This window comes from Dipodomys merriami, unplaced genomic scaffold (assembly GCF_024711535.1).
Source record: "Dipodomys merriami isolate MVZ:Mamm:240054 unplaced genomic scaffold, mDipMer1.0.p SCAF_71, whole genome shotgun sequence".
NCBI classification, from domain to species: domain Eukaryota; kingdom Metazoa; phylum Chordata; class Mammalia; order Rodentia; family Heteromyidae; genus Dipodomys; species Dipodomys merriami.
Window position 1 is genome coordinate 1,930,823 of NW_027206302.1, and position 71,889 is coordinate 2,002,711.

Consider the following 71,889-nt stretch of genomic DNA (forward strand, 5'->3'; position numbering starts at 1 on the left):
AGATCTGAGGATCGCGGTTCAAAGCCAGCCAAAGCAGGAAAGACCCAATAAACCACTAGAAAACCGGAAGTGGCACTGTAGCTCAAGTGGTAGAGTGCTCACCTTGAACTGAAGAGCTGAGGGACAGCACCCAAGCCCAGAGTTCAAGCCCCAGGACCGGACCAAAAAAAAAAAAAAAAAAAAATCTCAGGGACTTTTCGTCTCAGTCTGGTTTTGAATTGTGATCTAAAGATCTCAGCCTCCTGAGTATCTAGGATTATAGGCATGAGCCACTAGTGCCTGGCATTCACTCTGCTTCTTAAAGTGAACATATAACCAGCATTTAGAATAATTGTGGGGGAGGGGAGAAGATATCTATAATTTTTTTAATAATTGGCCTTTTTCCTCATTTCAAATACATTCTCTGTGAATATTTTAGGCTTGACATGCTTAAAATAATCCCTATTTTGGAAGCAACCCAATCTTGGATATATATGTATCTTTTCTAGTGAGGACAAATCTCTTCTCTGAGATGGGAGGATCTGACACAATCCAGCTGCTACGAGTGTCCAGCTGGTGCCTTGAGCCAGGCTCAGCAATAGACCAGCATCAGCTTCTAGCCACTGCAGAAAACCATACCTAAAGGTTCCATATTGTGCATCAGTGTGGGCTGTTGCCACAGCGTGTACACAGAGTCCTCATTTGCCAAGGACCAACTGCATCAGAAACTTGAAATCAGGAGCAATACAGCCTGTATCATCAGCTGGTAGTGAGTAAGTTTCCTGGTAAAGAAATAGTTGCACTACAACAGTGTTCAGGATTAGTATTGTCATGGGCCAACACCCACCAACAACTTCATGGACTTGGACATTCTTTCCATTTCCACAGAGTTTATCACCTTATTCTCTAGACCATGTTTTACCAAGGCATTTGCTACTTCGTAATACATCTAGAAATCTGTAGTGAGGCTTAGGAATAGAAGATAGTTAAAGTGGCTGCAGATTAGATTTCAAAAGAACTGAAGAGACTTGGTGATAACCCAGATCTAGGGCTGAGAGCTGTACTATTGACCCTGACAGGTAGGGTCTATTTGTTTTCTGCTCTCTGGGCTGGAGAAAACAGTGTCTTGCAGGTCAATGTTCATGTTCGCACCCCCAGCTACAGGTTGCAGCAGCAAGTGTTGATTTGCTCCAGGAAGCATTTCTATCTGCAAAACAGCTACAAGTCACATCCTGTGTGAATGGAATGAGTAAGGCCAGTGGAAGATGAGCCGGGACTCATCGCTCCTGAGCTTGTCTTCTCAATAGTGGCATTAATGCCTTGTCTCCTGAAGAATCTTTTGCTTTAGGTTGTGTGTGTGTGTGTGTGTGTGTCTGTCTGTCTGTCTGTCTGTCTGTCTGTGTGTCTGTGTGTCTGTGTGTGTGTGTCTGTGTGTGAGGGGAAATTTCAGGGGTTTTCTTTGCTGTTTTGTTTGTACCACAATAGCTTTCACTCCCTGATATCAGCACTTTCCAAGGATGTCTAATATGGGATTCTACAGGAACTGGGAACCACACTGACTGAGGCCCTAATTAATTAATTAATTAATTATTGTTTTGTGTGCTGGTTGTGAGACTTGAACTCAGAGCCTGGGTGCTGTCCTTGAGCTTCTTTTGCTCAAGCCTAGTGCTCTACCACTTGGACTGCTGTGCCACTTCCAGCCTTTTCTGAGTCATTTTTATTGGAGATAAGAGTCTCACAGACTTTCCTGTCCAGGCTGGCTTTGGACCATGATCCGTAGATATCAGCCTCCTGAGTAGCTAGGATTACGGGCATGGCCCCAACTTTTTTTTTTTTGGGGGGGGCCTGGTCCCATATATTAGCTTGTTAGGGCTGCTGTGACAAAGCACAGAAGCTGGGTGGCTTCAACAACAGAGATTTATTGTGTCACAGTCTGGAGGCTGGAGCTTCTCACTCCCATACTCAGAAGGCTGAGGCAGAGACCGGAAGATTGTTGAGTATGAGGCCAGTCTGGGTTAAATAGTGAGACCCTGACCAAAACCACAACAAAATGATCCTAAATCAAGGTGTTGGTATGATTGGTTCCATAGATTTGTTCTGTGCCTCTCCTGACTTCTAGGAGAGTTACTTAGCTGGCATCCTCTGGCTTCCCTTGATCTTGGCACACCTTTACTTTCATTCTACCTTCATTTTCAGGCAGTGTTCAGTCTATATATATATACATGTCCAAATTGCCAACTCCCTTCTTTCTACTTGCAGTGCTGGGGATTGAACCCAGTGCTTTGCACATGATAGACAAATGTTCTACCACTGAGCTGTATGCCTAGCCTGAAGTCCTCTCCCCACCCCCAACTTTTTTTTTTTTGTTTTGTTTTGGTTGGTTGTGGGGCTTGAGCTCTGGGCCTGGGTGCTGTCCCTCAGCTCTACCACTTGAGCCACAATGCCACTTCCGGTTTCTCTGGTAGTTTATTGGAGATAAGAGTTTCATGGACTTTCCTGCCTGGACTGGCTTTGAACTGTGATCCTCAGATCTCAGCCTCCTGAGTAGTGAGGATTACAGGTGTGAGCCACCGACCCCGCTTATCCTCCTCTTTGTAAGGCTACTTATCACTTTGGATTAGGAGAACACCCTACTCTGGGATGACCTCATCTTAACTATACTTGCAATAACTGTTTCCAAATGTTTTGAGGCACTGGGGGTAGCACTTCAATATATGGCTTTAGGGGGATCTAATTCAACCCATTATCCCCAAGAAGCTTCTAATTAATGGACCACAACATCTTTTCAGGTCTCTTAGGATTGATGCTGGGTCAGGGCCAATCTCCAAGTCAGTCTACAAGTAATCCCTATAGGCCAGGGTATTTCCCTCTCCTTAAGGACAGGAGTATAGGAAAATGGCTTATGATCCCTTTGGGGGAAAACTAATGCAGTTATGGTGGGTGGGGTTACTAGGTGATTCTTCCAGGGTACTCAGGATGTCTATTTAAGAGCTTCAGCTCTGAAAAATGAGTGACCATAAGTCTCCATTTTGGTGGCTCCAAATGGGCTTCTGTGCCCAACCTTAGGTTTTGTTCTGTTTTATAAACCAAGTAGGATATCATTAAGTAATATATTTCATCACTCCAGCTTTCTTTCCCTGGTGACTCCACAATTCCATTATCCCTACCAGTGATCACATCTCTTAGCTTTATTCCCGAGAGAGAGGGTGTTCACTAGAGTACTTTGTCAAGGAAAGGAGTCTGGAGGTGCAGCTCAGTGCTCAAGAACAAGCCTACCGTACTGGAGGCTGTTCCTCTTATTTATGGATTTTCCAGCTCCATTGGAGAAAGAAATAACTTCTCGATAATTTTAGAGTGCAAAATTAGGAGATGAATAAGTCACACGTGTGGTAAGTCTACAATCAACACTTTTTTTTTGTCAGTCATGGGGCTTGAACTCAGGGCCTGAGTTCTTTTGCTCAAGGCTGCCTAGTGTTCTACCACTTTGAGCCACAGCTCCACTTATGGTTTCTGAGTGGTTCATTGGAGATAAGAGTCTACAGGGACTTTTCTGCCCAGGCTGGCTTTGAATCATGATCCTCAGATCTCAGCTTCCTGAGTAGCTAGGATTACAGGTGTGAGCCACTGGCACTAGGCATAATCAACATTTTTTTTTTGTTTGTCGGTTGTGGGGCTTGAACTCTGGGCCTGGGCACTGTCCCTGAGCTCTTCAGCTCAAGGCATGCACTCTACCACTTGAGCCACAGCACCACTTCTGCCTTTTTCTGTTTATGTGGTGCTGAGGAATTGAACCCAGGGCCTCATGCATGCCAGGCAAGCACTCTACCATTGAGCCACTTCCCAGCCCATAATGAACATTTTTTAATCATCAGAGTTTGTGTTGTTTTAATTGCACTAAGGAATTTTGGCACTTCAACTTATTGTGGAAATATGGGTTTCATCCAGTTAGCCAGCTAAGACCCATTCTGTGTGTGTGTGTGTGTGTGTGTGTGTGTGTGTGTGTGTGTGTGTGTGTGTGTGTGTGACCACACATGGCTACTAGGGCTTGAACTCAGGGCTAAGCCTGGTACTCTACCACTTGAGACACATCTATACTTCTGGCTTTTTGCTAGTTAGTTGGAAATAAGAATCTCACAAACTTTTCTGCCTGGAATGGCTTTGAACTATGATCCTTAGAACTCACCCTCCTGGGTAGTTAGGATTACAAGTGTAAGCCACTGATACTCAGCTTCCAAGACCCATTCTTAGCTATCAAAGCCAGTTATTATTCCAGATCCAGAAACTCTAGTATGACCGTATGGCTAAATTCAACCAAAATGAAAATAATTTGTTCCTTTTATCCTGAGTGAATACCATTAGAATTCAGTTTATACATGTTCTCCAAGTTTCTGCTGAAATGAATTAGCAATCGTTAAGCTTCTCAGCTCAGACTGTTTATTTTTCTTTTTCTTTTGTTGGTCCTGAGACTTCAATTTAGGGCCTAAGCCCTGTCCCTGAGCTCTTTTGCTCAAAGCTAGTGCTCTATCACTTCTGGTTTTCTGGTGATTAATTAGAGATGAGTCGCACAGACTTTTCTGCCCAGGCTGGCTTTGAACCTTTATCTTCAGATCTCAGCCTCCAGAGTTGCTAGGATTACTGGCAGGAGCCACGGGTGCCCGACTTTGTTTACCTTTCAGAAGCACAGGGTGGGGTTTCTGACTGTGGCTGCAGTTATGGCAGTTGTGTGGTATGGTGAGTGACCATGAAGAGTGGCCCTCGCTGTCAAGGCAACTGCCCAGCAACAGAACAAGCAGCGATACTTCAGTTGGGAAGAGACACTAGACGGAGTCAGTGCTTTCAGAGCATCAGGATTTACCCCAATCTGCTCACACATTCCCATTTCTCATTTCCCGGCTCCACTTTATCAAATGATGTCCTCACATTCATTTATTTATTTGTTTGTTTGTTTTACTGTTGGTCGTGGGGCTTGAACTCTGGGCCTGGGTGCTGCCTCAGCTCTTCAGTTCAAGGTGAGCCACAGCACCACTTTCTGTTTTCTGGTGGTTAATTGGAGATAAGTGTCTTTCGACTTTCCTGCCAGGGCTGGCTTTGAACTGTGAGCCTCAGATTTCAGCCTCCTGAGTAGCTCTGATTATAGACATGAGCTACCAGTGCCTGGCTCCTTTTTTTTTTTTTTTTTTTTTTGTCAGTCGTGGGGCTTGAACTCTGGGCCTGAGCGCTGTCCCTCAGCTCTTCAGCTCAAGGCTAGCGCTCTACCACTTGAGCTAAAGCGCCACTTCCGGTTTTCTGGTGGTTTATTGGAGATAAGAGTTTCATGGACTTTCCTGCCTGGACTGGCTTTGAACTGTGATCCTCAGATCTCAGCCTCTTGAGTAGTGAGGATTACAGGTGTGAGCCACCAGTGCCCGGCTATTTTTTTTTTTTTTTTTTTTTTAGCTCCCTTATTGAAGATTAGGTACCTGTAGGTCTGTGGGTTCATTTCTGGGTCTTTAATTCTATTCCATTTGTCCTCAGGTCTGTTCTTGTGCAAGTACCAAGCTGTTTTGATTACTATGGCTTTGTAGTAGAGTTTGAAATTTGGTATCGATTCCTCCAGAACTGTTCTTTCTGCTAAGGATTGTTTTTGCTATTTGGAGTCTTTTATTGTTCCATTTGAATTTTTGTGTTGCTTCTATTTCTTTGAAGATGAGGTTGGGATATTGATAGGTATCACATTGAATTTGCATATAGCCTTTGGCAATATTGCCTTTTTCATGATGTTAATCCTCCCAATCTAGGAGCATGGGGAGGTTTTTCCACTTCCTTAGTTTTGCTTTAATTTCCTTTTTCAGGTTTTTAAAGTTTTCATCATAGAGGTCCTTCACTCTTTTAGTTAATTCAGCTCCTAGGTACTTTATTTTTTGTGGGGCTATCTTGAGTTGTTTTCCTGATTTTAATAATGCTCTTCTTGTTATTGGCATACAGAAAAGCCATTAATTTTATACCTTGCTACTTTGCTGAAGTTTTGGATCAGTTCGAGTAACTTGGGAGTAGAGTCCATGGGTTTCTTTAAATACAAGATCATGTAATCTGCAAAGATGGAGAGTTTTACTTCATCTTTCCCTATTTGGATGCCCTTTATGTTTGCATCTTGTCTTATTGCTCTAGCTAGACATTCTAATACTAAATTAAAGAGATGTTGGAGAGAGTGAACATCCTTGTCTTGTTCCTGAACTTAGCTTTTTGCCATTAAGTATAATGCTGGCTGTAGGTCTGTCATACATAGCCTTTATTATATTGAGGAATGTTCCATGGATTTCTAGCTTTTCCAGAGCTTTCATCATAAAGGGGATCTTCTCAAATGTTTTTGTTTTTCACGTTTATCTATTGAGATAATCATGTGGTTCTTTTTTTTATTGTGAAAATACTGTACAGAGGGGTTACAATTACATGGGCAAGATAATGAGTACATTTCTTATCAAGCATTGTAGCCTCCTCCGATCATGTGGTTATTATCCCTGCTTTTGTTGGTGTGATGAATTAGATTGATTTGTGTATATTGAACCAGTTTTGCATCCCTGAAAGTAATCCTGTTTGATCATAGTGTATAATTTTTTGTAAGTTGTTTAAATCAATTGGTCAAAATTTTGTTGAGAAGTTTTGCATCGATGTTTATCAAAGAAATGGGTCTATTGTTCTTTTTCTTTGATGAGTCCTGCCTGGTTTTGGGATGAGGGTTATGATGGCTTCATAGAAAGAGTATGGTAGTGAACTTTCACTTTGTTTCATTGAAAAGTTGGAGGAGTATTGGTGTGAGTTCTGTTTTGAAGACCTTGTAGAGTTCAGCTGTAAATCCATCGAGTCCTGGGCTTTTCTTGGGTCGGAGGTCTCTTATTGCTGTTTCTATTTCGATACTTGATATGGATCTGTTAAGTCTGGTTTAAATCATTTTGGTTTAGTTTGGACATGTCGATATGTGCTAGAAATTTTCCCATTTCTTCCAGATTCTCAAACTTATTCACTTAAAGATTTGAGAAGTATTCTCTTACAATGTTCTGAATCTTGGTTGTTCCTGTGGTGATGTTTCCATTCTCATCTCTTGAATTTATTTGGGTGTGTTCTCTTCTTTTTCTGGTAAGATTTGCTAAAGGTCTGTCAATTTTGTTAATTTTTTCAAAGAACCAACTATTTGTTTTGTTGATTCTTTCTATGGTTTTTTTTGGACTCTAGTTCATTTAATTGATTTGATTTTAATCATTTGTTTCTGTCTACTAGATTGGGGTTTAGCTTGTTACTCTTTTTCAAGGAGCTTCAGGTGCCTTGTTAAATTGTTAAGTCTCTCCAATTTGTTGATGTAAAAACTCAAAGCTATAAACTTGCCTCTGAGTACTGCCTTTGCTGTGTCCCATTTCTGGCTTTTTCTGTTTATTTGGTACTGAGGAACCAAACCAGGGCTTCATGCATGGTAGGCAAATACTCTACCACCAAGCCACATTCCCAGCCCTGTTCTCACTTTCATGTTAAGAGACCTATACTGATCCCTTGGTCACATACATCAGCCTTATGGGTACAAGAGGGAAGACTCTTTTGATGTTCTCCTGTACCTGCTTTGAGTTTTTCATTTTATTACTTCAACCTTTCCAGCAGAGTAATCTAAACTCTCATTTCTCATGAGCTGTTCTATCATGGCAGCCAACTGAACTGCCAGGCATCCTTCCAGAAGACACTGCATCTCAGGTGACCACACTGCGTTGGTTTTGCCTAATCTAAGAGTGTTCATGTCTAACACCATTTTTAAAACCAAAACTAGTGGAAGGAAACAAAACTCACCAATTCTAAGTAGAAAAGGATTCAATATAAGCAAATTACCAGAGTTAAAAGGCACTATTACTGTACAGGATTATATTCTAGCTATTCAGAAGGTTGGTATTTGAAGGGTTGTACTTCAAGGCTAGTTCAAGCAGAAATAATTGCTAAACTCCATTTCCAAAACAACTAGTGAAAAGCAGGGCTAGAGGCATGGTTCAAGTTGTAGAGTGCAAGCTGAGAGAGTTTGAAGTCCAGAGTTTAAGCCCTAGTACTTCCAAAAACATGACAAAATTTAAAAAGCCTAGGCCAGGGCTGGGAAGATGGCTCAGTGGTAGAGCGCTTGCCTTGCATGCATGAGGCCCTGGGTTCGATTCCTCAGCACCACGTAAGCAGAAAAAAAGGCCGGAAGTGGCATTGTGGCTCAAGTGGTAGAGCACTAGCCTTGAGCTGAAGAGCTGAGGGACAGCGCCCAGGCCCAGAGTTCAGGCCCATGACCAGACTCAAAAAAAAAAAAACCCAAAAAAACCAAAAAACCAAAAAGCCTAGGCCAAGCCAGGTACTGGTAGCTCACACCTGTAATCCTAGCTACTCAGGAGGCTGAGATCTGAAGATCACGTTCAAAGCCAGCCCAGGCAGAAAAGTCCATGAGACTTGTATCTCCAATAAACCACTAGAAAACCAGAAGTGGTGCTGTGGCTCAAGCGGAAGAGCGCTGGCTTTGAGCTGAAGAGCACAGGGACAGTACCCAAGCCCAGAGTGCAAGCCCCACAACCAAAAAAAAAAAAAAAAAAGCCTAGGCCAGATGGCTGTAGGTTGGCTGTCAAACTTTCAGAACTGGCCTACCATGGAAAATTCTTCCTCCACCCAATAAAAGAGACAAAGAAGACAAGAAACCAGAAGGTCACTACTGGTTAACTAAAATCCACCACCTCTCATTATGACCATGTCTGTAGATACAGTCAAATCCCCATTGCCAACAGAATTCAATGACTAGTAATAAAAAAGTATAGACTATGATCAAGTGGGTTTTATCCCAGAGATACAGGCCAGGCTTAATATATGTAAATCAATAAATATAATACAACACATTAACAGAACCAAAGACAAAAATCACACGATCATCTCAATAGATACAGAAAAAGCCTTCAACCAAATCCCAACATCTGTTCATGTTAAAAGCACTGGAGAAGCTAGAAACAGAAGGAGCATACTTCAAAATAATAAAGACTAACAGCCAACATCATACTATATGGTGACAAATGAAAACCATTTCCTCTAAAATTAGGAACAAGACAAAAATGCTCACTCTCTCCATTCCTTACCAATATAATTCTGGAACTCCTAGATAAAGCAATCAGGCAAGAAAAAGATGACATGATCCTATAGCTAAAAGACCTGAGAGACTCCACACCCAAGCTCCTAGAGATGATCAATACCTTTGGCAAAGTAGCAGGTTTTACAAAATCGATCCACAAGCTGGGCGCTGGTGGCTCAGATGGTAGAGCACTCGCCTTGAGCTGAAGAGTGCAGGGACACTGCCCAAGCCCAGAGTTCAAGCCCCATGACCGACTAAAAAAAAAAAAAACACAAAATCAATCCACAAAAGTTAGTAGCCTTTCTGTATACCAATAATGTACAAGCAGAGAGGGAAATCGGGAAAACAATTCCACTTGCAATAGCCTCAAAAATAAAATAGAACATTTAGGAATAAACCTAACCAAGGAAGCAAAAGACCTCTACAATGGAAACAAAAAATCTGAAAAAAAAGAACTGAAGATAACATCAGGAATTAGAAAGACCTCTCATGTTCATGGATAGGTAGAATACGGTTAAAAAAAAAAAAAAGGCCATACTACAAATGTAATGCAATCCCTACCAAATGATCTTCTTCATTGAGATAAAGAAAACAATCCAAAAATTCATATGGGACAACAAAAAACCTCAAATAGCCTAAGCAATTTAAGGCAAAAAAGCAATGTTGGTGGTATCACAATCCCAGACCTCAAGCCTACAATAAAGCTATAGTAACAAAATTTGGCACTGGCACAAAGATAGGCCCAAATATCCATGGGACAGATTAGGAGATCCAGAAATAAATCCATATGCTATCTGATATTTGACAAGGGAATAAAAAAATGCACAGTGGGAAAAAGTAGCCTCTTCAATAATTGTTGTTGGGAAAACTGGGCATCCAATATGTAGAAACTAAAATTGGATCCTGGTTTGTCACCATGCACCAGTATCAATTCAGAATGGACCAAAGGCCTCAACATCAGACCTGAAATACTGAAATTATTGCAAGATGAAAAAGGAGAAACATTAGACCTTATAGGCATGAACAGAAACTTTTTGCAAAGAATATCAGGGAGACAGAAAATTAGGGGAGAAACTTGAAAAATGGGATTACATCAAAATAAAAAGCTTCTGCCCAGAAAAGTTACTAAACTAGAAAGACAGCCAACAGACTGGGAGAAGATCTTTACCAGCAACACATCCAACAATGGCCTAATCCCCAAACTATACAAGGAACTCAAAAAACTAACCCCCTCCAAAACTATCAAATCAACAAATGGGCAATGGAACTAAAGACTTCTCAGAAGAAGAAAGAATGGTAAGTAAACACATGAGGAAATGCTCCAAATCCAAAACAACTTTGATATTCCATCTCACCCCAGTTAGACTGGCCACCATCAAGAATTCAAACAACAAAAAATACTGGTGGAACCCTAATGCACTGTTGAAGGGAATGTAAACTAGTACAACCACTCTGGAAGGCTGTCTGGAGGTTCCTCAAAAAACTAAACATAGAACTTCCCTATGACCCTGCCATACCACTCTTGAGCATCTATCTAGAATGTTACACGTCAGGATATGCACATCCATGTTCATTGCTGCACTATTCACAATAGCTAAATTATGAAAACAGTCTAGATGTCCTGGAGTAGGCAAGTGGATAAAAAAATGTGATACAGGCCAGTCAGTGGTGGCTCACGCCTGTAATCTTAGCTATTTAGGAGGCTGAAATCTGAGGATCATGGTTCAAAGCCAGCCTGGGCAGGAAAGTCCATGGGACTTTTATCTCCAATTAACCACCAGAAAACTAGAAGTGGCACTGTGGCTCAAGTGGTAGAGCGCTTGCCTTGAGCTGAAGAGCTGAGGGACAGCACCCAGGCCCAGAGTTCAGGCCCCATGACAGCAAAAAATAAGCGTTAAAAAAAAGTGATACGTATACACAATGGAATTTTACTCATCTATTAGAATAAGATTATGTCATTTGGTAGTAATAGTTTTGGGTATGGTTTTTCCTTTTCTAATTCTTGGGGCACAGAAAGGGAGGGAGGAAGGATGAACAAATGCAATCATGGTATTCAGTATACACTATATGGAAAATGAACTATGAAACTTGTGGGCAGGGATAGGAGGGGGAAACTGGGAGAAAGCCAAGGAAGGGGTAACATTGTCCGAAAGAGAAATATACACTTACCTAAATTGTGAAATAGTAACCCCTCTGTACAATACCTTATTAGTATCAATAAAATTAAAAACCAAAAACCAAAAGACCATCAAAGGGTCTTTATGCTTTACTCTTCACCTTGTGTACTCTTCCCCAGTCAGAGTTCTCTTCTTGCTCCATTCACACTCTAATGCGCATCAGAGACCTATACTGCTTGCTATAGATTGGATTTTTTGTCCCTCAAAAGCCCACATATTGAGGACTTGATCTCCATCCTGTAGCGTGTCAGGAGGTGGTGGGGCCTTTAAGGGGTGGGACTTAGTTGGAGGGTTGGGTCACTGAAGGTGTGCCTTTGAAGGGGGAAGTTGGGACCCTAGCCTTTTCATGTTTCCTGACCATCATGAGTTCGAGCTACTTCCTCTATTCTCCATTCCCATCATGGTGGTCTCCCCCATCATTTCAGGATCAAAGGCAATGGGGCCAAGGGACCACAACCTGGGACCTCTGAAACTGCACCTCCTTTTAAGCTGAATATCTCAGATACTTTTGACACAGTGCTAGAAAGCAGTACCATCTACTACTTTATGGGTATATGTGGAGGAGGGGGTAGTAGGGTAGGAACTCAGGCCTTGGGCTTGCAGTGTGCCGAACCATCTGAACTATACGACCAGCCCTTATGCTCTTTGTTTCCATTCTTATAACTATGTATCTGATCATCTTTCCCCTCTAAAGTGTAACTCCATGGGGAAAGGGATTTTTGTTTTACTAATTGCTGTGATCCTATCTGAAACACTGTAGGCATTTCAGTGAATGAATGCTATATGAAGAGGACATTTTCCCCCCATTTTCTCAGCTAACTTCCCTAATGCCTTCACTGTTCATGTTCTCCTCCAGGTGGCACTCATGGGCTTTTCCAGCTGCTAAAACCTGGGAGACTAGAATGCAGTGGATTGGAATAACTTGAAATTTTTTTTATAGCCTCTGGTCTAGATAGCTTGTTTGTTTTTTGACGGCCATGGGGCTTAAACTCTGTCTGGGCACTGTCCCTGAGCTCTTCAGCTCAAGGCTAGCACTCTACCACTTGAGCCACAGTGCCACTTCCAGTTTTCTGGTGGTTAATTGGAGATAAGAGTCTCACAGACTTTCCTGCCTAGACTGGCTTTGAACCTCCATCCTCAGATCTTAGCCTCCTAAGTAGCTAGGATTACACATGTGAGCTACCAGTGCCCGGCTTAAATAGAATTCTTGCTTTCTCTTTTCAAGATAATACTGAGAGCCAGGCCCTGGTGGTTCATGCCTATAATCCTATTCAGAAGGCTGAGATCTGAGGATCACATTTTGAAGCCAGCCTGTGCAGGAAAATCTCTGAGACTCTTATCTCTAACCACCAAAATACTGTGGCTCAAGTGGTATAGAGTGCCAGTCTTAAAGGAAAAAGCTAAGGGAGAGAGTGCCCTGGACCTGAGTTCAAGCCCCAGCTCTTTCCCCTCTCTCTCCTTTCCCCTCTCTTCTCTCTCTTTCCTACAGGCAGAAAACATATGGGCCCATATCAAAAGCAATTCCAGTACAACAGCTCCATCTTGGTAACTTCCATAATTGGGTATATTGTCCATTTTGGCCAAGTGGACACAGACTCTAGGGAGCTGTGAAGCTAAGATAGGGAATGTATGCTTGGCTCAACAGACTTTGATTTGATCTAAGTTAACTGCTCTCTTCGGAAGGCTTCAAGACAACTGCAAATCTGGAATGGATAATCTGCATTTCAGAGGTCCCCAAACTGTCTGCCAAAAGATTCCTTTAGAGCATTTTCTTCCAGAGACCCAAAATCCACTGGTGCCCAAGAGATGCAGGTGCAGTGCCCAAGAGGTAAGAATCTTCCATATTAGCTGATGTCCAGAGTCCTCATACTTATTGTAGTAACACACAGGCCAGGAAGATGAGCAGCAGGTACATCTGTGAAAGGGAAACAGAAAGCCAGCTGGTCCTCAGAAAAAAGATGCTTTCAATTCTTCTTCTGGGACCAGGGCTAAGGTGACAAGAGAATTGGCCCTCGAGGTTTCTTAAATATGGTCTTAAGAGTAGGACAAATTGGGGGCATGTGAGAATAACTCACATCACCACAAAGCAAGTTACTGTCAGAATCTTACATGACTCTCATGGGCCTTTAATTTTCCTGCCATTCTTTGCCTTCTCTTTCCTTCCTAGTTGCACATTTCTTGGTCACTCTAAAGACTTAAAACTAAGGTAAGTTTTGGAACAGGGTATATGTGCCTGAAAGTACAGAAACAGTCTATACTATCACCCTGGCGATTAGGTGGAAGCAGAACAGCTCCTTCTCCAATAAGACAATGATTTCCCAGACCTGGAGATGGGGCTCAGTAGTAGAGCACCTGCGTAGCATGGCTCAATCCCCAGCAGCACAAGAAGACTATTCCCCAACTTGTCACCCTCAAACATTCATTCAGACTTCTTAAGAACTACTGGGATACCTACCCTGTCCCCTTCCTCCTCTGAAGCTTGGGACTAACAGTGAGTATAATGGAGAAAAGGGTAAGTAAAGCTTTAACAAGAAAAGGGCACAGCTGCCTCTAAAGGGCAAACAAAGTCTGTGAGTGTCCCGCTTCCCTATTCAGCCAGCTTAGCTGGTAATTCATGCTTGTCTAACTACACAGTCCAAAGCAAGTCTGGCTTTGCTCCATCACATTAGGAGACTACTGTGGTCGTATCTGAATACAACTCTTCTTCCCTAGGGTTAAAGAAGCTCACTCAGGTCTAGAGACTATCAAAAATTGGAATATTCTGTGTCAAACACTTGGCTCTATCCAAGCCAAGGAAAATGAGATGAGGTAAATTGCAACAGAAATCTTTATTAAAATGTGTCCTTCAATAATATGTTAGCATACATACAATATACACACATACATATGTACACTCTTTGACACACCTCACGGATTGCCAACATCAGTTTAACCAATAAATTAAAACTAAAAATGGGGGGAAGGGGAGGGAGACTTAAGGGTAGCATTTTCATGTTTATCTGGTAAGAAATTGCAAATTTCTCAGAATTTCCCTGGGGAAAACCTGACCAGACAATCTTTGAAACAAAGTACATAAATCTCCCACCCCCCCCAAAAAAAAAAAGATCCCAAAAGATGCAGTTACAACAAGTGTGCTTCTCAGAACCGGAGCATTTGTTCCCCTTCATACTCTGGCTTCTGCACCTTCTGGCTTCAAGACAGTCTGCGCCTCGGCTGGGGCAGCGAGGTTCGTGTGGGCACTTGGGCTCGGTGCACCTCGGGCTCTGGGGGTTGAGGGGCAGGCCGCAGTGTGGGAGCGGGGGGAGCCGCACTCATCTGAGGTGATGTCTGGCACATCGTCTGACTGGGTGTCAGAGCTCTCCAGGTCACTGCGGATGCTCTCAGGCTGGGCCAGGCTAATGTCCCAAGCTTTGCTGGCCAGGCAATCCTTCTGTTCACAGCTTTGGTGTTTGCAGGGGGGGTCCTCTTCACTGCTACCACAACCAGCACCGCCACCACAACCTTCTTCTTCATTTTCTGCCATCTGTGCCTGGACGTGGAGTGAGTCCTCTGTGCTGCTTCCACTCACCAGCTGATAGTGGCTTGGCTTAGCTTCAATGTCCACTTGGATTTCCATATTGTTGCATTCTCTGTGAAGACAAAATCCACTGTTCTGAGTCATGCATAGGTCATGCTATACCTGTTAATAAAAGTAGTTTGTGGGTTCAGGATTAGGAAGTTAAAAAAGATAGTAAACAGTAGACTAGAGTTCACTTTTGTTACACATACACAAATGCACGCACACACACATGCTTGCACATCTCTTTAAATATCTAAAAAGAGCTTCCAGACTTGAACTAAGGGCCAGAGCCTCGCACTGTCTTACTGATAATATGAAACTGAAAGTTTATAGCTTTTTACTACTGACCCACAACTAGAAGCCAGAATGCTTGCAGTTTAGAAGTACCATAATTACACCATGCCAGATACACTACTCAAAGTGAAAGAGAAGCAAGCCATCAGAACCTTATCAAACAAAAGGCAAACCAAACCCCTAGACTCAAGGCTTCCACACCACCAATCTAGCTCTTTAAGCTCCAATGTGAGTAATTACACACTATTACAATAGCTGAAGAAGAGAAGAGGAGGACCAGTGTGGGAGAAAAGGGAGAAGAAACAGAGGGAGAAGGAAGGAAGAAGAATCAAGAGATGCCAAATACTCTGGTACCAAGAACTTGCTTAATGAATTCATAAGACATAAGATATAGCTCACTGGATGATAGTAGTTAAGAGCCCTAACAAGAGGCATTGAACTTCTGAAGACCTGGTACCCAACCAAACGATGTAACTTTTTTCTGGGCATCTGACTGTTCACATACCTGTCCTGTGGGTTGTAGGAACTGATTATGGAACCGGCCATAGCACGAGTGCTTGCGTTGTCACTAATTGCACCAAGACTGGCTGTGTCTTTGGGGAAAATTTCCTTTTGGACATCGGCTTGGACTTCTAACCTGTGTAAAGAGGGGACGTTCAAGTTAATGAGGCCAGGGTACACTGAGATGGTCTGCCTCCTGGCACACATCTTTTCCATTATTCTCTTGTGAACTGTGATGATCTGACTGAGCAAATCTCCAATTGCCAAACAGCTCAAATACATTTACTCTCTTAAACATCTACTGAAATCGTCCCCTCATTTCCATTCCCGCTGCTATTACTTAACATCAGGCCCTCCATATCTGCTGCCTAGATGATTATTATTGGGCTCCTTCTCCAGAGGCTCCTAAATACAACTCAAACAACCTCCAGACCAGCACCAGTGTAAATAAAGACCCAATCACTCTAACAATTCTCTAACTCTTGGCTCCCTCCTGCCAACAGACATTACGATCTTCCTGATGTTCCAGGAAACTCTCTTCCAGTTTTCACTGTAGGTCAAAAATCATAATTACCCTGGATTTATATTTTATACTACTATGACTCTGCACATGCTGTTCCCTCACTCCAGAAGTTTCTTTTCCTTTGCCTGACATACTTAACTTCAGTCCTTAACAACAAAGGAAATATTCACCTCATTCTTTCTGCAAACTGGTTGCTTTCCACTAAGTGCTCTTTTATTGTATGATTTATGCACTTTCCTCTCACTCCTCTGAGTTCCACATCTCATTCACACTTATCCTTCCTGGCTTACACATAATAGGACTAACTCAAATAAGCAGTCAAACTACCTCCAGGCTGTAAGACTTCAGGATACATAGGGGCCAACCTCGTCCCTCCTTGCACAGCAGTACTTTCCCAATGATGTGTCAGAGCTAGGAATCTGTAACTATTTCCTTCCTTGGCTCCGACACCATTTTGCTGTACACTTCAGTATTTCCTCATAATGGGTTTCACAGTCAAACCCATCTGACTCATTCACTTCCTATGAAAGGCTTTCAGAGAACGGGAACAGCTGGACTGGTTAAGCTGCAGTTTCAACAAGTGACTCTCCAATTATGTCTGTCGGCTCATTTAAAGGGAGTTGGCTTTAGGAGAACACTATAGTGAATACTCCAGCATGTGGGGGCGGGATCCCCTGACAAGAAATACTAGCCAGGAGATGCAGCCAGGTCAGCAGCAGCCTCCATTCTGCCACCTATGCCTCTGCTCTGCTGCTCCCCCTCAGATACCCTTCAAAAACAAAGTAAGGCCCAGGAAAATGAGAGCAGTGCAAGGGCAAGTGTACCCAGTGAGAATCTGAGTCCTAGCTCTAGATCTGCCACCTACTTAGAGGACTGCCAGATGATTCACACAATTATGCTAGAACCACCTAGGGAGCTTTTTCTAAACACAGACCAACTCTAGTCCCACTCCAAGAGATTATAAATGATTAATTCTAGGAATGGGCCCTCAAATCTATTTTCAAAAGGTTCTCAGGGAGCCTGGCACCAGTGTTTTATGCCTGTAATCCGGTTACTCGGGAGGCCTGAGACCCAGAGGACAGTGGTTCAAGGCCAGCCTGGGCAGAGAAGTTCTTGACACTCTATTTTCAAAATTACCAGCAAAATGCCAGGTTGGCTCACATAATACAATGCCAGCCAAGCAAGCCAGCTAAGCAAGCATGAAGCCATGAGTTAAAAATAAATAAATAAAGAGGCTTTCAGGTGACCAATGGACACCAAGAGGCAGAATTCAGTCCACCTGCCATCTGTTACTTTGAATCCTTTTAATAGCCAAATGGCCATCTGGTCTCACTTTAAACACTTCCTGCAGTAATCAGCTCACAATCTACAAAGTAGTCCATTCTTTCTTTGGGCTTTCATATAACTTCCTCCTATATCCTCTATACAGCACCAAAATCTGTATCTCGTTTCTGCCTAGATGTTTTAGTCATCCTCTTGGTGTGAGTCACAGGCAACTAATCTTTGTCCTACTGAAGGCTCAAGGCTCTTCAGATGTCAGACAGCAAGCATCTCTTCTACCTGTCTAACCTGCTTTGCTCACCTGTGCTCCTCCACTGAACTCAACTAACTGCTTTTCATCTAACATCTGCCAGGCTTCTTTGAATCTATACTGTATTTTGTCCAGCTGCTGAAATGATAAAGCAAGTCACAATCTTTTTGGTCACCATTTTACATATGCCCCATAAAAATTAATAGAATTGGGTTTTACTAATTTATCCAATGGGAATAGGAAGGTTAAAAGGATCATACCCCTATTAAATCAATAAAATACAGCATAATGCTGGTTAGCGAAAGCCAATGACAAGCCTAATGAAAAGCACCAGGACCTGCTTCCCACTCTTCCTCAAGCAGGCACCTAATATATCAGGGAAGGATCTGAAGTCAAGGTTATTTTCCGTATGGAAGCAGTGGCACAGTGAAAAGAACTCTGGACTTGGCTAGGAACAAATGCCACAGATGAGTAAATGAAAGTGAGATGATACATGGGACATACTGGTACAGACAAATGAATCAACATGTAATTGTCTACTTGCTTACCTGCTGTATTTCCCCTTGCCACTGGAGAGAATGCCACCACTCAATGTGCCCCCTGAAAGCGCTGCAAAGCTGGCTGTTTCACTGTAAGGGCCTTGCATAACACTAAGTCCATCTGTAGGGCTTCCACTGGTACTCAGCACACTTGTCAGGCCCTCGATGCTGCTTTCTCCTATGCTGGGATTCTTGAGGGCGCGCCAGGCATCTGCCACTGGGAGTGAGACCAAACACCTCAATTTGAGACACCAAATAGGCATTTTCCTACAATAACTTCTCAGACTGGAGATTTTCAGGTAGAAAAGTACTAAGGTATTCACTTATGAACCACTACTAAGTGCAGCCACTACATATTAGGTGTTTTAATTATCTGAAAACTAGACATTAATAGCTCCAATTTTAGGTGAAGAAATTAGAATTTAAAACTAAGTGGCTAGTCCAAAGTCATTGTTGGGTCTCACTAAGCTATAGTTCTGATTCCCTTATTGTCCCACTATACTGAGCTGCTTTTAGTTAAATTGACGTCTTAGTATCAATTAGTGTAGAAGGTACTTTGATTTTGACATGTTCATATATGCATATAAATACTTTTATCACACTTTCTCTACTCTTCTCCCCCCCCCCACATTTTTGTCAATTGTGGGGCTTGAACTCAGGGCATGAGCACTGTCTCTGAGCTCTTCTGCTCAAGGCTAGTACTTTACCACTTTGAGCCACAGCTCCACTTCCAGTTTTTGGTGGTTAATTGGTGGTAAGAATTTCATGGGGACTTTTGTGTCTCAACTGGCTTCGAAACAGGATCTTCAGATCTCAACCTCCTAAGTAGCTAGGATTATAGGCGTAAGCCACTGGTTACTCGCTTCCCCTTCTCCCTTTCAAAAAACAATCTCAACAGGCTTCACCTCTCCATTTCCACACATGAACATAAAGTATTATAATCATATTCATGCATTCTGTTCACCATCCCTCTTTTTTTTTTTTTTTTTGTCGGTTATGGGGCCTGAACTCTGGCCTCTGTCCCTCAGCTCTTCAGCTCAAGCTAGTGCTTTACCACTTGAGCCAAAGCACCACTTCCAGCTTTTTCTGCTTATGTGGTGCTGAGGAATTGAACCCAGGGCCTCATGCATGCAAGGCAAGCACTCTACCACTGAGCCACCTTCCCAGCCCCCAGCCCTCTTTCTCCACCCCCTTCTCCCCCTTTTTGAGACATGATCTCACTCTGTAGCACATACTGGCCTCAAACTCACAATCCTCCTGCCTCAGAATTAAGTGCTGGAATGACAAGCATGTCCTACTATACTCAATTTAAACCAAAGAGCTCACAATATGTTTAGGTCATATGTAGATTCTATTAGGAAGCTTGAAAACTCTTTGGAGATCTCTGTGCCCCAGGTTAGTTAAGGTGATGAAGTGGAAACAATGTTTAAGTGGAGGTCCCAGTTCTCCAGCTCTTAACAGACACTAAAATAAAACTTACACAAGTTACCATTTAAATGAGGATAATAATAGACCCTGCCCTCCTTCTTCAGAGAGCTGTTGTAAAAACCAAGTAAGATAATAACTGTGTAAAGTCTTCTGAAAATTATAAAGTACTGGGCAAATATAAGGCTTTCTTATAAATCTACCACCACTACCTACTTGTAGTTACTTGGAATCCCACTAGTTTGAACCTGCCCCATAGAGGCAAGTACCAGAGGAATTAACCTAATAATTCTGGAACAAAGGAATGAAAAGCTAAAAATACTTCCTCCCCTCCACAAAGCTCATTATCACAATGACAATCTTTTGGTAGAATGTGCTTAATTTTACTGATTTCTATCTAGTATGCCATTAATTCAAATGGAAATTCTTTCCTTTACCTGTGATTGGACCATCATCTTCATCAAACTCAATTTTCACGCCCTTTCCATTGGCTGTGCTAACTCCACAGCCTCCTCCACGACAGAGAGAAATGGGTACAACTCCATAGACGTATGCCAGCATAATGGGGACACCAATGCCTGGGGAAAGTGATAGAAACCTGTCAGCACACCATCAGGTTGAAATTGCCCTGAATTCTGCTTTTCGGACTAAGCACAGACAAACAATAAGGGGTCAAAAAAGACAGAGTAGACTCTCCTAACCAGGCTGCCTAGTGTAATAGAATGATGATCAGACTTGCAACCTGCAAGTTCTTGATTACAATCTTGGCTCTAATTTACAGACTATCTGACTGTGGAATCCTGCTACAGTTCATGAGAATATATTTATGTAGTATTTAGCACAGTGAATGTACATTGTTTTCATTTCCCCTTCCCATTCAGCACTGAATACTAATCCAAGAGCCAAACATTAAACTGAGTATTGGGGCCAGGCTCCACTGGCTCATAATTGTAATCCTAGCCACTCATGAGGCTGAGACCTACAGTATCTTAGTTCAAAGTTGGCGTGGGCAGAAAAGCAGAAAAGTCTGAAAGACTCAACTCCAATAAAGCAGAAAAAAGCTAGATTGTTGGTGTGTCTAAAGCACTAAAGTACCAGATTGTATGCAAGCAAGCTGAGCAAGCATAAGGCTGTGAGTTAGAACCATGTTACCAACACAAAAAAAGACACATGGACCACTGCATTTAGGAGTCTTCCAGAGTGTTAACTCCAAAATCACACTGCTAGATGTGATTCTGAATGGCTTAGTTGTTAAAAACACAGGGTGCTGGTGGCTCACACCTGTAATACTAGGTACTTAGGAGGCTGAGATCTGAGGACTGCTATTTGAAGCCAGCACAAGAAGGAAAGTCCATGAGACTCATGTTTAATTAACCACTAAAGAACTGGAAGTGGAGCTGTGGCTCAACTGGTAGAGCACTAGCCTTGAGTACATAAACTCAAGGACAATGCTTAGGTCCTAAGTTCAAGCCCCAGGTTAGGCGCAGGCACCCCATTCTCTCAAAAGCACAGAATCTAAGTCAAAATGTTTAGCAAAATGACATGAATTTAAAGCTAGATAATCTGTCCAAGGTTACTGTTATAGTTCTATTAAATTGTAATTCTGATTCTGTTTCACTACAATTGTAGCTACTTTTAATCACATCAAAGTCAGCACTGGATGCTGCTTCTCCTCCTTTTCTCTTCCTTCTATTTCTTTTCTCTTCCTCCTCCTCCCCTCTTCCTTTTCCTCCTCTTTTCCATCCCCCCTCCTGGCTCCTTCTTTCTGCTGCTTTGCTGCTGCTTCTTCTGCGGTTGCTGCTACTGCTGTTGCTTCCTCCTCCTTCTTCTCCCTCTCTACCCCCTCCCCTTTCTTTTTCCTTGCCCCCCCACCCCTGGAAATTTACTGCTTTAGTGAGGATTTTTAGGACCAAGTGAATGAATACACGCAAAACACTCAGAATCACACCTGGCACGTGTTTGTTATAACACAATATAATAATTTAGTGTAGCTAAAAAGCTGAAGAAAAGAAATCATAGTAACAGTGCCTACTAGAAGTAACTACCAAGATAGGTTGGCATAAAACACCTAGTAAGCTAGCTAAAGTGCTATGGTCAGAGGGCTAGTTGCAAAGCCATGGGCCTGACTAGCTTACCAACACTAACAGCAGCAATCACTGGGGATGCAATAACGGACAAAGTCACTCCTCCTGTGATGGCCAAGTTCCTCTTATGTTTGGAGGTTTTTCTTCCTTCATACCTGCTGTGAATCTAAGTAAAAAGAAAATTCAGGCCAGCAGGTTAGAACATCAGCGTTTTACCAGGGAAAAAGGACACATGAATATTCATTTCTAAGTTTGTCTATCTTAAGATACTCCAAAGAGATATCTTTCTCAAACTTTAACCTAACTCCGACCTGGAAAACATAAACTAAAGCAGAAAATGTTAATTTCAAAAGAGATGAAATATCTCAGGGGAATGAAATAATTAAGCATTTCACCTTTAAGTTAGGCCCAGGATGTTAATAAGAACTTTCAGATCTCATGAGGGTTTATAAAAATCTATTTAAGAAGCTGAAGTTATTTTTATCTAAGAACCAGATGATTTTCAAGGCAGCCTTAAAACATAAGTTCCTTCCCGTTCCTCTCAAACCTTTGCCAACAAATCTAAAGCTGGATCAGGCACAAAATGTACCACGTCTTACCTTCCTTCCAACGTAAACAGGAATGCCAATGACCATGGCAGGAATGGCAATGCCAGCAATGAGAGAAATCCCTACAGGAGCACCAATCAATGTGCCCAGCTGCCAAAGAATTTTCTTCTTGCGGCTCCATGGCTTCTTGCCCCAGAATGTACAGCCAGAGGGGCTAAAGAAGAAACACATTCCAGTTAATATAAATATTACATATGCAGCTACTGTTACAAGAGCTTGATAAAAGCCACATATTCTTTTCAACAGGAGTGATTAAGTTATAGGAGATTGTAAGAAACAAATACGTTACACAAGGGACAGCAAAGGACAGGCTAGATTATTAGAGCTCTGAACTCTTGACATTTTCCCCCTTTGTTTGGTAAAGACAAGCCTCCTGAATTGAAATTCCTAAATTCCGTCTCCTCCTGCTCTGCAACCCTGGTCCAACTTCCTAAACTGGCACTACTTGGGATCCTATGCCGCCTATACACTTGACCATCTCATTCAAACACATCTGTCCTGCAGCCAGTCAACATGCTGACTGTGAAATGGTTTGGCATATGTCTGACTATACCCAATAGATACTGTGAACACCTTCCCAGGATATTAAATGACCTCATCGCATCTCTTATGTCAGCTTGGGACTCTGCATTTGGCTACTTTAACCCTCAGCCCTGTGCCTGATCTTGTCTCTCATTCTCTCTAAACTACATTCTCTACTTTGTAGAGAGCAATCTTGAAAATAGGAATCATGTTTTATCCATCTCTGGGGCCCCAATAAGTAATTGCTACATATAAATATCTAAATGTTCACTGAATTGAAAATGAGATTTCATCTACACAATAAAATTCATTTTGTAAATATTAACTCTTCAAGGACAATATTTTGATATTTAGTCAATTCTTTTCTTTTTTTTGGCAGCACGAGGGTTGGGAACTCAGAGCTTGGCTATGCTCTACCACTGGGACACACCTCCAGTCTGGCTTTTTTGCTAATTATTTTGGAGATGGAGACTTACAGACTTTTCTGCCTGGGCTAGCTTCACATTGCAATCCTTCAGATCTCAGCCTCCTGAGTAGCTAGGATTATAGACATGAGCCACAGGAGCCCAGCAATTCACTCAATTCTTTGTAAACTCATCACACACGAAAAATATTTTTAAAAAAGGTCACAGTGTAGAAAAATTAAGACATGTACACAAAGTACAAAGTAGTGGTGACATTTATAAGGTAGGATAAAGTAAATAACAAATGAGGCAAAAAATAGGAAGGCATAATGGATGAAATGGTATTTAAGTTGCTCTTAAGCAATAGATAATAGTTGTAGAAGCAGGACATGGTGATGCATGCCTGTATCCCAGCAGTCAGGAGGCTGAGGTAGGAGAATTCCAAGTCTGAGCCTAGAAGATCTTGGAGATAGTTTGGTAGAGAGGAAAGAGAGGAGGGAAGGAGGAAGGAACAGAGACAGACAGACAGACAAAGAGACAAATAGACAAAGAGAGACAAAGAAAACGAGACAGATGGAGGAAGGAAGGAGGGAAAACAAAGTAAAAACTGAAAGTTGACAACAAAAGAGAATAAATAGGAGACTGAGCTGGTAAGAAAGCATTTCAGGCAAATAAAAGGACATGGACAAATATGGAGCAAGATAGCAAAAATTAACACAGGAACAGCAAGCCCCAGATTACCTGAAAAGACAGAAGAGTGGATTAGGGCCAGACTGTGCAAAGCTTTAAGAGTTATGCAAGGGGCAAGACATGACCTAGAAGGTAATGAAGACAATCCCTGGAGGTTGCTCTGCAGAGGAAAACATGATCAAAGGAGTATTTCAGAGGAGCTTATTTTTTTTTCCAGCTTCCTTACTCTGCAATAAAAGGTCAACTATGTCTCCTTGACATCCTTTTCTCTAAATGAGTAAGAGAACAACATTATAAAAGCAATGGATATATTGCCCCTCTTACCTGAGGTAATGCAAGTCTGAGATCTCTTTCATACAAAGCCAGCAGAATTCACAGCCACATACGGCACAAGTCATGTGATTACAGCTTCCATCATTCATCTTAATAATGTAAGCACTGCATCGTGGGCATGGCTTGATGTCATCTGCTAAGAAGGGAAGGAAAGATGGGTAGAAAAATACCCTCTGTTAAATCTAGTTTGACTTCATTATTCCTAAGGTATACGTAAGAAATGAGAGGTCAAGAGCTCTTGATTGAGGATTCCAAATGTCTAGACCTCAGGAATTTTCATAAAGTGGTTCCTATTTCATATTGAGCTGCCGATTCCAATACCTGCATCTTATACAACACTTGAATCACATTCTGACTGAGCAAGCAGACTCCCCAGAGGGAATGATAGTTTCAAGAAAACTGGAATCAGCTAATAGACTGAAAGATTAAAATTAGAGTCCCTCAGCAAGAACAGTCTGCAGAACAGGATGGTTTTGTTTTGTTTTTTCCCCCTCCAGGTCTTGTGCTTCATTCAGCTATTTTTCTCTTTTGCTTATGGCTAAAATTCTACCACTTAAGCCACATCTCTACTTCTGACTTTTCATGGCTAACTGGAGATAAAAGTCTTGAAAATTTGTCTACCCACGCAATCTTTGAACCTCAATTCTCAGATCTCAGCCTCCAAAATAGCTAGGATATGGTAAGTCATTGGCTCATAGCCTGGAAGGGGGGGAGGGGAGAGAGGGAAAGAGAGAAGGAGAGGGAGAGCGTGCGCGCGTGTGCGTGTGTGCGCACTCACTTATATGCCTGTGGGTCCTTGGACTTTGCTCCAGGCTGGAACTCTATCATTTGAGTCACAGCTCCACTTCCAGCTTTTTGGTAGTTAAGTGGAGATAAGAGTCTCATGGTCTTTCCTGACTAGGCTATCTTCGAACCCAACCTCCAGAGTAGTTAGGATTAAAGGCTTTAACCACTGGTACTCAGGGGCTTAAGTTTTGATAACTGTTAGGAGACTAATCTTTCAGATTCAACAAGCATTATTGTGTAGTACTTCCCATGATATTTTAAAATTCAAAAGTCTAAAAACAACTGGGTATATTATGTATCATGCACCCTGTAATTTTCACAACAAGTCATGCACTAAGCTATTAAAATGACAATTTAGGAGATTATGCTGTGCCGGGAAAAAGTGAATTGCAAAATCTTTCCTACTATTCTCTCTTATATGACATCAATGAAACAGAGTACATATATAAAAGGTAATAAATCCACTGACATTTTAAAATAGGTTTGCCCTGAACTATCAAAGGCAGAAACTGAATGTTGACATCTCTCCTTTTAAGGTTAATTATTAATTCACATCAGTATTATTTCCTTTACTTAAATCTATATCCTGCCTCCAAAAGCAGTGATGCGCTTAAAGCTAGCCAAATGTCTTTTGCTCATGATCAAAGTATTAAAAAAGCCCCTAGTTAAAGGACCTAAGTGCTCTCCAATCTGAGACATATATTAAAAAGACAGAAACTTGAAAATTCAGTCTTGGTGTATTCTATTTACATTGCTGTATTGGAAGTATAACCAAACTAGGAAATGTGGTGTGTGCTCATAGTCCATCTACAAGTCCAACTATTCGTGAGTCTGAGATAGAAAGATCACTCTTTGATCTCTGGGATACATGAGTATGATAATATTTTTCTGCTTTGGGCTCACAATGAAATACCAAATAAGGAGACAATGAAATATTATCAGTTTATACCTGGTCCAGATTCTTGCCCATAACTGAGACCTGAAGTATGCTTGGTCCGAACTCGTAAAGTCTGTGCCCTCTGCTGACGAGCCATATCGCAGGTCTGATTTGGATGCCATATCTGCTTGCAGTGGTAGCAGAACTCAGTCTGGCAGCCTTCCCTCTCACAGGTTAGCTTGGGGCAGCTGGCACAGCCATATGCAATAACAGCATAACTGAGTAAGGAAACAGGAAGAGATACCAGTAAGGTAAGAATGACCTAATCAAGACAAACAGATATTATTCATCAGGGCTAATACTGCATTATCACATGTGGTAAGTATGCATAAGTGTATATATATTACACTCTCATGCATGCACAAACCTGACCAACTATGACATATTCTGTATGAAAGGATTTTTGATATTCAAAACCAAAAATAGAAAACATAAGAAGGAAATAATTATTCAGCCTGATTTCCCAGCACATATCCAATATAGTTTAAGCTGTTTTAGGAGTGACTTGACTTCCCTCCCTTTCTTCCTCCCTTCATTCTTTCTTGTACCTGTACTGGGCATTGAGCTCTTGCTTGGCTTTTTCCCTCTACCACTCAAACCACACCTCTGTTTCTGGGCTTTTTGCTTGTTAAATAGAAATAGAGTCTCATAGACTTTTCCTGCCTGAACTGGCTTCAAACCATAATCCTCAGATCTCAGCTTCTTGAGTATCTAGGGTTACAGGTGTGAGCCACTAGCACCCAGTACAATCTCGTGTGTGTGTGTGTGTGTGTGTGTGTGTGTGTGTGTGTGTGTGTGTGTGTACTGGGATTTGAGTGTGTGTGTGTGTGTGTGTGTGTGTGTGTGTGTGTGTGTGTGTGTGTGTGTGTGTGTGTGTGTGTGTGTGTGTGTGTGTGTGTGTGTGTGTGTGTGTGTGTGTGTGTGTGTGTGTACTGGGATTTGAACTCAAGGCCTGAGCACTGTCCCTCAAGTTTTTTCCTTAACACTGGTATTCCACCACTTGAACCACAGCTCCACTTCCAACAATTTACTTTCAATGGTTTGTTGTATTTAGAGAGACCAGATTTGTTTACATGAAGAGACAGAACAGTTATAAAATAAAGGGCTATAGCAAAAACTGATGCAAGTATACTTTTTAAGTTCCACAGTGGGGCTATATAGTCTGACCTCATCTTGAAAGACAACAGCCCTAGGTGTACTTTTCCTAGATGACCTAAATGGTCTGCTTTTTCTGTTGAAAGCTCAATTCACTTTATTTTTTTTTTGCCAGTCCTGGGGCTTGAACTCAGGGCCTACACACTGTCCCTGAGCTGCTTTTGCTTAAGGTAGCACTCTACCCCTTGAGCCACAGCACTACTTTGAGCCTTTTTTGTTTATGTGGTACTGAGGAATCAAACCCAGGGCTTCATGCATGCTAAGCAAGTACTCTACCACTAACCACATTCCCAGCCCTTCAATTCATCTGTGTTTTTTTTTTTTCCTTTTTCCAATTTGATTCTGTATGTTTTTTTGTTTGTTTGCTTATTTTGGTCGGTCTTTTTTATTTTTAGTTTTTGGTTAGGGTCAGTCATGAGGCTTGAACTCAGGGCCTGGGTACTGTACCTGAGCTTTTTTGCTCAAGACTAACACTCTACCACTTTGGTGGTTAATTAGAGGTAAGAATTGCTCAGACTTTCCTGATTGAGCTGGCTTCAAACAGTGATTCTCAGATCTCAGCCTCCTGAGTAGCTAGGGTTAAGCATTGAGACACCAGCACTTGGATGATTCTATACTTTTTAATGTCTTGTTTCTTGACAGCTTCCAAAACCCAAGAATATTGTACACCTCTTTTATTAATTAACATAGCATAAAGGTAGCTCTTTCCTTCCTTCCTTTTTTTCTCTTTCTTTTTTGTTAGTCGTGGAGCTGGAACTCTGGGCCTGGGTGCTTCAGCTCAAGGTGAGCCCTCTACCACTTGAGCCACAGTGCTACTTCCAGTTTTCTGGTGGTTAATTGGAAATCAGAGTCTCACTGACTTCCCTGTCCAGGCTGACTTTGAACTTTGATCCTCAGATCTCAGCCTCGTGAGTAGCTAGGATTACAGGTGTGAGCCACTGGCACGCAGCAAAGCCAGCTTTCTTTTTTTAAGTTTTATTTTATTATAAAGGGGGTACAAAGGGGTTACAGTTACATGAGTAAGGCAATGAGTACATTTATTGTCGAGCATTGTTACCCCTCAAAGCTACCTCTTTCTAATGATATATTCTTTTTTTTCTTTCTTTCTTTTTTTTTTTTTCCTGGTAGGTCATGGGGCTTGAACTCTGGGCTTGGGCGCTGTTCCTGTGCTCTTCAGCTCAAGGCAAGTGCTCTACTGCTTGACCCACAGCGCCACTTCCGGTTTTCTAGAGCTTTATTGGAGATAAGAGTCTCACAGACTTTCCAGCCTGGGCTGACTTTGAACCGTGATCCTCAGATCTCAGCCTCCTGAGTAGCTAGGATTACAGGCGTGAGCCACCTGCGCCCAGCCCTAATGATATATTCTTAAAGAGACAATTCAGAATTTGGCATAATCATTTTCTGTTATTGGTCAATAATTAATCTTTAACAAAACTCCAATATATCTACTACCCTTTCTGATTAATTCTAGATATGTCAACTAAATGCTAAGATTGCTCTAACAAGTTGGTACTTGCTTAAAATAAAGTCAAGGGGCCAGGAGTCTAGCTCAGCAGTAGAGTATTTGCTTAGCATGTATAAGGTCCTGGGTTTGATCTCTAGTATTACAAAATACATTAATTTAAAATTTTAAGTTGTAAAAGTTCATCATACATAACTTTTAAACCAGTGATTGCAGACTGAGCTGTTGCCATCTGTGCTATGTTTTCCCTTACTTCATGCTCTTACCTAATATTCAAGAATCTCAAACAAATGATGCAAATGGCTAATACAGTTTTCTTGGTTTTATTCTACAATTTATTTGAACGTACATTATATACTCATAATAGCAACTTATCAGTTTTGTCACTGATTCTGCAAACTGTTTGGGGAATGACACTGACAATATAATTGACAAAGTATCTCCTATGTTCCCATAACAAGCTTCATTAAAATTCTTCTCAGAAAGAACAAAGTGAGAATAGGTCAATGTGTGAATGCAAATGATTCATATCCTGTAGGAGTTCTGAGCAAATTTACCCCACCTAGCTACGAAATAGTTTCTAAAGAAGAAAGTGACTTGGTTGCTATTTTGTTTGTATTAAATGGGAAGGATAGTAGATGACCTTAAATGTGACTAGTTCAATAAGTGTCACTCCTTATTGCCAAAATAATAATAATAATAAACAACCAGGTTCTGAATATACAAATTAAAAAGTGCCAGTCAGGAGGCCTCAAACATTCCTACTTCTTTCTTTCTACTAAGCCAAACCCTCTAGCCTCAAAAGTATGTTTTTGTAATCTATAAAATTTAAGTTAAAATCAGTATGTCTCATTCATTTCAGTTCTTTTACTGTCCTCAACCTAGGAGCAGGGACTGCTTCTGTTTATTTGCATGCTTCTTGTTTGTGATGACCAAAGTATAAAAATATCAGCTGCAATGAACTTTAAACTTCATATTACCCTTTTATTGTTCTTCATTTTGATACAACTGACATCAGTTTTCCTTGATGTGAGAAGACAAGACTTGATTCCTTCAATTTTTCAATGCACACAATGAAGTATGCAGGGAAAGGGCATGGATCAGCACAGAAAACAACTCAAAGCCAGTTTGGGGAGTACAATTTGGTTCCAAGAAACTAAAACAAGTACTTATGAATCTGCTGCAACCTATTACTATGACACAGAATTACTCAGGGCACAAGACTTAGCATTCCTGTTTTTAAGCACTCTGTCTGGGCTCTGATTCATACTGTCTGATATGGAACTACTTAAAAAGCTCTAAAACCTTAGCTTCTTTCCCCTTGTCACCTTTAGGAGTAGGTAACACATTCTAAAGTGCATTTGCAATTTCACCTTGAAAGATATAAAAACCTACCATAAGCTGGGCTCTGGTGGCTCACACCTATAATCCTAGCTACTCAGGAGGTTGAGATCTGAGGATAGAGGTTCAAAAGCTAGCCCAGGCAGGAAAGTTGTGACTCTCTTCTCCAACAAAGCACCAGAAAACTAGAAGTGGAGCTGTGGCTCAAGTGGTAGAGCACTAGCGTTGAGCTGAAGAGCTGAGGAACAGCACCCAGGCCTAGAGTTCAAGCCCCACAACTGACAAAAAAACAAAAAAACAACCAAACAAAAACCCTAGCATACCTTGAGCTACATCTTGGCCTTTAAACACTGTATTCCTTCTGGCCTAGAAAAATACTTACTCACTTAATAATCAACTCAAATGTCATCTTGCCTATAAATCTATTTAGCCCCTCCAGAAAGTTGGTTGCCTACTAGTAACACTGGTACAATTATAATACTATATTGTAATTATGTGCTCACACTGAGATCTAGCTCAAATAACTATACTAAGAGACCCTCTTATGATCTGATTCTCTGACTTTCTTCAGGGCACTAGATTTCCTGGCTAGCAATCTTTGTTTAGCTTACTATATATCAGATACTATAATTTAATACTAAAATTTTGTATAGAAAAATGTTACTGATATTTTCAAAGGCCTAAGTCAAGTACCATCTCCTCTGTGAAGCCTTTTTTTTTTGGGGGGGGGGGGGCGGTCGTGCCTGAACTCTGGGCCTGGGCGCTGTCTCTCAGCATTTCAGTTCAAGGCTAGTGCTCTACCACTTGAGCCACAGTGCCACTTCCGGCTTTTTTTTTCTGCTTATGTGGTGCTGAGGAATCAAACCCAGGGCCTCATGCATGCAAAGCAAGCGTTCTACCACTGAGCCACCTTCCCAGCCCTATGAAGCCTTTTTAAAAATATATATAATTTTATTGTTATTAAAATATTGTACGGAGGGACCACCATTTCATAAGTCAGGTAATTTGACAATTCTTTTAGACAATGTCATCCCCCAGTTTTCCCCTATCTGTGAGGTCTTTCTTAATATGACATTTACAGTTTATCTGCTAATCTTCTGTTTCCGCTATGAGGTCAAACTCCCTGATAGAAGAACAAGGCCTAAGTCCTTTTTGTAATACACACTGGTCACTCAGGGTTCAGCTCTGTATCAATGTTAAAAGTGTCTGTTAAATGACCACTTGTCTGTCCTATTCTTGTCCTCTAAGAACTGTGCTGCCCAGATTCCTTAATCTTCTCACCAAAATTCATCTGTTTACTTCATTCTTCTGGGACCTAATTGAAAGGTTTATATAGAATTGTAGAACTAGTTAATATGTGTGTGTATATACAGATAGACAGATAGATAGATAGATAGATAGATAGATCCTGCTACAAAGAAGAAAATTCTTAATTTTACCCTGAGAATAAGATTCACTATTAAGTAAGGACATTGAAGGAAGGAGTTTAGAAAATGACAAACATCAAAAACAGCAAACAGTTAAGCCTTCATGATGCCACAGGAAAAAAAAAACCACATTCCTTGGTATTAAGTTTGGTAAAATTATACCATACTGCAAATTTGTACTTTAAATTACCAATTAGCAAGATATATAGCGTATATCAGCATATTTAAAGACTCTAAACTTGTTTTATTTTTAACAATTTTTTTCTTTCAAGTAATGTTTATAATATACTTGGGGAAATAGAGATAAAAAAAATCAAAATGTTGGCAACTATAAAAGAGCTTAAATGAAAAGATAAACCAAATAAATGAAATTTCAAAGATACATTGAGAAGTCATCTTACAGGTCAGGTAGTAGGCCAATGAACAGTTTAACAGGGGACTGATACAGATATTCCACTTAATAATCAGTACTTTAGCAAAAATATGAGAAACAGGTGTTACTGGGCTAGAGGATGGCATAGATAAGGATAAGGGAAGTTGCAGGGAAAGGTATGAAACAGAAAGAAAGGAACCTCCTTGCTCCTGGAAATTAAGAGGTCAAGGAATACCTTACAAAAGCAAAACCCTCCTTTACTGACTGTGAAAGATGTCACACTCAAAAAGCTTGTTCTTTCCTAAGTGTGCTGGAATGAACAGAAGCTTCCTATTGATAAAGTGGATCAGTATAATAGTCTGAGAAGGCCAACAGCTGAACTACTTTCTTGGGTCAGGTGGGAGGTAGGACCTAGAAGGGAACAGACAGAGCGATAAGCAGCTGGAATGGCAGACCTGCACATAATTTAGGTCAAGACAGCTGTATCTACTATTCATCTGTACAAAGAATTCTCTGGTATTATAGCCAAGAAACTTTGTTGGCTATTTTGCTCACCCTCAGTCACTTAGACATTTTGAAAGGGCTTAAAGATTGGTAATATACTACCTGAGAAAAACATTACAGTTATATTAAGGGGTTTCTGAAAGGACATGCTTAGGCTGAGAATCAAAAGGCAATAGACCAGCTGTACCATTTATTTATTGTCTATAAAACATGAGGCCCTACATTTAAACTTTCTTGAGCTGGTCTCTCCTTCAGAAATACATTTAATACCATCTACCTGCAGGATACTAAAATGTAATTATATCTGGACAAGGTTATATTTTGAAGACTATATTATAAAGGACTATAACAATTTCAATTTTTTGTATTTTGAACTAATTATCTCATTTGAAAATATATGTGTGTGTATATACATACATATATATATACACACATGCTTATATATACGTGTATGTGTGTGTGTGTCAGTACTGAAGCTTGAACTCATGCCCTTGCACTCTTGATCCCTTTTCTTGCTCATAGATGGGGCCTCTACCACCTGAGCAATGCTTCTAGTCTGGTATTTTGCTGGTTAACTGGAGATGGAGTTTCTTGGCTCTTTCTGCCCAGGCTGGCTTCAAACCTAGATCCTCCAGGTCTTAGCCTCCTGAGTAGTAAAGATTACAGGCATGAGTACCTGCCTCAAAGTATATATTTCAGAGTATATTTTGGTTGAGTGCAGTGGTGCATGTGTATAATCTCAGCTATGCAAGGAGGACTGGGATTCAAGGCCAGTCCAGACAGAAAACATGAGACACTACTTGAAAATTAACCAAAGTAAAAAAGGACTAGAGGCATGGTTCAAGTGGCAAATATAAGGCCCAGAGTTTAAACCACAGTACTGGTTTTCTTTCTTCCTTTCTTTCTCTCTTCCTTTCTCTTTCTTTTCTTTTCTTTCTTTCTTTTTTTTGGTCAGTCATGGGGCTTGAACTCTGGGCCTGGGCGCTGTTCCTCAGCTCTTCTGCTTAAGGCTAGCACTCTACCACTTGAGCCACAGCACCACTTCCAGTTTCCTGGTGGTTTAATGGAGACCAGAGTCTCATGGGCTTTCCTCCCCCGGCTGGCTTTGAACCATGATCCTCAGATCTCAGCCTCCTGAGTAGCTAGGATTATAGGCATGAGCCACCAGCACCCTCACAGTACAGTTTTTCAATAAAAAGATTGTATTTAGCTCAGCACTGGTGACTAACACCTGTAATCCTAGCTACTTAGGAGGAGGCTGAGAACTGAGGATCACAGTTTGAAGCCAGACAAGGCAGGACATGAGACTCATCTCCAATTAACCACCCAAAAGCCCAAAGTGGAACTGTGGCTCAAGTGGTAGAGCACTAGCCTTGAGCACAAAGATTCAAGTAATATAGCATTAACCTTGAACACAAAAAGCTCAAGAGACAGTGCCCAGGACCTGAGTTCAAGCCCCAGGACCATCATAATGTAAATTTTCTCACTGACAGTAGTTCTCTTATTTAGGAATCAATTCATTGAAATATGAAAAAAACTCAACTTTTTGTTCTACAAACATTTTGTTAAAAAAAAAAAAGGATTTTGGGGCTGGGAAGATGGCTCAGCGGTAGAATGCTTATGTTGCATGCATGAGTCCCTGGGTTCGATTCCTCAGTACCCCATAAGCAGAAAAAAAAAGCCAGAAGTTGCGCTGTGGCGGCTCAAGTGGTAGAGTGCTAGCCTTGAGCTGAAAAGCTGAGGGACAGTACCCAGGCCCAAAGTTCAGGCCTCACGACCACACACACACACACACACACACACACACACACACACACACACACACACACACACACACACACACACACACACACACGCACACACACACACACACGCACACACACATGCGCGCGCGCGCACACACACACGTTCTTAATCTATGTTGTTCTTATACTTTTAGTCACAGTAAAACTAATCATCAGGACTCTGTAAAAATGCTTACATGTCCCTCACCCTAAAGAAATACCTCCTTCAAACTCCAACCTCTCCATTCATCCCACCCCAGCACACACATGGGAGGATTTGGCTGACAAGAACTGGACCTGTGGGCAATAAACATGGTCAGGTGTAGTAACAGATAACTGGGACTTAGGACTTCTTTTCCAGTGTTTATCCAGGATTTTCACCAGGCCCAGAATGGAACAGTCTGATTTTAAACAAACTAACTGCCTAAATAAACAAAAAGCAGAATTTGACCAAAGCTTGCAATAGTAAGGTATATTTCTCATGGGAATATACTTATGAATTCAGCCAATTGTTACAAAAAAGAAGTAACAGAAATTTAAACTTACTCCCTGTTGTATGTAACTACTTCAACTGAATATCTAAAACACTTTCAAACATTAACTAAGCCTGTCAACTCAGGAAAGAATGAAGCCTAAGAAAACAAGAAAAAAAGAAAAAGAAAACAAGAAAAAGTAGTAGCTGGGATAAATCCCAGCATTCAAGATACTGAGGCTAGCCTGGTGCTTGTGGCTCATGTTTGTAATCCTAGCTACTTAGGAGGCTGAGATCTTAGGATCTTGGTTCAAAGCCAGTCTGGGTAGAAAAGGCATGAGACTCTTATCTCCAATTAACCACCTAAAAGTTGCAACTGGACAATGTCCAGACTCTGAGTTCAAGCCCTATGAGATACACACAGACACACATACAAACACACACACAAGTCTGAGGCTAGAAAAAAATCTCAGGAATAAAGGAAAGGAGGAAAGGAAAAAGAAAAGGAGAGGAGAGGAGAGGAGAGGAAAGTGGGGGAAGAGTGAGAGTGAGAGAGCACAAAAGAGACACTACTGACCAGGAATCAGAGATACTAGAAGAGCTGGAGGTATGACTCAAGTGGCAAAGCAACTAACAAGCAAGTAAACAAGCACAAGGCCCTCAATTCAACCTCTAGTAGTGCAAATAAAGATGCAAACTAACTTCTAACACCCCTGGCCTCTGGATGTTGTCTATGGACTATAGTTAATGAAACAAGGCCATCTTAACAAAGGCTGTGCTGACAAGCCGAAGCTTGCCCAAACAGAGGCAGAGTTAAAAGAATACTGATCTTAGAGTTAAGCCTAGTGTTCCAATTCTGTTTTAGGATTATCTACTAGAGCTATATGATCCTGAACAAATTCAATTTCTTTGACCTCCTGTTTTCTATCTGTAAAACTATATAAAAATTTCAAGCATCAGTGGCTCACACTTATAATCCTACTCAGGAGGCTGAGAGCTAAAGATCAAGGTTTAAAACCAGCCAGGACAATGGGCTGGGAATGTGGCTTAGTGGTATAGTGCTTGGCTAGCATGCATGAAGCCCTGGTTCTATTCCTCAGTACCACATAAACAGGACTAAAGTGGCACTGTGGCTCAAGTGGTAGAGTGCTAGCCTTAAGCAAAAGCAGCTCAGGGACAGTGTGCGGCCCTGAGTTCAAGCCCCAAGACTGGCCAAAAAAAGAAAGAAAGAAAAGAAAAATGTTCTTGAGACTCTACTTCTAATTAACTAGCAAAAATGCATATTAGAGGTATGGCTCAAGTGGTAGAGCGTCAGCTGTGAGCAAAAAAGCTGAGTAAGAGCACAATGCCCCTGAATTCAAGCCAGGGTCCCAACCTGCCCCAACTCCAACAATCTCACAGTGTTATATGGATCAAACTATGTTTCGCATACATATATTCAGATGCCAGTTTGCTTTCTTTCTCCTCATGTGTACATATATGATTATCATAGTTACTTTGACTAATTAAAAAACAGAATCTGAATTATACCAAGTCAATACGTGCCTAAATTAAGAAAATGGCCTAATTCTTTATTAGCTCTCAAATCAGTAATGATTTAGAGTTATCACCATGCTTTCAAATTTGTCCATTTTTACTGATGTGAATGAAGACACAGCCTGATTTCAGAAAAAACAAACAAACAAACAAACAAACATATAAGGGGAGCTGGGACAGCAACTCACAGCTTATTCCCAGCTGTTTTGGAGGCAGAGATCAAGAGAACTTGAGTCCGAGCCCAGTCTGGGGAAAAGGTTAGGGAGATCCCCATCTCAGCAAATAAGCCCAGAATGCTAATTACAGTGCTTTATACCTGTAATTCCAGCTACTTGAGAGGTCATAGTTAGGAGGATGGAAGAGAACCTATCCTAAAAAAAAAAAAATGAACAAAAACACTAAATTTAGAAAGGTTCAGAACATAGTTCAAGTGCCAGAGTGCTCGCCTAACAAGTCCAAGGCCTTGAGTTTAAAGCTCAGATTGAATAAACAAGAAAAAAACACAGAAGGGGATTGGGGGAGGTGGTGGGCATAGTTTACCTAGAAGAAAAAAGCCATAGATCTTAGTTAATATCCAAGGAAACTCAGCTCTCAAAGAAAGTAGTTAATACACTATTTCAAAATTAATCATGCAAGGGCTGGAAAGGTGACTCAGTGGTAGAGTGCTTGCCTTGCATGCATGAGGCCCTGGGTTCGATTCCTCAGCACCACATAAACAGAAAAAGCCGGAAGTAGTACTATGGCTCAGAGAGTGGTAGAGCACTAGCCTTGAGGTGAAGAGCTCAGGGACAGCATCCAGGCCTGAGAGTTCAAGCCCCACGACCGACCAAAAAAAAAAAATTAATCATGCAAAATTTAAGTTAATATTCCTTTGGATCAGAAAATAGATCAACAATATCTGAAAAACACGAGTATTAGTTCTTCCTGATACTTATTAAACGAAAGTGAAAGTGATCTGCTATGAGCTGAATACCTTTGATTACAAACTAAATAACACACTTATTTCAAAACAAGTTTTAACATAGGAAAGTGTTTCTTTATATTGTTTTTAAGGGTTTCTGCTCTCCCTTTATTTTTTATGGGCATTAATTGGTTGAAGGGGAGGGGGTCATTTTGACATGTCCATACATGCATACAGTGTACCTGGATCACTCTCTACATTATTTTCTCTTATCTCCACCCTCTTCCCACACCAATCTCAAGAAGCTTCATTGTTCCATTTCCACACAGGTACATACAGTATTCTGACCAGATTCTACCTCCTCCATTCAATACCTAAAAGGGATTCTTTTAAAAGAAGACAACTGGTATGTAGCATCATGGAACTCTCAAAACAGCCTTGATACATAGGCTACAATTAAAAGCCCTTAACTCCTTTGAAGCAAAGGATCACACAGCTTTTACTAGCATAACTTTAGCATGACACTAAAAGGAGTCCCTAGCATCCTCTGCTCCTAAAACATGACACACAAGAATAAAATTGTCTGTCCAAGGTTACTGAGCAGGTGATGGCAGCCTGACTCCCAAACACTTAGACAAGCCCAATCTGGCTGCATGCAATCATTCATAGGATGTACAACAATAACAAGATCTTCCCTCTCCTTCCCTCCCCAAGAGAGGGAATGAAGAATTTACACTGAGGGCTTCAGATAAAGAAATGTGGTATTGGGGTTCTGCAAGGTACCATGTATTTTCACTTACTGACCTTTGAAATCAAGCCTAAATAGTGCTTTCCAAAGACGGTCACCAAGATGTCATGATTTTTCTAAAAGAACGGGTGAACACATTTTCTTCTGCCCTATCAACCTTTGGGCATTCTCTATCTCACTGTGTCTGGATTCACTGGACAGTCTGTCCGCTACTCACCCGGCTCAAGGCAGCAGTTTAAGGACCACAGGGTGCCTCCCAACAGCTTAGCACAATACACAATGCCCAGGACTCTCCCAGAGCTCTGCCAGTAAGCTGTTCTCACCCGTGGTTGCCATCCTCACCATTTTCAGCTCAACTTCATGCTGTGGTTGTCAGGTAGAACAAGCCTTCTGCAATGTTGTTAAGCGTCCCTTTAGCCACATGGACACACCCCTCTGAAGCGCTGCCCTTTCAGAATGACATTCTCCTCTCCTTCTTTGCCAAATATCGCCTCCTCTCCCAGGAAAAGGTACTCTCCCACCTCTGTTCAGAGATACCCTCGCCAGGTCTGAGGACTTGATGGACAGCTCCCTTCCGCTCAGCTCCTGCTCAGCGCCCTCCGCAAACCCCAAGGGTTGGGTGGGGTGCCCAGTGCCTTCAGACCAGTAGTCTGGGCTTTCCCGCTGGTTACAGGTAGCCTCTCCCCGCAGCTGGTCACCCTTCCCTCTTCCCCCGTGCGTGCGGGACCCCTCGCTGCAGCCGGGGCAGGTCCGCAGCCCCCGCCACGCCCCTCGGCCGCAGCCCCGAGCCCCGGCGGCCACGCCCCCACGCTTACCCGCAGTCGGGGGCCGGACACCAGCGACAGTCGGGGTCCGAGGCCAGGTATCGGCGCAGCATGAACTCCTCGTACTTGTGCATGAGCGGCGGGTCGGCGAGCAGCAGGCGGATGTCGTGCGGGTTGAGCCGCTCGCTGCACTCGGGACAGCTGATGGGCACCCGGCTCTCGCTGATCTCCAGGCGCAGGTAGTGGCGGAGACAGTCCCGGCACGAGCGGTGCGGACAGCTGAGGAGGCGCGGGGCCCGCTCGGGCGGCAGCCGCACCAGGCACAGCGGACACTCCACCTCCTCCGCGCCCGAGCCGCCGCCCTCCGCCGCCGCCTCCTCATCGTCGAGCCCGGGCTCCGCAGCCGCTGCGGCCTCCGCGTCGGCCTCCGAGGCCGGCTCGGCGGGCAGCGCCTCGGGCGGCGGGGCCTGGGCCGCGGCCGGGGTGGCCGGGGCAGCCGGGGGCGGCGCGGCCGGGGGCGGCGGCTCGACCTGCGGCTTGGCCCGGGCGCGGCGGCCGCGGGCCGAGGCGGAGAAGACGCTGTGGAAGGTGAGACGCCGGCGCCGGCCGCTGCTGCGGCACTTGGGGTCGGGCGCGGCCGCGTGTAGGGATGTTGACCGCGGCGACTCAGAGTCCTTCTCGGAGCCCATGACCCGCAGAGGCTGAGGGGCTTGGGGCGCCCAGCGCCGCCACAGCTCCCCCCTCAGCCGGCGCCCAGGCCGCCGCCGCCGCCGAAGCTTCGGCCGCCCTCTCGGAGACAGGAGCTGAGCAGAGCCTACGAAGTGGTTATAAAGCCTCCGCCCCACGCGCCGCGGCCCACTGCGCAGGCGCAGGACGCAGACACCTCATAACCCGCGCAGCCCGAGCCGAGGGTGCTTGGGCGGGGCCGCGAGGGCGGGGCCTGCGAGCTGGGGCGGAGCCCCGCCTCCTGCTGGTCAGCTGGTTTCTAGCGCAGCCATGTTGTTGTAGTAGCTCTGAGTGACCTCCACCTAATTGTTCTTCCCGGCCTTCAAGAGGGATTCCTTCACGCCTGGATTTCATCCTCTCACTCCATGCCAAGGTGGATGTTCAACACTCTGTTCCTTACAGACAGGCTGTTGCCTTAAGTGAAGCTTCAGTTAATTCATATGTAGCAAATAGGTGGGTGAGATGGTGATTCCCCCCAACTGGCCCGCCATCCAGCGTTTCTGTTTACTAGGTACACAGCACTAGTTAATTGGGAATTCATTCACTGAGCACCTGCAAAGGGTGACGCACTGCTAGATAGGGCAGATGAAGGCCACATATTTTGCAAAGGATCTGCAGACTATAGTCCAAAAATTTAAATATCGCATTCAAGTGCTCCTTGTGAACTAGTAGACTACTGTATTCTCATCATTCGTTTCATATTCTTGATAGCTTGATTACTTGTTCATGGAAAAGAGGCTGGGCAATTTCTTGCCTGGAAACACCTTCTCCTAGTCCCCCTTTCCCAATTCTGATTGGGAACCTTGGACTTCCTCATCAAAGATAAATCGCTTCAACAGCAGTGGAAATGTATCAAGACTAGATTTATTTGCAAATAATAGCATAAAGTTTATGATAGAAATTCCTTTCTCTTCCTATGAAAAGTCAAAAGGTAGGTAGTTCAAGTTTGCTTAGTTATCCTCAATCTTTGGCTATCAATCTTAAGGACACTTTATTTGAGGTCCTTATTCCATGTGGGAAGGAAAGTAAGTAAACAAGTGTGCCTTCTTTCTTTTAAGAAGGCTGCCTTGGAGGTCCTACACATTTTTGCTTAAGCCTCATTGGCCAAAACACTGTTGTATGGCCATACATAGCTGCAAAGGAACCTGGAAAATGTAGGGTTACATTCAGCTGGGTACCGTATGTCCAGCTAAAAGTAGGGCTTTATTATTTAAAAGGAATGTAGAATGAGTACTAGAGGTGTAGCACAGTAGTAGAACAATTGCCTAGTATATCCTGGCACCACAAAAAAAATGGGAAAGAAAAATATTGTAATGACCATGTCCAGCAGTCTATTTCATTGGCAATATTTAAAACCAGGTCTTAAGATCTTCAAACTTTTGAGGTAACAGTAACACAGCAATAGAAAACCCACTAGAAGAGGACATGATAAAGAAAACTGAGAAGCAGAGGCCAGTGACCTAAGAGGTAAACCAAGCAGGTATGATGTCATAGATGCCAAGATAAATTGTTTCTAGGAGGGAGTGGTCAATTGTGACAAATGCTGCTGAAAAATCAAGAAAGATAAGAACAGAAATGTGACCATTGGATTTGACAGTACCAAAATCCTAAATGGAGGGAAGGAGGGTTTATCTTTAAGTAGAAAGGTGATTTGATACTAGATGGCTAAAACAATGTCTGTATCTTAATCAGAATAGTCTTGTCTCTGCTGTGATAATAAACAATTGAATAACCCAATGACTTAATAGGGGTATATTTCCCCATTCACCTAAAGCCTACCATAAGGTCAAATTATTCTAGAGATTCAGGGACACTTCTATTCTGGGTTTGACCATCTCAGTACAGATGGTCAAAGTGAGGGTGCCAGAAGGAAAGGCATAGGGAGAAGGCAAGGGCAAGATCAATCTAAGGAAGTAAGAGCAGCAGGGTGTGATAGGAGAATAGAATGTCTGAAAGGATGTCAGAAGTGAGAATAGAAAGGTGCTATATTATGGTTCCATTAGATGCAATGAACAGAAACCTGGTATGAGTAAGCTTAGGCCAGAGTGTTTTGGTTCAAGTAACTGTGAATATAACATCTGAGCCCAAGGACCAATTGCCATCTAGCTGAATCTGGGGAACCACCCAACTATTATACCCTATCATTAATCTTTGCTTCTTTGCATGGCCACTTCTTTGTTGTTATGGCTTAAAAATTACAAAAAAAAAAAAAAAAAATAGACAGGCACTAGTGGCTCACACCTGTAATCCTAGCTATTCAGGAGGCTGAGATCTGAGGATAGTGGCTCAAAGCCAGCCCAGGCAGGAAAGTCCATGAGACTTTCATCTCCAATTAGCCACCAGAAAGCCAGAAGTGGAGCTGTGGCTCAAGTGGTAAAGCACTAGCCTTGAGCTGAAGAGCTCAGGGACAGCACCCAATCCCAGAGTTCAAGCCCCACAACTGACAAAAATAAAATAGGGCTAGGTACTGGTGGCTCACAACTGTAATCCTAGTTATTCAGGAGGCTGAGATCTGACTATCATGGTTCAAAGCCAGGTGTGGCAGGAAAATTCATGAGACTCAAAAAGCCTGGAAGTGCCTTAAGTGGTAGAGTGCTAGCCTTGAGCACAAAAGCTACCAGATAGTGCCCAGGCCCTGAATTCAAACCCTAGGACTGGCATAAAAAATAAACATAGGGGCTGGGAATGTGGCTTAGTGGTAGAGTGCTTGCCTAACATATATAAAGCCCTGGGTTCGATTCCTCAGTACCACATAAGCAGAAAAAGCCAGAAGTAGCGCTGTGGCTCAAGTGGTAGAGTGCTAGCCTTGAGCCAAAGAAGCTCAGGGACAGTGCCCAGGCCCTGAGTTCAAGCCCCAGGACTGGAAAAACAAACAAACAAACAAACAAACAAACATAGAATGTGCCATTTTAACCAAGCTTAAGTATATAGTTCAGTGACAATCACATTCATAATTATTATGGAGCCATTGCCTCCATCCATCTTTAGAACTTTTGCATCGTCCCAAACTGGAAATCTGTACCCATTAAATGCTAACTCATCTCCCCCCACCCTTTTTTTTTTGTGTGGTGGTGGGGATGGAACCCAGAGTCTTGCACATGCTACATAAGCCTCTCCCACTGAGCTGTCTCCCTAGCCATCCTCCCACCTCCCACCTGCATTCATTTTCACTTTTCTTCATTTACTCTTCTCTCCAAGTTTCAACTATGCCTCGTAGTAATTACAAGCTTATACCTCCCAGCGTCCTCACCAGAGAGACTAGTAATTCTTTTTGTTCAGATCCTCAAAATCTGATAAAAGAATTAACTGGGGTTGGCTACATGTTCACACACATAGATCATAGGCCATGAAATGCACTGATTGATAATTTTGATCTTAAATGAACCCCAAAGGCTCCTTCCTCTGGCCTCCAGGAGTGACTTCTACCTGTTGTGACTCTCACCTTTTCTCTCTGAATCAAGAGTAATGAATCACTGGTTAGCCTGATCTTACTTACCTCTTAATCTCCTGGTTCTCCTGGCCTTTTCTTTTCCATCTGTCTCAGTGATCTCCCCATCCTGGAAACCCTCTTGCCTTCACTGTACTCTGAACCCCACATCCAGGTTCTATCCATTTTACTTACCAAGGGCATATGGAATCACACTACACTTCGCTAGGCTTATAGGCCCTGTCCTGTTTCAGGCTTCATTCTGGGTCCTGCCTAGACTTTATCTTCAGTCCTCAATTGAACTTTTTTTGGGAAATTCACTAGCTCAGACATAGGCAAACATTTTTTCACAACCTAGATGCTTCATCTCCTTCCATGCCTCCTGGGCTCAAGCCATTTCACTTTATGTTATCTAAACATGCCAGCAATTGCCAAACCTGGCTTCCTTATGAATAATGGACCATCTCCCCTTTGTGCCTATCCTCTTCATGTAATCCCATACATATGTACAGGCTCATTTCTATGGCTATCACCATTTTTTCTACAATTAGACTTACCTCTTTCCATCCTTCATGTCCCAGGGCATCATGTACATAGATGATTCTGATCAAAGCTATTATCCCCACATAATTTGCTGTCTAAACTAGGAGATCTTTGAAAAGGAAAGGGAATGCTATTAATTACTGTGGTTCAACTGGTATCCATTTTTCTGTTCCAGGAAAACTAGAATATAGGGCTACCCTCTACACACCACATCGTTTGTAAATCCCATTAGCTAGTGCTCCTTTTTATTTCATCCCTGTCTTTCAGCAGCCCTGTGAGACTGATGAGAGAGCTTTGTAGGCAAACAACCAGAAAGTGGTAACAGCCAGCCTAGAAATCCAGGTATCTAAATCCTGAACTCTTCTGACTCCACACCTGTATACTCTAATATCGGAGTCCTATTGTTGAGGATAAACGACATGTGGTCCCCTGTGGGGAAGTACAAATGAAGTCTTACAGTGAAGCTTTCAGTGCCTATTTATAGGATAGATGACTGCTTGAAGATAGAAAACATGTTTTATCTTAAAATCCAAGCCTCTCCTCTGTACATGATTGCTGTACATCATTCCTGCATTCAATTACCATTAAGCACCTACTATGTGCATCTAGGGGAGTCTCAGATTGTAGTTCTCCTGCTTTCTGTCTACATTAGTGGGGGGTGGGGTGGGGAGCAAACAGGTATTCTGAGATCCTCATATCTACCCAGGAAAGGAGGGATTGGGGCCCAGATAAAGGCAAACTTTGGCAGGTTTTTCAGGTATTTACAGCCTTTGACTCCATTCAGTTCCTCTCTGTGTGTATACAGTACTGGGGATTAAACCCATAATCTAATAGATATTCTTTGTTGTTTTTTTCCTCCTGTTAATCTACCGTCAGTTCATTATGGAATTTTCAGAGAGAAGAGAAAACTTATGACTCCCCATACTTGGTCCTGTGTTGGTGTTATGAAGAAGTTAAGCAACACAGACCAGATCCCCGCTCTCACGGTGGGGAAAGCCCGCACAAAAGCAATCATACAAATAAGTGTAGTGACCGATCAGGATAAATGCTAAGAAGGGGTGGGGGTGTGTGTGTGGGGGGGAAACCTGTATTTGAGACATAAGGAATATCTTAGAAGTGAACGTATCAGGTTTGAAATTTCAAATTTGACAGGGGCAAGGGAGAGGGAGGTGGCTGCTCAGGTTTCTGCCTGAAATGGAAGAGCAGGCTGGGAAGTGGATGTGTGGGGCTTGAGACATCTATGGGGTTTTCCTTTTTGACCTGCACCCCTCCAGCCAAGCTAATGAGTCGTCCCAAACCCCAAACTGAAGGCCAATTATGCCTGCTTTCACCCAGCCCAAATAATACACCTGGCCTCCAGACAGGATACCATGGAGAGAAGAGCAGGTGGATGGAGGCAGCGGAAGCCGAGGAGAAGGGAAGGGGGAAAGGATGTGTGTGCCTGCGCTGTCGTCAGACCTCCCAAGCTGCGGGCAGGAGAGAGAGCCACTGGGGGCCAGACTGCGGATGACACCAGGTGGAAGGAGCGCGGTGCCACCCGGCCAGGCAAGGCCGGCGCGCTCCGCCGGCGCCGGATCGAGAGAGGGGGCCGCGGCGTGACTGGAAACCCGAGCCAGCTCCGGCTCGCTGGGCTGGGAGACCCGCCAATCGGGCTGCGCCTGGTGGCGGTGCCATGTGACCAGCCAGCATTCCCCGCCCCCCCCCCCCCCCCGCCTCCCTCCCGGGCCTTCCAGGGAAGACCGGCATCCCCGCCATCCCGCCCCCGCCCCTCGCGTGCCGCAGCAGCCGCGTGGGAGGGCGCTCCCACCCGGGCCGGGATTCCTCCGCAGTCCGCCGCAGCGTCGGGGCGGGCGGCGGGGAGCGGGGAGGGGGCGGAGAGCAGGGGAGATGGGAAGAGGGAAGACGGGAGGCGGGGAGTGAGCGAATGGGTAGCCGCAGTACCCCGCAGTGTTTTCGGCCAAGGTCAAGCATGCCCACCCGTTGGCGAGCCGGCCTCCAAAACCCTTTCTCGGAGCCCTGCAGCTATCTTCCCCCTTCCCCGCCCCCACCTCCGCGCCTGGCCCCGAGGCCTGGTCCTGATCGCAGCAACCCTGGGCCTCCAGGACCACTGACCCCAGCTTCTCGCTGGGCTTCCTGAGGGGCGAGGCGAGGGGGTGGGGGGAGATGAGGGGATGTCAGTCTGTCCCAGCCTTGCACCTTCCCAGCCATTTTTCTCATTTTCACAGCTCTTGGTTTAAGCCTCTTCTGAGGCTGGGGGCATAGCTCAGTGGAAGAGGCCAGCTTGTGCCAGGCCTGGGTGCAATCTTCAGTACAAACAGACAAACATAAATAATAGACTCCAAACCCCATCTCAGGCTCTCAGTACCCTATAAGAAAAGATTTAAGTCTTTCAAAACCAAACACCTGGCTAATCCTGTCCAGCCCCATCACCTTCTTCACCACAGACGCCAAGGCCTCTGGACCCCACCCTTTCCCCTGGCATGCTTCAGCGATTGCTGCTGCTAACTTTCCACCCAAGCAAGCCTGGCAGATTCTCAGACCCAGCGTGATGATAATGCAGCACAGGGCAGAGGCTGCGGTGCCTCGAGATAAAGGTCACACACTTGAAAACCTACAGGGTCGAGGAGGAGAGAGAGATAAATAAGGATGTGGACAGAGAAATAAAAAAAAAAAACAACTGTCTAAAGAGTGGGACCCCATAGGACCGGGATGTAGCTCAGTGGTTGCCTAGCAAGTGCAACATTCTGGATTTGATCCCCAGTACCAAAAAAGAAAAGACAAAAAAATACAGTTAAAAATAGAGTGGGACCCCAGTCTCTCTTAACAGAAGCATTTGCCTTTGGAGAAATCTAGGTCCTATAATTACACTTTTTTTTTCTGTCTACAAGAAAAAAAGTACAAAATTAGATCTTTGCACAATTTTAAAATGTTGATCTGATTTATCTTTTTAACACTCCTGTGATCTCATAGATTCTTTAGGACATGACCTGCATTGTTAGGGAAGAGAATAATTTTGTGTGTGCATGTGTGTGTTGTGTGTGTGCCCATGCATGAGCTCACACACCTTATTGGTACTGGGGCTTGACTTCAGAGCCTTGTACTCTTGCTTGAATTTTTCTGCCCAAGGCTGGTACTCTGCTACTTGAGCCACTTCCAGATTTTTACTGATTAATGGGAGATAATCATTAGTTCACATTTTTCTCAGTTCTCAGATCTCAGCCTCCTGAGCAGCTAGGATTTCAAGCATTAGCTGTCAGCACCTGAATAATCCTTCCCTTCCTCCTTCCCTCCCTCCCTCCTTCCCTTCTTCCTTTCCTCCCTTCCTTCCTTTTCCTTCCTTCCTTCCTTTCCTTTTTCTTTCACTTTAAGCATTAAAAAAAATCACACAGAGGTGAATTTCATTAGGAAAATACTTTGAAAAACTGTAGCCTTAAATTTCTGAGGGGTAGCTGTTATGGTGGCAACGGGAAGGAGACCTGGATTTGGTCCTCCCGAAATCACTCTGGATACCTTGAACAAAAATCTCACTGAGAAGCTAGAGAAGGCTCATATTATCTGCCCAAATCTAGAGGACTGGATGTGGGAAATGGGCAGGAGCTGAGGGTACTGAAGAGTGGTAGGCAGCAGGAAGTCAGCTAGGACCACCCACCAGGATCACCTGCTATAGATAACAACAGATGTTTTTCTCCACTCTGTGATGGCTACAGGAGAGCCAGAATGAGGTCATTGTGCTTTTTCCAGGTGTGTTGATGGGGAAGCCAACTCTTGTAGTCCCCAAGGCTTGACACAGTGAAATATGCCTGGAAGGGACCTGGAGAACTATTTGAGTGAGAGGAATAGCTGAACAATGCTCATGTCCATTATTAAGAGATATCTCCGGAAGGTGACCCATGATTGAGGGGCTGGGGACAAGACAGTGTGAAGGGAACCTAGAGCCAACTGAGACTGTCTTGGGAATACAGATTTTTGTTTTTGTTTGTAAGTTCACCCCGAAGTTTTTCATAGCTATGATGTGATGTCCTTTGTCTTCCATTGCTGGATCTCTTTAGAAAAGTCTCACACATTCAGAAGCTGCCTTGACTGCTTTGTGAAAATGGCAGGGTCTTACATGTATTTTGGTGTAGTGCTGACTGAGGATAGTACAAACTGCAGCAGGAGCTAAACAATAATTCCTAGGAACTGGCAATCATTTTGTAAAGAGGTCTTGGACTTAGTGCTTGGGCTCAGCCTAAAAGATCTCAAGCAATCAGGGAACTCTTGGCCCTTATCTATAAAGTATCAGCAGCAACTCACTGAGCTGCTTAGTGTATTGTTTATGCAAGATACTGGCTAAATGCTTTACATTATCTCCATTATTTCCACAATGATTTCATGGGGAGGAAATACCATTATCAGATCCCCCTTTTGACTAATGAAGAAATTAAAGCCCAGAAGTCAGTCACTTGACCAAGGCCCACAGTACTAGGACTTGAACTCAGGGCCTGGGTGCTGTTCTTTAGCTTATTCTGCTCTAGGCTGGCATTCTTAACTTGAGCTACAGCTACACTTCTGGATTTTTGGTAGTTAACTGGAATTGGAGATAAGAGTCTCACAGGGTTTAGCTGCCCAGGCTGGCTTTGATCCTCATATCTCAGCCTCCTGAGTAGCTAGGATTACAAGCATGAGCTACTGGCACTTGGCTGTATGTCCTTCATATACACGCGCGCGCACACGCACACACACACACACACACACACACACACACACACACACACAGAGTGATGATGAGTTAATGCCAGAAGAACTGTTTTCTCTTGCCTTCAGCATGCCTAAGTGGTCAGTGTAGAATTTCACTTTGGGATGTGGTAATCCATGCAACTCATTCCTGTTCCTCAAAGGAGAGAATGCTTGCATTTCACAGCCTGTCACATTACACTAAGAAGAAACCCAGGAGGAGAGTCAAACTTAACTGTCAATAGTAATTATCTCTGGGTGGTAAAGTTATATGTAATGTTTATTTTCTTCTCTTATTTGCTTATTTTTTTCCTAACACAAACTTTATACTTCTGTCAGTAAAATGATATGGCAGGAGGTATGGCTCAGTGGCAGTTTGATCCCCAGTACCTCAAACAAAAAATGAAATCGAAAGAAAGCAAAATTATCCTGTTTTAACAATTACTTGTGAACCTGAGTTGTGGAGTACGTCTATTGGAACAGTCATATAGGGGTCTTTGTCCTGAACCAGGGAGGAGGTAGGCAGTGAGAGGTCACTAGAGACTGAAGACAGGTCACCATTCTGGAGGAGTCATTCTGATCCCAGTTCCTAGTTCGTCCTTCCTTCCTTCTTTCCTTCCTTCCTTCCTTCCTTCCTTCCTTCCTTCCTTCCTTCCTTCCTTCCTTCCTTCCTTCCTTCCTTCCCTCTTTCCTCCTCCCTCCTCCCTTCTCTCCCTTCTTCCTGTGGTATTTGGGATTGAACCCAGGACCTTGACCATGTTAGGCAAGTACTCTACCCCGGTAGCCATGCCTCCAGTTCCCTATCTGCAGATCTCAGACACTAGTTTAAGAGATAAGCTATTATTTTATAGCTGAGGAAATCAAAATTCTATTTTTAATTTATATTTATTCTTTGTGCTGGTCCTGGGACTTGAACTGGGAATTTTCCCTAAACTTTCTTTTTTTTGAACATGGCTAGTATTCTGCCACTTGAATCATAGCTCTACTTCCAGTTTTTTTGGTGCTTAATTGGAGATAAGAGGCTTTCCTGCCTGAGCTGGATTTGAACCACCATCCTTCCATCTCAGCCTCCTGAGTCACTAGGATTATAGGCATGAGCCACTGGTGCCCAACCAAAGTTCTGTTTTATAGACAAAACCAGACTTCAAGAAGTTTGTTGCTTGACCAGAGACACAGAGCTAAAAATAAAATAAAAGTGAGGGACAATTTGAGTGACTTCATAGTCTGAACACCTGGCCCTCCAGGTGAGGATGCTTCTGTGTCAGCAGCTGGTCCCATGTAGGCACTCACTGATATTAGTAGAGGTGTACAGAGTGCTGATGAGGCAAAGATCATTGATCCATTTTTCAGATGAGAAAATTAAGTCCAAACAGGTCACTTGCTCAGGGAAGTTAGCTGAAGTCACAGCAATCCTTCTAGAACCCAGGCTTTCTCCCCTCAGTCAGCTCACCTCCTTTGCTACCTCCTGTAAACTGTGGAGACTTCCTTCACCAAACAAACAATTCATGGTAAATCGCTAGCTGGACTTCCCCTTTCTCAAAAGACAGGAAGTTGTGTATGTGTGTTCATAACCCCTGTGCGTGAACAACTTCAGGTCAGTTATAAAGCAGGGGGGCGGGCATAGGAGATTGGATCTGGCAGGTGCTACTGGCAGTAGCACACCTGGATTCTTCCTTCCTGAGGGTCATGTCAGTGTGTCTCTCACGTCACGCTTGAAAGCCTATCCCAAGAGCAGACTGACCTTAGAAAAATGAATGCAGGAGAGAACTCACCCTGCCTCCATTAATCACAACACCTCAGTATTATTTAATATTTATGGCACATTAACCTTTCTACCAGGCACTGTGCTAAGTGGCTGGCACGTGGACCTATTTGAGTTCTGTAACAGTCCTGCAAAGAAGATTCTGCAGCTCTGGAGCCAAATAACACTGGATTCAAATCACAGCCATATCATTTCCCAACCGGGTGGCCCAGGAAGTTAATGACATTCATTTAACAAATAGTTTTGAACATCTACGTGCCACACGTTGTTGAGTGAACACAAAGATTCAGCTCTCTCTTTGTGTTAATATTCTGTAACGGGAAGCAGACAAACTGTAAACATAATAAATATATAAGTAAGAAGGTGATGAGGGCTATGGAAAAATCAAACAAGAGCGGTGTGAGGAGACAGAAGGATTGTTGCAGAGCAGGAGTTGGGAGGCTAACATTCAAACAGTGGCATTATGGAGGGTCACCCTTAGAAGGTGATATTTATACAAAACCGTAAGGAGGTGAGGAAGTTAGCCATTCAGATAACTCAGGGAACTGCTTTCTGAACAGGAGGAACAACCAATAAAAAGACCTAAGTATACTTGGTGATTTCAAAAAGCAGCAAGAGTTGGGTACCAGTGCTCATGCCTGTAATCCAAGCTTAGGAGGCGGCAAAATCTAAGGACTGTGGTTCAAAGCCAACCCAGGCAGGAAAGACCATGGACTTTTTTTTTTTTTTTTTTTTTTTTTGGTCGTGGGGCTTAAACTCTGGGCCTGGGCACTGTCTCTCAGCTCTTCAGCTCAAGGTGAGTGCTCTACCACTTGAGCCACAGTGCCACTTCCAGTTTTCTGGTGGTTTTATTGGAGATAGGAGTCTCACGGACTTTCCTGCCCAGGCTGGCTTTGAACTGTGATTCTCAGATCTCAGCCTCCTCAGTAGCTAGGATTACAGGCATGAGCCACCGGCACCCTGCAACTATGGACTTTTATCTCTAATTAACTAGCAAAAATCTGAAAGTATAGCTGTGGCTTCAATGGTAGAACACTAGCCTTGAGTGAAAAAGCTAAGGGACAGTGCCCAGGCCCTAAATTCAAGACCCCATACTGTCTGTGTGCACATGCACACACATACAAGCACACATACACACACACAGCAGAAGCAAGAAGGGCCAGTGTGGCTGATGAGAGTGAGGCGGGGAGAGAGTTCTCTTGATCTTCAGTACTGATTATTTCTTGTACCATGGTTTCTGTTTCTTTCATTGGTCTTATTTTGGTTTGTACGTCTTTTCTTCACTTCAGTGTTTATTTCTTGTTTCCTTCATTAGCTCTGAGCTCCTTAAAATCAGAGGTCTTGTTTTGTTCATGGAAAGCATTTAAAGTTGATTTGAGGAGGGCTAGGGTGTAGCTCAGTGATAGAGCTCCTGCACAGCATACAAAAGGGTATAGGTTCAATCTCAATACTACCAGCACATTTCCCCTTCCCCCTAATCTTGGGGCTTGAACTCAGGGCTGTTCTTCTAGACCCAGCTCAATTTAAAAAAATTAAGCTGGGTGCTGGTGGCTCATGCCTATAACTCTAGCTACTCAGGAGGCTGAGGATAGTGATTCAAAGCCAGCCCAGGCAGGAAAGTCCATGAGACTCTTATCTCCAATTAACCACCACCAGAAAACTGGAAAACTGGAAGTGGCACTGTGACTCAAGTGGTAGAGTGCTAGCCTTGAACTGAAGAGCTCAGGGACAGCACCCAGGCCCTGAGTTCAAGACCCATGACCAACAAAAAATTTAAAAACCAGCTCAGAATGAAAGTGACTTCACCAAGTACACACAGCCAGTGGGTGACAGAGTGTGAGTTCAAGCTCACATGTGACTCCAAATTGCTCGCCCAAAGTGCATCCCAATGGTTCTTAAAAGGATCTAACAGGATTTTCTCCTTCAACACTAGCTGTTGCCTATTTTGACAAACCATGGCCTGGAGAGAGGGAATTGTGTAACCGTGGTCTTTAAGTCAGAAAGACAGATGGCTCTTGACTGCTTGGGAGAGTTCCAGGACCCTGGGGGACCTGATCAATCCTTGCTAGAGCCAGTAACCAACACAAGGAGCCCTCCTCCTGCTGCCCCTTAGATCAGAGACTTTTCTTCTCTGGTGTCTGTGTCCCTGTTGCTGGGTGGCCTGATTCCCATGCAAATGTGGAGATAGAAAACATCTGGAGTGACATGGTTGCCAGGCAACAACCAGCTAGTCATTCATTTGACAGAACCAGAGAAGTTATCTGATGCTGGCAGAGATATGGATTTGAGGCCTGGAGACCCAAAGTTCTGCTTTGCTATATGATATTGGGTAATTCCTTGCCTCTCACTGAACCTCAATTTCCTATCCCTTGTAAAAAAAAAAAAAAGTGGTCAGACTGTATGAGCTGCAAGATGAGCAGATGCCAGGTGGTCAGAATTAAAACAATAGGAAGGACAGATGGAAGCTCCAGGATAGGTCACCAGTAAGGATGAAGTCACTGGTAAGAAAGACTCAGTTCTCCTGCCAATCATGCCCCAGGCTGTTCTGGCCCTGGTTACCAGCTGAGGGTAAGGGACAGTTCTTTTCCCACCTAGAGCTAATCTGGGCACCCAGACTCCACCCCACAGATCACTCTTTCAGAGTCTGGGAATTGCCTTTATACACAAGAGTTAGCGCAGCACTCCCGCCTACCCAGTAGTCATTTCTGTAAAGGGAGTTTCCTCCATTTCTGCCAAAGTGAAGCCACCCAGCTCTGCGTGTTCCTCTGCATACCCGTCAGAGGATCTTCAGATGCTGTTGGTGTAAATCACACTGAGAGAAGACCCCAAGGGTAGTGTTGTGTTTTGTGGAATCAGCAGAACTGATATACTCCATTTCACATCCATTACAAGATATAATAACAGCGGCTGCCACTTGCTGGGCCTGGCACAGCACCAAGTGCTTTATGTATACGATCTCATTTAATCCTCACGCAATCCAGAGGGTGGGAACAAAGGCCATGCAAGGATAAGGCAATAGGACCCCAGAGAGGAGAAATGATCTGCAGAGGCAGTATCTGAACTCAGAACCAGGGTTTAACCACCATAAGGCACTGTTTCCCCCACAGTCCCATCAAAGCTGGTCAAAACCAAAAGGGCTCAACCTATCTCCAGCATTTGTCTTACAGCTGGACAAATCAAAGCCCATGGTTGGGGTAGCATAGCCTCACCATTTGACTCCACTTCGGCCTCCGGAAGAGGTAAGAGAATAAACAAGAAGTTCCAAGTCTTAAGAAATCCCCAGCACTTCTTAGGAAGTTGAACAGTGGGAAGGGTTCACAGGCAATGATCTCCCAGAGGTTCTTGAGTTAGATAAGGTCCCAGTATCCCTCTGGGTATCAGGAGGGCTGTGGGTGTCACTCTTCTGGGCCTACAATTCCAGCTACTGGCCAAGGTGACGTGTATGCCTAAATATTCCCCTTTCTCAGTTGTCTTGCTGGCTAATTCCCTTCTTCAAGTTCAATGTCACTTCCTCTGAGAAGGTGTGAGGCATAAGCTCCAATTCTCATGGCTCCAGCTTGCTCTTTTCTATCATAGCACTGACCCATTTTGCCCTGTGGCCTCACATTAGAGGCACATTGAACTAATACCACTTTAGAACCTGTCCTCCAACCCCTGAGCTCCAAAGATGTCACTTCACAATTCAGTGTAATTCTCATAAAATTAAGCTTATCTTTCAATACTCACTGGGGTGCTTAAAAAAAAAAAGACAGAAACCAAGCACTGGTGGCTCATGCCTGTAATCCTAGCTACTCAGGAGGCTGAGATCTGAGGATCATGGTTCAAAGCCAGCCTGGGCAGGAAAGTCCTTGAGACTCTTATCTCCAATTAACCACCAGACAAACAAGAAGTTACACTGTGGCTCAAATGGTAGAGTGTGCACCTTGAGCTGAAGAGCTGAGGGACAGCGCCCAGGCCCAGAGTTCAAAAAAAAAAAAAAAAAAAAAAAAAAAAGACAGTTTTATGGATGCCATAAGCATTCTACCCCATCTTAAATTCATTCCTAGAGAGGAGGTAATTTTCTTAAAGGCAGAGTGGCTTCAGTATCCAGATTGCCTGAAATGGCCTTTCCTTGAGCTGTACCTTGTAACTTAGATAGTTCGTTCTCAGATCCAAGTGTAAGAGAATTATTGTGCAGTATACATAGTTTCTTTCTGTGTTTTGTTGTTGTTGTTTTGTGTGCTGAGAAACACACTAGGGCTTTGTACATAGGAAACAAATATCCTACTATTGACACAGTATACCTAATTTAAGGTCTTTAATTGTGGATTCTGAATAATTTCTTATCACTTGACTGCTGTCTTTAAAATGGTATTTGTAGCAGGGTGCCAATGGGTTATACCTGTAATCCTAACTACTCAGGAGGCTGACTCCTACAGGATTTAGGTTCAAAGCTAGAGTATGCAGAAAAGCCTGTGACTTTCCCTCTCCAATGAAACAGTAAAATACTGGACTAGACGCGTGGCTCAAGTGGTAGTATGCCAGCATGAGCAAAAACGTTGAACCAGACTGTGAGGCGTTGAGTTCAAGCCCAGTACCAGCACCAACCAACCAACCAACAAACCTTGAAGTTATTTCAGAGATACCTCTCTATAACTCTAAACATGAAGACCACTGAATTTCCACACCAAGGCCAAACCAGAAGTCCTATGATTATTTTGTTTGGTTCTTCCCTTTGTACCTGCACCAAACACCATTTAAGGCAGAGAACAGGAACTCAGTAAATGTTTATTGAAGAAATCAACCACATATGCTTATTTGTGAAAATAACACGAGAAGTGGTCCGTGAGGTATTTCTTTAAGACCTCTGTGCACCTGCTCCTTTGCATGCACAAGGCCAGAATTAGTGTGAATGTGAAAGTGGATGTGGCTGTATTGGCTCACACACCATGTAAAAATCAGAGACCTTATTTTATTTATTTATTAGCAGTTCTGGGGATTGAGCTTGAGGTTTTGCACTTGAGCCACTCTTCCAGCTCCTTTTTGCGTTGGTTATTTTTTTTTTAAGGTAGAATCAATCTCTCCTTATGCTCAGGCTGGCTTAAGCTGCAATCCTTCTACTTGTGCTTTCCAATATCACTGGGAATAACAGGTGCATGCAAACTTCTTTTTGTCTAGGCTGTCCTACCCTGCAGTGGCTCAGAGACCATTTCTCATCTTATAGTTATGGAGGTCAAAAAAGGTCTATTGGGGGTTAAAGCAAAGTGTGGGCAGGGCGCCCTACTCCTTCTGGTTCCTCTAGGAGGGAATACATTTCTTGAGCTTCCCCAGCTTCTAGAGCTGCTGTCCTTGGCTTGTGGTCCTCCATCTTCAAGGTGAACAAAACAGTATTTTTAAATCTCTTTCATAAGGACCTTTGTGAATGTTTTAGTTGCTCAGATAATAATTCAGGATAATCTCTTCATGTTAAGATTCTTGGTTTAGTCATACCTGCAAAGTCCCTTTTGCCCTCTAAGGCTCAGGCTCCACAGGCTCTGGAGATTAGATGCTGACACCCTGAGGGGGCCATTATGCAGGCTATGCATCATAGCATACCCTGCTCTATTGAGTAGAATACTCGGTATATGTTGAGTGTGTTTGGAGAATTGCATCATAACCAAAGGAAAAACTACTGCCTCAGTGGGCAGCCCACAATGGAAGACCCTGACTGGAGTTATGAGTGATGAAATCAGCTGGGTGTCCATGGCTCAGGCCTGTAATCTGTGCTACTTAGGAGGCTGAGAGCAGAAGGATCACAGTTGAAGGCCAGCCTGGACAGGAAAGTTCAAGAAGCCTTATCTCAAAAAATAACAAGAAGGGGCTGGGAAGGTGGCTCAGTGGTAGAGTGCTTGCCTTGCATGCAGGAAGCCCTTGGTTCGATTCCTTACCACCACACAAGCAGAAAAAGCCAGAAGTGGCGCTGTGGCTCAAGTGGTAGAGCACTAGCCTTGAGCTGAAGAGCTGAGGGACAGCACCCAGGCCCAGAGTTCAGGCCCCATAAATCCCCCCCCCAAAAAAAAACCAGAGCTGGAGGTGTAGCTCAAGTGGCAGAGCCCCAGCTTAGCAAGCTTAAGGCCCTGAGTTCAAATCTCTGTTGCCTCCCCTAATGGGGGTGGGAGGGAACATATAAAATGATTTGTACCTGCCAGGCACCAGTGGCTCATGCCTGTAATCCTCGCTACTCAGGAGGCTAAGATCTGAGGATTTTGGTTCAAAGCCAGCCCAGGCAGGAAAGTCCATGACTCTTATCTGCAATAAACTAATCAGAAAAAGTGAGAAGTAGCACTGTGGCTCCAGTGGAAGGCTCAAGGGCAAGGCCAAGGCCAAGAGTTCAAGCCTCAGGACCCCCCACGACTGGCTAAAAAAACAAAACACACACACACACACACACACACACACACACACACACACACACACACACACACACACACACACACACACACACACACACACACACACACACACACACACACACACACACACACACACACACACACACACATCAGTACTCCATCTCCAGGCTATTGCTGTTTTCTTTCCCAGAGGTACTGATAACTCTTGCTCTAACCTCTTCCAGGGATTTTTTTTCTTATTTTACATCCTGAAGGAATAATTTGCAAGTTTTATTCCTATAACATCAGAATCTTGATTTATCAGTGAATCAAGGATTAAAAAAAAAACATTGTTTTGGTTAAGCTTAAACTTTGGAGTCAGAAGGAGCTGGATTCAAACCTTGACTCATTTACTTAGTAGCTCAAAAATGGTGATTTTACCTTTGTGAGGAGTTTCAAATGATGGTTCTCTTCTGTTTGTGTGTTAATCTGTGAAATAAGAATGATAACAGAACCCATCATAACAGAAATTTTCTTAAGGTGGTTGTGTCAATATAAAGTACACAATGGTTCTCCAAGTGTAGTCTCCCGATCAACACCGTCCACATCACCTGTGAATCAGCCTCAACCTCTGATATACTGCATCAGAGACTTGGGTATGGGATTCTGCCATCTATGACAACATGCCTTCCAGGGAATTCTGGTATAAGCACAAGTTTGAGAACCACTAAGACAAATGTAGTGTGCTAAGCATAAAGAGCCAGATACTCAATAAGTAGTCAACAAATTTTTATTAACACTATAATTTACTATGATAGTTTCCTGTGATGTTGAGTCAGATATACATGCACACATATATGTATGTATACATATATACACATGTATACATATGTATATATGTATCCCCCATCAAGTCCTACAATTGCTGTATATATTTGGATGGCCTGCTAATGTCACTAATCATCTACAGCTGCCCTTTTTTGTTGTTGTTGGTTATGGGGTTTGAACTCTGGGCCTGAGGCTGTCCCTCAGCTCTTCAGCTCAAGGCTAGCGCTCTACCACTTGAGCTACAGCGCCACTTCCGGTTTTCTGGTGGTTTATTGGAGATAAGAGTCTCACGGACTTTCCTGCCTGGACTGGCTTTGAACTGTGATCCTCAGATCTCAGCCTCCTGAGTAGCTAGGATACAAGCGTAAGCCACCGGCACCCAGGTATAGCTACCTTTTAATGAGTCAGACTTATAGCCTCCACATTTTCAGCAACAAGGGGTTCACTATCTGGACAGGTTAAGCCCTTGGTCAAACTCTACCCATACCTGAATGCCAACTATACATGTCCTGTAAAGACCTTACCTGGTGGGTCTCCTCTCCAAACCCCTTGGCTGTGCTGAAGTTTTTCTCCAAGTTCAAGCCAGCTTTCCTGCATGCTAAACCTCATATGAGGCCTGCCCAGCCCTGAGGCGCAATGGAGCTTTTCTTTCTCTAGTGGAGTGGTGTGTCTGTTTGCCTCATATTTTGGCAGTCACTTCACTATGCTGACTCACTCTGGTCTGAGGTCAACCAAAAGCACCAAGCCTTTTTCTTAGGAACTGCAGATGCTCTAGTTGATCTGGTCACCCCAGCCCTTGATGTAGGCAATTCATTTCTTTAAAATAGCAGTACTTTCTGAATTATGAAAGTAATGCATGCTGCTGGGCATAGTGGTATGCAACAGTAGTCCCAACACTTGGGAGGATGAAGCAAGAAGATTGCAAGTTTGAAGTCAACTTGGGCTAGAAAGTGAAACCCTGTTTTCAAAAAATAAAAGTAAGCAGAAGAGCAATGCATGCTCAATACAGTAAGTTGGGGATAATAGGGGAAAAAATCTCACTGGTTATGGTCATTTTTTAATTGGCTGATTTTCAAGAAATAGTCCTGTTTTTGTACTGAAGGAAAAAAATCCCAACTTAAGTAATTTCCATTTCTGTTAGAAGAACTGGAGAAAACTTATGTACCATAGAAGTAGCTGCAAATTCTCACACACATGTATATTTTTCTCAAAATTCGAACATATGAAAACATAACCATGTACACTCATCCTTTAGAGCTACCAATGCTAATGATTAGGGTATAGTCTCTGGGCCTGTTCAGTTAACATCCTATTTTTAAAACTTAAATCTAAGCTGGGCACAGGTGGCTCATGCCTAGCTACTCAGGAGGCTGAGATTTGAGAATCATGCATGGTTCAATGCCAACCTGGGTAGAAAAGTCCATAAGACTTATCTCCAGTTAACCACCACAAAGCCAAAAGAGGAAATGTGTCTCAAGTTTTATGGTAGAGCATTAGCCTTGAGCAAAAAAGCCAAATGAGAGTGGTAGAGGCCCTGAGTTCAATCCCTGGTACTAGTTCAAGCCCTAGCACCAAGGCTCGGGAGCCTCAGTTTGATCACCTGTAAAACGTGCATGATAATATTGCCCAGGATGTGACAAAGATGAAATAAATGGAAACAAAGCCTCTGGCTCACAGTTAAAACTCATATTGGGGTGTTATGGTTAGGAACCTGCCACCTGGCCAACGGCCGTTCTCTTCCTGATCTAGGTCAGATGCCATCCACTTCCTTGCCTGGCCACTCCACACTCTGCCTTGCTGTTGCTGTTGTCTGCTATCGGGTCAGTCACGCGCTGCGGTACGCCTCTCCACGTTAAGCCCGCCCCGTCCATTCCTGTGTCCGGCAGAGAGTGTTCTCGCGTGGGTGTCCAGAAGTGTGCCTTGAGAAGGGGCTGGGTGAATGGATGAGTGGGCGAATGAGTGAGTCGGGGCCTGCAATGTCACTCACTGCACCTACCTCCCTTCTCCTAGGTGGAGAGAGAGCTGTGCTTCCCAGGTTGCAGAACTCGGTTCGCGTCTAGCCCCGGAAGAGAGGCTCCGCCCAAGGTGACGGGCGGCAGGGGCGGGGCTTGGAGGGGCGGAGGCGGAAGCCGCGGTGGGGAGCCGGGGACGGGGGACGGGGGGGGGGGAGGGGGGGCTGGTTACCGGGGATAAAGGAGCTAGTAGCCGGGGATCGGGCAGCCGATAGCCGGTAGCCGGGCATCGGTAGCCCCGGACGGGAGAGCTACCACCCCGCCCCCATCCCAGTCCTTTTGTGACTGCGGCTGCGCAGACGCAGCTCAGTCTGTGGCCGCACTAGAGCGGGGATTCCCTCACCAGCTCCAGGTCTTCACAATGAAGAAACTGAGGCCTCAGTGCTGGAAGGCAGCAGCCCAGAGACTGACGCGTCCAATCAGGTGCTTGATTAAGGTGTGGCCTTAATTAAAACACGTCTGCTGGTGGAGCTGTGTGCTTCCCGCTTTAGACTTGAGCACGTTTAGGAATCTTGACTCTCAGGGACCATACAGAACAGAAATCTCCGAACGGGGCATCGGAGACAAGCCGGTAATCCTAGCTTCTCTCCTTAGATTGAGATCTGAGGATCACTGTTCGAAGCCAGCCCAGGCAGGAAAGTCAGTGAGACTCTCATCCCCAATTAAACACCAAAAAGCCAAGAGTGGAGCTGTGGCTCAACTGGTAGAATGCCAACCTTGAGTGGAAAAGCTGAGAGACAACACCCCAGTCCTGAGTTCAAGCCCCAGTGTGTATACACACACACACACACACACACACACACACACACACACACACACACACACACAATCTCCTAGTAAACAGAAACCTAGTACTCAGAGACTTCCAATCCACTGAGTAGCCCCTTTGGTGGAACAGAGCTCAGACAGAAAATCAAGGTTATCCTGAGCTCACCCTAATTCTTGTCCCGTCATCCCCCCCCCCCCCACACGACTGGGAGGACTTCAGAGCTCAGTTGCTTGGGAGGGGTGGGTGCGCGTGGTCAAAGCTAACTAGTCAGTCCGTGGATACTCTGCAGGGAGCTTGCGGCTAGGGAGTTTTTCCAGAAGGAAATTGTAGTAGTGAGGCCGAATGGTGGAAAACCCCAGTTCCTGTGCTAGGCATTCTCACGGTGGGATGCTGTCAGATTTTGTAGCTCCCGGACCCATTCACCTTCCACAGAAACTACCTGGTGTTTACTCGGTGCTGAGACTCAGCAGCAAGGCCTCTTTCAGCTGGTGAACCAAGCATTTGCCATCTCTGTCCTTAGACACCCTCACCACCCACTTCCCAGCAGCTACTCATCCCAAGGTTGGTTCCACCAGACGAGCTTCTGTTCTGCACTCCTAGGGTTGGGCACAGGGAAACAGCCTTTGCAGTTCGCTTCTGATTTGCTGGTGACAAGTGAGATCCTGCTTTCCTTTCTTTGGGGGAGAGACTGTGCAATTGCATCTAGGTCTAAAGGCATGATCTTGGGCCTTGGTAGTTGGGCCAAGCCAAGTATCTAGGCTAAATTTATTTTGTCAGCTCTGGGTTGTTAGACAGTCATGAATAGCTTGGAAAAGGCCTAGCATTCTGTTTCACTTCCTCATTAACAAAATGGGCACATTGTTTTATTTCTCAGCTTCAGGAACTTGTTTGGCTTGCTTGCTTAGCTGGTGCTTTACCACTGGTTATCACTCATCCAGACTTTTTGCTGGTTATATTGGAGATGGTGTGTCTCATGGACTTTTCTACCTAAGCTAGCTTTGGACTGCAGTCCTCCAGATCTCAGCTTCCTGAGTAGCTAGGATTATAGATAAGAGCCACCAGCACCTGGCTAAGCTAAGCACCCCTTTAAGCTCCTCCTTCCTTCCCTGAATGTCTAGGGTCTAGGGTCTTAGGGCCTGTGACCTGCTTCCCAGCTGTGCTGAAGAGCAAGCCATTGCACCTCTCTGATCTTAGTTTCTCCATTGGTCCAATAAGTGTATGTCCCCTCCCTAGTCTCGAGTTATACTTAGTCTCCCAAGTGACAGGTATAAAAATATTTTGAGGGAAGGGAAGGGATAGTAGGGGAAAAGCAAAGGAGGGGGTAACAATGCTCGATAGGAAATGTACTCATTACCTTATTAATGTAACTGTAATACCCCTCTGTACAGTATCTTTACAATAAAAAACTTTTGAACCAGGTGCCAGTGGCTCATGCCTGTAATCCTAGCTACTCAGGAGGCTGAGATCTGAGGATCGAGGTTCAAAGCCACCCTAGGCAGGAAAATATGTGAGACTCATCTCCAATTAATCACCAGAAAATGGGAAATGGCATGTGGCTCAAGTGGTAGAGTGCTAACCTTGAGCTGAAGAGCTGAGGGACAGCACCCAGGCCCAGAGTTCAAGCCCCACAACCAATTTTTTTTTTAAACAGGAAAGAAAACAACAGCCAGGCATGGTATTGCATTCCTGTAACCCCAGCTCTTGGGATGCTGAGGCAGGAGAAAGGCAAATATCAAGAGATTAGCCTGGGCTACTAGTAAGACACTGTTTTAATAAATAAGGAGGGGTGGGGGGAGAGAGGGGGAGAGAGAGACACATACACACTAATGTCAGCTTAGACCAGTCTCATCCCTCTTTGTGAGGGTTCACAGGCATGCTCCATCCCCTCCACAGTGTCTGCTGGAAGTAACCCCTTCCACCCTCTCCCCCCCCCCCCCCTTCTCTCGGTACTGAGGCTTGAATTCAGGGCCTTATGTTCCTGCTTGGCTTTTTCTGATCATAAAGCTCTAACCTTTGAGCCTTGCCCACAGTTCCAGGAAGTCACCTTTGGCCTTTGGAATGGTCTCCCTTGGGATTTTTGTTAGACACCTTTTTACTGCTTCTCTACTGTCCCCATAGGATCAACCTCCTCATCCATTCAAAAACTCTACCACTTACGTCTAACTCTTCCTGTTCTCTAAAGGTACACCAGAATCTTTTCCAAACAAGCTTGTTCTTTTCTACCTCCAGGCCTTTATTCATCAGTTCTAGGTTGGATTTTCCATGCCCCCTTCAGATCTGTTCTTCTTTCACTGCTTTTAAAATCAGAGGCTCATTATATCTAGAAGCTAGCTCATCTTGGAACTGGAGTGTATTATCCTCAGTTCCTTTTCTCCCTACCCATATTTGCAAGAGCCCCAACCCATAAAAATGTTTTCTGAGAATCCACCTTTTGTGTCTTTTGTGTCCTCAAGCCATGAGGAAGTTGTGGGAAGAGACTGAATGAATGCACAACTTCTCTATGGCTGGCCTTGTGTTGACACTGCAGGCACTCAAGTGGGTCAGTCTTTTTCCAGAGGGGCTCCAGGCTGGTGGGGAATGGTCACATAATCACAGTCCTGGACTTGCTTCTTTGCTTTTTTTTTTGGTCCGGCCATGGGGCCTGAACTCTGGGCCTGGGTGCTGTCCCTCAGCTCTTCAGCTCAAGGCTAGCGCTCTACCACTTGAGCCACAGCGCCACTTCTGGCTTTTTTCTTTTTGCTTATGTGGTGCTGAGGAACCGAACCCAGGGCCTCAGGCATGCAAGGCAAGCGCTCTACCACTGAGCCACCTTCCCAGCCCCTTCTTTGCTTTCTTTACATTAGGGTCCTGCAAGTAGAATCTATAGCTCTGTTATAGTAACACCTATAAACACTGCTGGAGAAGAATGGGACCATCTGGATAGTCAGGGGAAGCCTCTCTCTGGACCTGTTTTGCCTACTGCATCCTGGTGTAGCATCAAAGAAGGGAAGGCTGGGTATTTTCCTACTTCCTACATACTTAAAAGCAAGAGTTGTCTGGGCAGAGTAGGTGAAAAGAGACAGAGGCACAGCTGTTTAGATGCCTGACCACAGAGGTGGATCTGCTCCTGCCAACAGATGCTGCTAGGTCACCAAGCCCCATCCTTGTCCTCACATCTCACGTGAAGATGGAGAGCCTTTTGTGGAGTCTTGACTGAAAAGGGTCGCTGGTTAGCTCTTTGCTCAAGCCCTCCTGGATTATCTAATTGGCCCACGGCCTAACCTTGCCAGTGATTGGCTGCTTCTCTCCAATTTGCTAGGCGCTGGAATCCAGGCTGGGGAAGCCGAGCCCTGGATTCCTGTCTAGTGCTAGAGCAGCAAAGGGCTTCTCAGCCAGCCAGACCTTAATTTCAGACCTACCATCAAACTTTGATGGAAGGGTTAATTTTACCCATTTGACAATGTTACCGTGTCAAACTTGATTGGGTCATGAGGTGTTCAGATAACCTCAGAATTAAGCCATTGGCTATCTTGAGTCTCCAGTTTGCTGACTTGTCCTACAGCTCTTGGCTTTGCTGACCTCTATAATCATATGATTCTGTATAAATGCTTTTGGTTCTGTTTCTTTGACTAGTAACAAAGGCGTGGGCAATTTGCTTACTCACTTTGAGCCTCTATTTTGAAATCTGTAAAATATGAAAATGATTTCTAGTACAAATATTACTTTCTGCTTTAAAACTTCCATTATTAAAAAAAAAAAAAAACTCCCACTATTTGCTGAAAAGAATTCCAAATGTTCTTTGTGAGTATTTCAAGGCTCTTTACTACCCTGCCCTGGCCAGCCTTGCCCAAGATTCACTTCTTGGCAATGGCTGGATACTCTGGCTGGACACCATTCCCTCTCCAGCCTTGCACCTCCGCACAAATTGTTCCCTCCCTTGCAGTGCACCTCTCCTATCTACTTGGGAACTCTCACACATCCCTTGGGATCTGTTTCCAATGTACGTCCCTCGGGGCCTTCCCTGACTTTCCTAGGAGCTGCCTTACCCTCACAATGCCTGGCACACCCCTTGGCTGTTGCATTATTGATGCCATGTTTGGGTTGTGGCTCTGCATGTCTGCCTCCTTCAAGACTGAGACCCTAGTAGGCCTTGTTCCAAACCACGTCTGGATACAAAAGCAGTATTGTGTTCCTCTTCTTTGTGCTGGTTCAGTGTTTTTTATTTTACCAAGCACTTTTAGATCCACAGTCTCAAACCCATAGACATTTGAGGAAGGAAAACGAGCTAGGATTAAAGCCTCCAGTTCATCTCCCATCCCTAGACAGGAGAACACTTGAGGGGAATAGGAGTTGGACCTTTAGCCACTAAAGCACTAAGCTGGAGGTGGCTGCAAAAGGTGCAGGAACAAAGGCTGCAAGAATGGGGTCAAGTCTGGGACAAGCAGAAAGGGGATGGATCTGAATCCAGATGTGTTCCTTTTCATATGATAGCCTTGGGCAGCTTTTTGTTTCTCTATCTTTAATCTCTTTAGATCCATCAAAGGTAGCTTTTTTTTTTTGTCCCCCAGTTGTACGGCTTGAATTCAGGGTCTGGGCGCTGTCTCTGAGCTTTTTCATTCAAGGCTAGTGCTCTATCATTTTAAGACACAGCTCCACTTCCAGTTTTCTGGTGGCTAATTGGAGATGAGTCTCATGGACTTTTCTGTCAGGGCTATCTTTGAACTGTAGACCTCAGATCTCAGCCTCCTGAGTAACTAGCATTACAGATGTGAGCCATTAGTTCTGAGCTAAAGGTAGCTTTCTGAGGGTCTGTGTAGAACATACAAGATAATCAAGCGGCAAGTGATCTGGAAATGAAAGACTGAGGACCGGAAACATCTGTCCCCCAGACATATTCAAATCTATAGGTTGCTCCTGATTCTGTTGTTGGAACCTTTTCTCCAGGGCCCATTGCATTCTTAACCCTTTGTCAGAACCCACAGCTCCTCTCCCTAGGGATTAGAGACCTTCTCACTGGGATCCAGAGGGGCTTGAAAAGGGTTGAAATCTTAAGAGTCCAAAGACAGCTGCTCTAGTTTCAGAGTATGGAGATTCAGTGCTGAAGGGCTTGGGGCTACCCAGAGCTCACAATTCTCTCTGGCAGGTGGTGCCCACACCACCAGAGAGGCCTACACTGCCTGTCCCTCATGTAGGCATCATGTTACTCTGCTCCATCTAAAAAGCAACTCTGCTTTATGCACAGGACCTGATTGTCCTCAAGTCAAACACCTCCAGAGCTGCTCTCCTCTCTTTCCAGGAAGGTTTTCCCAGGAAAGTCCCTTGAGTGTCTGTCATCCCAAGAATGGCTTGGCTCAAGACAAATCTGGGAAGAGGAGCACAATTTTCTTTCATGATGTCAGTAGGTTATCCCTGCTGATCACACAGTGACTCGAGGTCTTGTCTTGGCACAGGTGGATCCTTCAGGCTTGTTTGTCTTGGGGATAGGGGTGTGTGTGTGTGCCCTACCTTATTGAGGATTCAACAGGACCAGATGAAAATTCCTTGCTGTTGAGATCTGAATGGCAGGAGAAGAATATCAATAGAAGAATGTGAGACAGCAGGTGTGAAGTCAGACAGGACAAAATTGAGTTTTGGTCCCGGATCCCCAGGGCTGGCCAGGTGACCCCAGCTGGTCCTTATACTGGCTGAGGTTCTTCCCCCTGCAGGGTCCCTGCATCCTGGGGTGCAAACTGAAGCATGGCTTCCTTAGGGACACCTTTCCTGTCTGCCCAGAGAGGTCAGCTCCCCGTTATAAAACTCTCCAGCTGTCTTTTTTTTTTTTTAAACCCAACGTAATTATAGTGATTGGCCTGATGGCATCTAGATTCCTAGCCACAGCTGGGCTCTCAATGGAACACATCTGCCTGTCCAGAGACCCACCAGCCCCAGTAACTTCCCGTGCCACTTTATGGGTTCTGTGTCTCAGCTGCCTCACTAAGCTGCTGGAAAAGCCTCAAAGACAGAAGATGCACCCAATATGTGAGGAGTTCAGAGTGAATGGGCTGCTATGTGAACAGCTTTATATGGAGGAGGGGCAGCATCTTGCAATAGGCAGCACAAGGAAGTGGGTGGGCCAAGCTAGGGACTCTAGAAACTTGACCTCTCCAGGCCTATAAGGCCTAGCCTGGGAACTTTTATCTGTAGCTCCTCCCACAAACACACACACACTGTCCTCTCTCAGCATCTGACACATGGAGCCTGCCCCTGGACTTTTGCACAGGCTGTTTCCTCAACAGGAAAATGCAACATGTAATTCAGATCCATGTTCTTCCTACTGGGAAGCTTTTAAAGCTGCTTCAGGCAGTCAGTTGCTCCCTGTGGAGCCCCATGACTATCTGGCCTTCCTTCTCTCTGTGAAGTAATGAATTTACCACCCTGGGCTAATTGCTAAGTTCACTAACATCTGCTAGCTAGCTACTTGAAGGCAGGGATCAGACCAGCCTTCCTTGGTGACCCAGTGCTCAGCAGGGTCTAGCACCAAGGAGAGAGTCTAAATAACCTGGGGTCAGTTTGGGTTTCTAGGCAGGTGTAACAACTCTGTGGTGCCCCCTATCCAGCCTGTTGGATGTGATATTCAGGAGGCAGGTCAAGGATAGGAGTTATCTTACTCATTTGAGAGGGCAGGGATTTCCCCAAAGTCCCACAGTGCACACCAGCCACCAAGCTGAGCCTAGAACCAGGGGTCACCTGACACTTGGTCCTCAACTTTGGCTGTGATAGCTGGGAACAGGGTCCAGGCATGAAGCCAGGGGCCCAGAGGTCCTGGCTCTGCAGCTGCTTGGTCTGTGCTGGCTCAGTCCCTCTGGCTGGGCTCTGAGCCAACAGCTGCATGGGGTTCTAGCTGCCCCTGTCAAAGGATGCACCGTCAGCAACTTGGGGAGGCAGCCAGGGCACTTCCTCAAGGGCAGCTTAGACACAAGACTTAGGGCAGTGTCTCCACTGGACCCAGAGCTCTGCTCTCCAGGCTGACAGTCTTTCTGACCAAGCTGATTAGAGTTTGATTAAAGCTGAGGCTACTGTCTGAAATGCACAGAGCAGAGGTAGATGGAACATGAGCTCAACGAATTGATGGGGGTGAACCCCACCCCAGCAGCACACTAACCAGAGCACTGGCCCGAAGGGGCCAGCTACCATGCAAGATCAGGCTCGACCACTGCTGGGGTGTGCAAGTTACTTCACACTTTCATCTCTGTGTCTTTACAATAGGGATTATAGTAATGATTGTTTCCTAGGGTATGGGAAAACAAAACCATTTAGTAGGTACTTTTTTTTTCTTCTCTAGTTCTGGAGTCTGAGCTCAGGCTTGCAGTTAGTGTTCTAACCATTTGACCCACTCCTGTAGTCCTGTTTTTTGTTATTTAATTGGAGATAGGATCTCAGTTTTCTGCCTGGGGCTGACTTTGAACCTTACTCCTCTGGATCTCAGCTTCCTAATTAACTCTTTACCACCTCTGTAGTGACCCTGGCTCCAAGTGCAGGCTTCTGAGCCAGACTAGTTGGGGCCAAGTCCAAACCATGACCTCTGGGCTCAATCTTGTCTGTAAAATGATTCTTGCAGGACCCTAAGTGTTCATTCATTGGGATAGTGCAGAGGGACTCACATGAGTCCTGCCACAGAGGAAATGCTTCAAAGCTCTTGGAGAGCTGTCCTCTCCTCCTCCTTACCACACCCACTGCCTGTATCTTGCACAACCGTAGAGTTTGGGCAGTCTCTTCTCTGCATAGCTTCCTGCTGACTGTGTCATCCTCCTTCCCTGCTCTGGACTCCAGTAGCCTTGTCTGTGCCATACAACTCAAAAGAGTATTCAATGGGACTAGATTACCATTGGTTTACCTCCTCAGATCCAGACTGCTTTTCCCTTTCTTAAATTCTCCATTTCCAAGCCTGGAGCTGGTGGTTCACACCTGTAATCATAGCTCCTCAGCAAGCTGAGATCCAGAGGATAGAAGCTAGCCCAGCAAAAATCAGGGCTGGGAGCATGGCTCAAGTGGTAGAGCGAACAGCCGAATGAGCAAGCAAGCCAAGTAAGCACAAGGTCCTGAGTTCACTGTCAAGTATACCAGCCCCACAGCTGGACACTGGTGGCTCACACCAGTAATCCTAGCTACTCAGGAGGCTGAGATCTAAGGGCCTCAGTTCAAAGCCAGCCTAGGCAGGCAAGTCCCTGAGACTCTTATCTCCAAAAAGCCGCTAGAAAACTGGAAGTGGCGCTGTGGCTCAAGCAGTAGAGTGTTCGCCTTGAGCTGAAGAGCACAGGGACAGAGTCCAAGTGCAGAGTTCAAGCCCCACGACTGACAAAAAAAAAAAAAAAGTACACCAGCCCTGGCCCCCTCCCCAAAAGACAACAATAAAAAATATCAATTTCTAGTGGAAATCAACAGTTCAGATCAAACAGCCTTTCCCTCAATTCTAAGGGTAGGATACACGGTCTAGGCTAAGCCAATAAATGACCCCTGCCTCTAATGGCTGATTCACACGTTTGTGAACTTATCTAGCCCACAGTGAATCTCAAGACTTTTGCTGGGAATTCTGGGATGTAGATTCAATTTTTTTCTTGTTCTGGTGTGAAATTCAAATATGATGTCTGGAACTGCTGCAGCCATTTTGCTACCTGAAAGAAGCCAGCCCGAAAGTGATATTGAGGGCAGGTAAGAGATTAAAATACTATTTCCAAGAACTCCTGGTGTTGGTTCACTAGGTTCACAGGCTGAGGCTCTGTGGACCCAAATGGGTGTGCTCACCTGAGGTGTGGTTTTCATAGAGGCCTTGACTTGGTATAGTAGTCCAAAGATGATGGGGAAGACCCTGAGGAAAGGGGAATGGATGAAAGATAACACCTAAAACACTCATGACCATGGCAAGGTTCTTTTTCCTTGGCAAATGCCAATGGGAAAAGATGAAGAATCACTTATCCAGTAGCTGCTACTTTTCATTCTCTTTGAGGCTGGTTCTAAGGCTTGAACTCAGGGTTTCCTGCTCTTGCTTTGCTCATATCTGGTGCACTACTACTTGAACCAGGCCTCTAGTCCAGCTTTTTGCTGGAGACAGAATCTCATGGATTTTTCTGCCAGGCTGACTTTGAATGTGATCCTCAGATCTCAGTCTCCTGAGATTAGTCTCAGTCTCCTAGGATTACAGAAGTGAGGCACTGGCGCCCAGCTTCTATTACCCTTCTAATGGATGCTATGATTCTCATTTTAGGGTGAGTTTGTTGAAGCTTAGAGGTTACGTGTCCTTCACCTCCCTCCTTGTCAAGGCACATAGGAGGCTGGCACTGCCAGGATCTAATCACCAATTTTTTACTCTAGTACTGGGATTTGAACCAGAGCCTAAAGCTTGCTCAGATGATTCTGTACCACTTGAGCCATGCCTCTAGCCCCACAGGTCATCTTTGTCACTTCCAGAACTCATACCCACACCACTGTGCACATGTTTGGAACACAGCTTACAAAATTGAGGACTTCCTCCTCTCCAATGCCATAGCAAAGACCTTCTCTTTCATTGCTTAAGCACAGACTACAGTGTGTCCAGGGAAGAAGAATGGCACATGGAATGAACTTAAAGGGGTATCAACTGTATGTACATATTATTTTTTTTCTGCTTTTTTTTCCCTAAGCATTGGCAGGTTTTGAATTCAGAGCCTGTGCTTGTTTAGCCAGGCACACTACCATTTGAGCATGTCCCTGGCCCTTTTCATTTTGCTTTTCAGTCTTATTCTGCCAAGCCTGGTGTGGCCTAGGTTCCTATTTATACCTCCCATGTAGCTGGGATGTTAAGGTACCCACTACCACATCTGCCTCATTGCTGAGTTGGGAGCATCTCACTAACTTTTGCCCAGGTTGGCCTCAAACCAGAATCCTCCCAATCTCCTTCTTATGTGCCTGGGATTATAGATCTGAGGCCACCATGCAAATCTTTTCTGGGTTCTTGATATCATTAATAAACTAAAAAATCCCTTTCTATTGTCTTTGTACTTTGTTTGAAAAATACTATTTCCAAGAACTCCTGGTGTTGGTTCACTAGGTTGGCACATCCCCAGCACAGCGGCCTCTCTTTCCCTTGGACTTCGCTCTGTACTGGAATCTCCCCTCCCCTGCATGCAGCCTCTGACCTCCTGTACCACACAATTAGCCTGCTTCTCTACTCCAATTCTTTTCCAAAATAACTTATGGCAGCTCCCAACACACAGACACAAAAATGCAAAACATAAAGCAACTGGAATTGGGGTGGGGAAAGAACTGTACTAAGAAATCCTGGCAGAGAAAAGCATCACAGCTGAACACAACACAAGTTTCCTTGCTGCCAGGCCAAAAAAGAAAAGAGGTGTGGCTCAAGTAATAGTCTCAGCCTTGAGCCAAACCAGAGCTCAAGGCCCTGAGTTTAAGCCCTAGTGCTGGCACAAATAAAGCAAAACCCAGAAAATGCTGCCCAACTAAACAGGGAACATAACTACTTCCAGTCTAAGCTCAGAAGGACTTGTCCTAAAAGTCTCTAAGGGACACTATACAATGGAATGTCTGCTCTTTATGTCTCCACAACGAATAATGCAGATGTGTTTGGTTTACAGGCATCTGCACAGGTTTGGCATCTGGTCTTGCTCTCTGATACCATCGTTGCACTCCCATGTGCTCTCTGCCTGGCCATCTCCCAGCACTCAGAAGGCAAAGGCAGCTCATCACATTGTCCTATGCAACTGTAAACACAGCTGCTTCCAATTTTACAGCAACATCAAGGAAGTCGCAGGACGGTAAAAGAGAAATGGGCCTTACCTGTGTCAATGTTCCCCACTCAGGTCCTTCACACTACAAAGTACATGTACTTGATTTTTTTCCTTCTCATGTGATCCATGGCACACAGTCTTTTGTCTCAGGAGTGCCTCTGACCTTTCACCTTCCCAGACATGCTGGCAGAGCAGTACAAGACCGGATGTGGCATCACAGACCTGAGCTCAGACTTCGGTTCTGCCATTCCTAGATGTATGGACCTCAAAGTGCAGACCTGACATGGAGATGATAATGGCACTGATCTCCACAGGGCCACTGAGAACAAATAGTGTATGCAGAACCTCCCCCACACAAGCATTTCATATGTGCTAAGCTACTGGTAATGAAAACACAAAAAGAAAACATTGCGCATACAATCTTGAAGGTCACAACTTCTAGGAGGTGGCAGGTAAAGAATCCTTAGCGTGATTCCTGACGTCCAAAAAGATACTAGCTTCCCAAGGTCTACATTGTCTGTGAACTCCATCAGCATTTACTGAGCATCTGCTATACACTGGCCATCCTGACTTGTGAGCCTTTTGGTCATGCCTGAGCAGGGACCATTCTTCCAGGCCTGGTAGTGGAGGAGTAGGGCTCAGATGTTTTCTGACTCACTGAGCTATTTTCTGAGCAAAGACCGTGGTTCCCAACAACACTGCTCCTTATCCCACGCTGCACACAGGAGATCCTAATACTATCCTGTGTTCTCAGAGCTGTTGACTCCTTCAAAATCAGTCTGGTACCCAGTGTCCACTGTTACTCAGAGGCCAAGTACAGCTGCAAGAATCACAAATCAACAAAGGGGAGGGGTCAGTTTCAAGAGACTGTATATTAATTCCAAATCTGCCTCTTCTGTGTGACCTGAGGATGAATGTGACTTCTGTGAGTTTTGGTTTCCTTTTCTATAACACAGGAGGGCAGATCTGACCACACAGGATGCTGTGTGAGGTGACATGTGGGAAGAGCGAGAAGCCTTTTCATAGGGCTTGACTCCAGTCTTCCGGAAGGGATGATTCTTTTCTCACCCAATCTTGGTTTGCAAGGAGGAAACCAAGGCCCAAGGAGGCAAACAAGTAACAGCTTACTCATTCTTCTCTTTGGTGTTTCTCAGGCTGGCTTGACAAACATTTCTTCTCAATTGGATGCATGAAGGGAAGAAAATGTTCAAGCGCATTTGAATAGCTTAGGGAATGAAAAGATGTGAAAACACAAAAACATCAGGCATGTTGATACCTTGGAGTTGCCAGCTAGGAAGGAATGGAGGAGTGGATGAATGAGGAAAGGAATAGCTCATGGAGCAGGATTTCTTGTGGTAGCCAGGACCCTGCCTCTGTCACAGGATGCCTGAAGAATGGTGGTACTTTCAATCCAGATCCTTCTGCTTTTGGAAACAGAACAATTTCTCAGAAACCTCAAAGGCAACCTTCCAAAAGCATGAGAGTTTCTGTTTGAACTGATGGTTCAAGTTTATTTCTTCCGGGAAGTAAATGGATTCAAATCAAGACACACAAAGCA

General features: G+C 44.2%; 1 protein-coding gene across 8 annotated transcripts; it reads right to left on the minus strand.

Moving 5' to 3' along the window:
* Positions 1–12,726: 12,726 nt before the first annotated feature.
* Rnf19b (ring finger protein 19B) lies at positions 12,727–39,277 on the minus strand. 8 transcript variants are annotated; one of them, XM_070008810.1, is made up of 10 exons: positions 38,514–39,275; positions 26,008–26,213; positions 24,264–24,408; positions 22,315–22,477; positions 21,767–21,881; positions 20,069–20,209; positions 18,216–18,423; positions 15,618–15,749; positions 14,384–14,888; positions 12,740–13,174 (listed from the first exon to the last, which is right to left on the minus strand). In XM_070008810.1, the coding sequence occupies exons 1-9, from the start codon at positions 39,149–39,151 to the stop codon at positions 14,423–14,425; spliced, it is 2,214 nt and encodes a 737-aa protein (XP_069864911.1). In that variant the 5' UTR covers positions 39,152–39,275; the 3' UTR covers positions 12,740–13,174; positions 14,384–14,422. The 8 variants fall into 8 exon arrangements, with proteins under 8 accessions (XP_069864914.1, XP_069864911.1, XP_069864907.1 ...); XM_070008806.1 differs by having other exon boundaries at positions 12,741–13,174; positions 14,443–14,888; XM_070008808.1 differs by having other exon boundaries at positions 12,741–13,174; positions 14,429–14,888.
* Between the last annotated feature and the right edge of the window lie 32,612 nt (positions 39,278–71,889).

What these genes read in the sequence shown, in the direction of transcription:
- Rnf19b (XM_070008806.1), bottom strand. Translation starts at nt 39,151, where the DNA reads ATGGGCTCCGAGAAGGACTCTGAGTCGCCGCGGTCAACATCCCTACAC. An exon ending in GATTGCTGCTGTTAGTGTTG is followed by an intron (nt 20,210 to 21,766) that starts GTAAGCTAGTCA and finishes CACTTTCCCCAG; the next exon opens with GCATTGGTGTCCCCATTATG. An exon ending in AGATGATGGTCCAATCACAG is followed by an intron (nt 18,424 to 20,068) that starts GTAAAGGAAAGA and finishes TCTCACTCCCAG; the next exon opens with TGGCAGATGCCTGGCGCGCC.